This window comes from Arachis ipaensis, chromosome B6 (genome assembly GCF_059453495.1).
Source record: "Arachis ipaensis isolate K30076 ecotype BB chromosome B6, ASM5945349v1, whole genome shotgun sequence".
Classification (NCBI taxonomy): Eukaryota; Viridiplantae; Streptophyta; class Magnoliopsida; order Fabales; family Fabaceae; genus Arachis; species Arachis ipaensis.
The window spans coordinates 36,634,144-36,706,232 of NC_142441.1; the positions used below are offsets into that span (position 1 = coordinate 36,634,144).

At 36.0% G+C, this 72,089-nt stretch overlaps 1 protein-coding gene, 1 long non-coding RNA gene, 2 other non-coding genes and 1 pseudogene across 4 annotated transcripts; 2 read left to right on the forward strand and 3 right to left on the reverse strand.

Annotated features, from left to right (window-relative positions):
• Positions 1–4,786: 4,786 nt before the first annotated feature.
• Positions 4,787–26,768, reverse strand: LOC107646810 (bet1-like SNARE 1-1; annotated as a pseudogene).
• On the forward strand, positions 14,416–14,523 carry LOC148555146 (small nucleolar RNA R71). Its single transcript, XR_015887274.1, has one exon. It is a non-coding gene; the product is annotated as a small nucleolar RNA R71 (small nucleolar RNA).
• On the reverse strand, positions 23,081–25,616 carry LOC110263354 (NADP-dependent malic enzyme-like). Its single transcript, XM_088489675.1, has 10 exons — positions 25,612–25,616; positions 25,505–25,523; positions 25,382–25,471; positions 24,941–25,085; positions 24,668–24,756; positions 24,230–24,307; positions 24,061–24,135; positions 23,851–23,941; positions 23,616–23,743; positions 23,081–23,524 (listed from the first exon to the last, which is right to left on the reverse strand). Exons 1-10 carry the CDS (start codon positions 25,614–25,616, stop codon positions 23,396–23,398), a joined length of 849 nt encoding a protein of 282 aa, XP_088345801.1. The 3' UTR covers positions 23,081–23,395.
• A 12,631-nt stretch (positions 26,769–39,399) lies between the features above and the next one.
• LOC110263290 (uncharacterized) lies at positions 39,400–40,360 on the reverse strand. The gene is made up of 4 exons (XR_002348683.2): positions 40,270–40,360; positions 40,002–40,116; positions 39,741–39,842; positions 39,400–39,619 (listed from the first exon to the last, which is right to left on the reverse strand). It is a non-coding gene; the product is annotated as an uncharacterized LOC110263290 (long non-coding RNA).
• A 14,397-nt stretch (positions 40,361–54,757) lies between these two features.
• On the forward strand, positions 54,758–54,838 carry TRNAL-CAA (transfer RNA leucine (anticodon CAA)). Its single transcript has one exon. It is a non-coding gene; the product is annotated as a tRNA-Leu (tRNA).
• The last annotated feature ends 17,251 nt before the right edge of the window (positions 54,839–72,089 follow it).

Below are 72,089 nucleotides of genomic sequence, written 5' to 3' on the forward strand. Positions count from 1 at the left end.
TTGCTATACTGTTCCCTATGTTAAGAATGTTAGCATGTCTTATTCAAGTTTTGGTTTCCTTAATTTTATCATGGGTAGTGTTAAGATCAAAAACCATTTATTGCTTTTGGTGAAATGGTTCTTCTCATGATACTAGATATTATATGATCCCTATATGAACTAGTTATTTTCTTCCATTATTTTCTTCCATTCAAGAGTTTAATCCTTTAGGCAAAGATAGCTATCAAAATAATTGAATTTGAAGAAGATATAAGACAACAAGTGTGATAAAATGTGTGGTCAATAGTTGTAATTGTTCGGTTCAATGCTTGAATGCTAGTTAACATAATAATATTCCTCTAAATTTTATAATCATCTCCTTGTTATTTATTGGGCATTTGTTTGATTAGAATGTGAATATAAGTGGACGAAAAGTGATTTAATCTCTGCATATTTTTCTGGGCAATCCCTAAGCCAAGCCTATTTTAAACTTGGATGATTCTTCCTATGACTTCAATAGCCTTTACAATGTTCTCAAATTTTTTTGAGTTATTCTATATAATATTCAGTTATGTTGGACTCAGATTGCTATTTTTCTTTGCAGTTCATATTTCATCTTCATCAAAAAAAGAAATAGCCACTTTCTTGAAGAAAGTCACCTTTCAGGAACCTAATCTTCATGTTGTTGACATTGATCTTCCACTTATTGGAGTTTGTGCTCACAATTATTAAGTAAGGTTTAAAATTTCTGCATAGAAAATGCACATGTTCTGCATATGATATTATGCACTCCACTTTTTTTTGTTTTTCTCATTGATATCCATATATCATGAGTATAGATTAAATTAATCTCTATGAAGGTAATGACTTTGCTAATATGTAGAAACTATAATAAGATATTCAGTCATGCTTTGCTACATTTGTAAAAGTAGTTGTGTTCATGCTTGCTACTTGAATGGTTTGGGTGAAAGATTGGATTTGATAGAATAAGAGAATACTAATGTGGGATTGGTAAGGTGATAAATATCTTGGTTCCCTAATCAATGAATCCAGGGAATAGAAAAAACATTTGCTAAGGGATCAACCTTCTTCATGGGACTTAAGCTAGGTCGGGCCGGGTTAGCAGGGTTCCTGTTAAAAAACATTTGCTGGGTTAGCTTTTTTTTAATTAATTGATTTGTTATTGGTGCAATGATAATATTTAGCATGAAAGCAACTTATACCTGCTATGGTTGACATTATTCTTGTGTTTCTTCGGGGTAAGGATGTCCTTGCCAAGGCTAGAACAGGCACTAGGCACTACTAGAAAACTAGTTATTACAGACGGATATTTTGTGCCTGTGGTCCTCTGGTCATGTGCCTCTAGTCCTCCTCCTTCAACTATATCGATTTTGAAAACATATAAGAAAATCTGTTTATGTAGAAAAAGTTATATTGATAGCTAAGATAGTGGTATAGATCTTAGTACAGGTTTACACTAATAATAATTTCCATTAAATTTGCACAGTTGGATTATTTATAGTGTATGCTTTGATTTACCTTGAATTATGACTCCTATTTGTAAAAGAGTGTACCAGAAATCCATTTCTTCAATGCCAGGTTTAAGGAACAAATAGGAGATGTTTTAGCTGCTCGCGCTGCATATATTCAGCAGACTGGTAAAGAGTCAGATTCTGATTTTGTGCAGAATTTTATATCAAGAGCCAATATGGAGAAACGTTTAGTATACAATTAACTTTTGCTACAATTGAAGAAAGCTTTACTCTTTGATGATAATCTGATACAGAAAAGATGACTACTTGCGCTACCTGTTACATTTTTTTGCAAGGAAATATGAAGTCAGCTTGTGGTATATACAAAGAAGCAATAGAGATGGCTGTAGCTGAAGAGAATTTACAGCATGCCCTCCCTAATTTATATGTCCATTTCTCTCACCTAAAATATATGGTACGTGGCATATTTATCATTTTTTGTTGAATTTTAATTCTAAAAGGTTAAGCATCATTCTATAAAAGCCGTAAATGAAGTTTTTAGGCTATAGTTACTACTAGCAATTAGTAGCTACAAGGTTTTTTGTATGAAGTGCCTAAAAATTTGTTGCAGCTAACATATCATAATCATAAACAGAGTAAATATTGATCCTTCTCATTTTGCATGATGATCTGAGGTGTAGTTAACCAATCCTATTACTTCCATGTTCTTTTCTTGGTTTCAAGAGTACAAACAACATGGATGCTACTAGAGACATCTTGGTAGATGGCATAAAGAATTTGCCTCAAAACAAACAGCTTCTGGAGGTAGTCTATCTTTTCCCTATTATTTATGTAACCCTAGTAGAAGTGGAGAGACCTAAGCTGAAACTTTTTACAAGTATGCATTTATAGATAGATACAGAAAACTTCAAATTACTTGCTGTTAGTTAGAATGAGCAGGGGGAAACTCGTCATGTCATAATGAGTGAAACAACTTAGTTGCTACTGGCTTGAATGTCTAATGAGACTTCTTCCCTTTTTCCCTTTTTCTATATATATAAAGAAAAAAGTTCGTTTCAGATGCGTGGTGCATGGAATAACTCAATAAACTGCAGTTATTTTAGAGCTTATCCAACTTCATATTGCTATTTTAACAATTTTTTTAAGTATAGTTACTATTAACAACATTAGTTTCTGCCTAACCCTTCTTTTTCCTTTCATTCTTTCGAATCTTGTTATTGACAGTCTTCAGAACTGTAAGGATACACTTGCAACGTGCCAAGTACGTTTTCTTCCATTATTGGAATTTGCCCCTTCTGCTACCATTATCTTTCTTGTGCACATATTATTGTCTAAATATTTATTATTCTATTTTTTTTTACTATTTTATTTATTTACTATATGTTGTCATGTTAAAAGTGGACTTTAGTTACATTTCATGTAATTTAAGAGATGAAATATAATCTATCCTTTTTTCCTGTTGATGTAGTTCACCATCCATTGATTAATTATCAATTATCATTGACCATTGACATATATCTATTGTTATCAGCTTGAAAAGGCAAAGAAAAAGGAAGTTGCGTTCATTGTAACATTTGCAAAACAAGAACAAGAGATAGCAGAGTTGAAGGTATCATGCTCAAAAAGGAAGTTGCGTTTATTACATTGTGTGCATTACATGTTCCAAATCTGCTATTGCTATTTGGCAGCATCCATGATCTTTAAAAAGAACTAACCCTGAGAAATCTATGGAAGAGTTCTAAATTGTTGCAGGCAGATACTTGAAATTTAATCAAAAGTAACTGCAGTGGTAACAACTCCTTTTTGGTTCTTTTTTCTAATAATTGCCTTATTTATTGTCTGAGTGTAGATCGGATATAGTAAGGTAGACATTCTCTGCTCAGAAAGTGGGAAGTAGCGAATAATTTTGATGGACCAAGAATCTCAAGAAGCAAGTATATTGCCATCATCACTAAAAAGCTCAAGAAAGAATGAAGCTATCTATAAATTAGGATATTGAATCTTGATGAGTCCACTAGTAGTTATTTGTCATCTAATGTATTTAGATTGTATTATTGCATGGAAATAATTGCTTCTTATTATAAAGAAAGTGTTTTGTACTCACTGGTGTATTTTTCTATTTATACCATCAATAAAAATTTGTATGTATTAAATTTATATTTATTTTGTATGAAAATAAGTTTATTTTGTAATTAGAAAAATAAAAAAATTCTATTTTACCTTACTGACGGATTTACAGACGAATTTTCTATCTGTAATTAGAGTGTAAGATGATTTTCCAAAGTTTAAATTACATATGGAAAATCTGTCGGAAAGTTTGTCGCCTTTGGGAAATGGATAGAAAATTTACAAAGGAAAAATCCGTCAGTAACTGGTAAAAATCCGTCTGTAATTTTCCGACGGGGGGTTTTACAGAGGGACAAAATCCGTCAGTAATTTTATCGGTAACTAAAAATCCGTCTGTAATAAAGACTAAATCCATCTGTAAATCTGTCTATCAATCCATTTTCTAGTTGTGTCAGTTCGAAGAAGGGAGGGATCCCCCAAGAACCTCTTCGTATCAAGATGAGGAGCCCCCCCCCCCCCAATTCTCCTCTAACACATGCACAAAAGCCTGCTCGACTTCATCCAACATTTTCCAAGTATACCTAGACACTACCACATTCTTTTGCCAGCATAAGGGGAAGACAGGTTCATTATTTTGGTCCAAGAAGAAAGGTCGAGCTTCTTCAACAGCTCGGACCTTGAAATAGAAGTTCTTAAAATCCCTAAAAGACTCGTCAAACATAGCAAAAACTTTCTTTTCCTGGGAAGCTCGGAAGAAATCCAGGAAGCCTTCTTCTTAGCTGTCCCAGGTTTCGTCAAAACGAAAAGGTAAAAAAAGAGAGTTTGAGAAGGTCGGACATCCAACTCTTGGCACAACAATTGAAAGATCTTTATGAAACCCCATGAGTTCGGGTGAAGTTGAGAAGGAGCTACATTGCAGGACCACAACAGGTCGGTCTCAAAGAAAGTAAAAGGAAGGGTGATGTTCAGTTGGCTAAAAAAGTAATCATACGCATAAAAAAAGGGACGTTCCCCCCGAGTCAGAGAAGGAAAACAAACTCTCTCCTCAGGGTCAGGCACTACCAACTCGTAGTTTTTCTCCTGCTCTCTATTACTACATATCCTATGATGCCTCCTAAGCCGTACACAGTACTCGAAATCGACCACGGAAACACACATCAAGACAAGAGAATCCAGCCAGTCGGACATGCCATCTGGAACTTTGGTAGACATCTCAAAAATATTTTTGCGAAAAAGACATGGGTCAACTAGTCCTACAATAAGAAAAGGGAAAAATAGGTTACTAATCAAACAGCTCAGACAAAACAGAAAACATCTCGGACAAATAGGGAGATAACTCGGACAAATATGGAGATAACTCGGACAATAGCATGCAAAAGTTAAAAGACTCAGAAACAGCAGTAAAAGGAAACCCCAGAACTTACATGAAAGTCCAGGGGCATCCTTTGGAGGCAATAACAAAGTAAGAACCCAGGAAAGGAGGGAAATCAACAGTCTATGTTCTGACACCTCTCAAACAAGAAAACAACCCCCTTTGACAGCAACACCCCACAAAGAAAGTCACAGTTCACAAAAAAGGAGTCAAAGTCACGATCTTTTCACAGTCTATCAGCAAAGGAATTTTCGTCGCATCTAAAGGAAATCATCCATGCCATACAGCATACCATCAAACATCAAACAGAAGGCGCAGAAATCATCAAGAAAGATCCAACCTTTTTGAAAGAAACAGTTCACTACTTCAAACTACAAACTTACAGTCAAGGCGATTCATACAAATCAAAGAAACCCTTAGAGCACACATTACAGCAATAATCAAGACACAACAAAAGCAGAGAAAGATGCAAACTTTCCAAAATGAATTCAAGCAAAAGAATAAAACTTTTCAAAATTAGAACAATGCAAACACGAAAAGAACGGCGTGGAAGGTAATAGAGAAAGAAGAAGAAAACCAACCTGCAGACAAGAAGGAGACGATCGGAGATTGAAGCAAGCGACACCGGCCAATCACCTCTTGAGTAAAAGGGAAGCACGAAAATGCAAAAACGGAAAAAAGGAGAAGTTACAGCGAGCAAGAGAAGAGAAAATTGAAGGAAGCTTTGAAAAATTCAAAAATGAGATACAAAAGAGGGAAACAAAGGAAACGGCAAGGGAGTTAATGGGTTTTACTCTCGCACGTTCCCAAGGAAAGGCAAAACGCATGTTGCAATTAAAAAGGGGTGAGAAAAACACTCCGCATTCAAGCCACTAAATGGAAACTCTACAATGAGATCAAGATGCTCGAGCTCGGCTTCCCCAACAAAAGAGATCGAAGTCTAATAAAAGGACACGACTCCAAAAGGAAGACCGCGCTCAAGCAAGGGCACTGTTCATGCCCTGGGTCGAGCTGTACAACCTGGGCTGATTAAAGACAATTCGACCGACCTCCTCAGGTCTGGAATTTCCTGACCTCTTCTCAAAGAGTTCGGCTAAATCACTACAGAGAGCCCAGGCAAGCCCAAATAAAGGGACACAGCCCAATCTAAAGGCAGCCAAAGCCTAGAAAGATAAGGGCGGTCCCCCAAAAGATAAGATGACTTCACTCAAAAATAAGATAAGATAAGATAACTATCTTATCTCCAGAAAGGTCACTCTACACTACTATAAATACACTGGAGCACCCAGGTATAACTCATACTCTGATTCTACTAAAAACCTGCTTAAAGCCCATGCTAACTTAAGCATCGGAGTCTCTTGCAGGTACCACCACCCTCCGGTGATGAAGGATCAGCAGCATCTCCAGCTCCACCAGCTCCAACATGTCGGACACGACTGCTCCGGCCATCACAACAGATCTCATTCGGGATCGACCTACAGTTTCAGGTAACCCTCGGAACAGGTGGTTTGCTCAAGAATTTTTTGAACTTTTGGGATGCCTATTCACATTCTTGAGCCCATTGAAAATCATACCCTTTCCTGAGTATTACAAATAGGGTTAGCGAATTCACGGCTAAACCTGTAAAAAATCTAGACAGAGCTGCTAGCCTACTGTTCAATTATTAGACTTCATTAACAAAGGTCGGGCTTTACATCTCTAGAATTTTCCTACACTTGTCTGGGTTAGCTTCGATGCCCCTTTAGGTGAGCATGAATTCTAGAAATTTTTTTACTTCTACTGCGAAGGTACATTTGGTGGGATTTAGTCTCATCCCATGTTGTCTTATATTATTGAACACCTTTGTCAGGTTGGGCACTAGGTTGGTTTTCTCCTTGGTTTTAACAAGCATGTCATCTACGTAAATTTCTATGATCTCTTCCGGATGAGGGGAGAATACCTTATTCATCATTCTCTGGTCAGTCACCCCTACATTTTTCAACCTAAAAGGCATAACTACATAACAATAGTTAGCTTTAGAGGTGATAAAGTATGTCTTCTCCTGATCGAGCTCGTGCATTAGATTTGATTATATCCCGAGTAAGCGTCCATAAAAGAAAGGAACTTGTACCCTGATGCTAAATCTACCAAGGCATCAATGCTAAGCAGAGGGTAGGGATCTTTAGGACAAACCTTGTTGAGGTCGGTATAGTCAACACACATTCTCTATTTACTATTTTATTTTTTTCCAAGTACAACATTAGCTAGCCAAAGGGGTATTTTACTTCCCTTATGAATCCAGATTCTAGCAGTGCTTGAACTTTCTCCTCTATAACATGTGCTCTTTCCAGACTGAGCTTTCGTCACTTCTACTACACTGATCGGGGACCTGGGTATACAGCTAATTTGTGGCTCATGAGATTAGAATGAAGCTTTCCAAGCGAAGAGGTCAAAACTTTTTCGTAGGAGTTTGATGAGCTCTTCCTTAAGTTTTTTTTTATCTAATCTAGCTCCTGTGTTATTAGTTTTTCGAGCTCATCGCCTATCTGTACATCTTTGATTTTTCCTTCAAGATGAGGTCACAATTCTTCTTGAACTTGGACTCCTCCAAGCTCTATTGCATTAACTTCTTTGCCTTTTATACAGCCTCGCAAATTCAAGCTTTCATTGTAGTACCTTCTAGCCAACTTCTAATCTTCTCTTATTAGCATTTCATAAAAACGTGGGGTGTAGATACCATTGCAGCAAATCAATTTAAAGTTGACTAATCTATCAGGACATTATAGGCTCACGCTATATCTACTACAATGTAGTCTATGCTTGGAGTTTTTATCTTCATTCCTTTACTAAAGATAATGTATAGGGATATAAACCTCTAGTGGTTGGATAGGTAAGTCTTTTAATCCGAAGAAGGTGTTTGGGTATGCCTTCAGGTCCTTTTCTTCCAAACCTAGCGTATCAAATGCTGGTTTGAATAAAATATCCGCTGAGCTCTCCTGATCTACTAGGGTCCTATGTAGATTTGCATTAGCTAGAATCATGTTCATCACCATTAGTCGCCATGCTCGGGTACAACACCCCAGGCATCTTCCTTTGTGAAGGTTATTATAGGCAGGTCAGACATTTCTTCATCCTGTCCAACTTGATAGACTTCTTTTAGATGTCTTTTGCAAGAGAATTTTGTTATTCCTTCCCTTTCGAACCCACCAGCAATCATGTAGATATTTCATTCAACCGACCTTTTCTGGATAGTTTTTCAATCACATTGTTCAAGTCATAACATTCGTTGGTTGAATGACCATAAATTTTGTTAGTACTTGATAAACCCCGATTTTGTGGTTTATCTTGTGCTTATTTTGAGGGATTTTATCACCTTTTCTCACATTTATTCAATGAAATAGCATGGTTTTGTAATTCTCCCTTGATTTGTGCTTAAATGTGAAAACATGCTTTTTAGGCCCTAAAATTGATGATTTTAATTCACTTTAATTCCATTTGATGCCTTGATATGTTTGTTGAGTAATTTCATGTTCATAAGGCAAGTATCGGATGGAAAAAGTGAGGAGAAAAGAATGTAAAGTGGGAGAACTCATGAAGAAATGAAGGAACCGTAAAGCTGTCAAGCCCGACCTCTTCGCACTCAAACGACCATAACTTGAGCTACAGAGGTCCAATTGAGACGGTTCTAGTTACGTTGGAAAGCTAACATCCGGGGCTTTGAAATGATATAAATTTCAATATATTTTGCTTCGCGTTCAGGGGCGCGCACGCGCACTTTGCGCGTGCGCGCCGATGTTGTCCGTGGCCCACTTTTATGAAATCGCCCCCAGCGATTTTGCAGCTCATTTTGGGCCCAATCCAACCCATTTCTGATGCTATTGAATCCAAGGATTGAAGGGAGAATAAAAAAAGTAGTCATAATTTAGTTTTCATCATGTTGAAGGTTGGAATTCTAGAGAGAGAAGCTTGGTGCACAAAATTGTGATGTCCAGGCTCAAACAATCCCTGGCAACGTGAGCAACTTGGTGCGTTGATCTCAATACATAATTGTCACAACTTCGATACAACTAACCAGCAAGTGCACTGGGTCGTCCAAGTAATACCTTACGTGAGTAAGGGTCGAATCCCACGGAGATTGTTGGTATGAAGCAAGCTATGGTCACCTTGTAAATCTCAGTCAGGCAGATATAAAGTGATAATGGTGTTTTCGAATTTAATATAATAAAATAGGGATAGAGATACTTATGTAATTCATTGGTAGGAATTTCAGATAAGCGAATGGAGATGCTTTTCGTTCCTCTGAACCTCTGCTTTCCTGCTATCTTCATCCAATCAGTCTTACTCCTTTCCATGGCTGGCTTTATGCAAGGGCATCACCGTTGTCAGTGGCTACATCCCCTCCTCTCAGTGAATAATATGCTCACGCACCCTGTCACGGTACGGCTATTCATCTGTCGGTTCCCGATCATGCTGGAATAGGATTCACCCTCCTTTTGCGTCTGTCACTAACGCCCAGCACTCGCGAGTTTGAAGCTCGTCACAGTCATTCAATCATTGAATCCTACTCAGAATACCACAGACAAGGTTTAGACCTTCCGGATTCTCTTGAATGCCGCCATCATTCTAGCTTACGCCACGAAGATTCTGGTTAGGAGATCTAAGAGATACTCATTCTAGCTTAATTCATGTAGAACAGAAGTGTTTGTCAGGCACGCGTTCATAAGGGAGAAGGATGATGAGCGTCACACATAATCATCACCTTCATCACGTTCTTGGGTGCGAATGGATATCTTAGAAGAGAAATAAGAAGAATTGAATAGAAAATAGTAGTACTTTGCATTAATCTTTGAGGAACAGCAGAGCTCCACACCTTAATCTATGGAGTGTAGAAACTCTACCGTTAAAAATACATAAGTGAAGGTCCAGGCATGGCCGAGATGGCCAGCCCCCTAAAACGTGATCAAAGGATCATAAGGTAATCCCCAGATGTCAAATACAATAGTAAGAGGTCCTATTTATAATAAACTAGCTACTAGGGTTTACATGAGTAAGTATTTGATGTATAAATCCACTTCCGGGGCCCACTTGGTGTGTGTTTGGGCTGAGCTTAAGTGTTGCACGTGCAGAGGCCATTTGTGGAGTTGAACGCCAGTTTTTGTGCCAGTTTGGGCGTTCAACTCTGGTTTTGGATCCTTTTCTGGCGCTGGACGCCAGATTTGGGTAGAAAGCTGGCGTTGAACGCCAGTTTACATCGTCAATTCTTGGCCAAAGTATGTACTATTATATATTGCTGGAAAGCCCTGGATTTCTACTTTTCAACGCAATTGGAAGCGCGCCATTTTGAGTTCTGTAGCTCCAGAAAATCCACTTTGAGTGCAGGGAGGTCAGAATCCAACAGCATCAGCAGTCCTTTTTCAACATCTGAATCTGATTTTTGCTCAAGTCCCTCAATTTCAGCCAGAAAATACCTGAAATCACAGAAAAACACACAAACTCATAGTAAAGTCCAGAAATGTGAATTTAACACAAAATCTATTAAAAACATCCCTAAAAGTAACTAGATCCTACTAAAAACATACTAAAAACAATGTCAAAAAGCGTATAAATTATCCGCTCATCACAACACCAAACTTAAATTGTTGCTTGTCCCCAAGCAACTGAAAATCAAAATAGGATAAAAAGAATAGAATATACTATAAATTCCAAACTATCAATGAAACAGAGCTTCAATCATATGAGCGGGACTTATAGCTTTTTGCCTCTTGAATAGTTTTGGCATCTCACTTTATCCATTGAGGTTCAGAATGATTGGCATCTATAGGAACTTCAGATTTCGAATAGTGTTATTGACTCTCTTAGTTCAGTATGATGATTCTTGAACACAGCTTCTTTATGAGTCTTGGCCGTGGCCCTAAGCACTTTGTTTTCCAGTATTACCACCGGATACATAAATGCCACAGACACATAATTGGGTGAACCCTTTCAGATTGTGACTCAGCTTTGCTAAAGTCCCCAATTAGAGGTGTTCAGGGTTCTTAAGCACACTCTTTTTTTTTTTTTGCTTCGGACCTTGACTTTAACCGCTCAGTCTCAAGTTTTCACTTGACACCTACACGCCACAAGCACATGGTTAGGGACAGCTTGGTTTAGCCGCCTAGACCAGGATTTTATTCCTTTAGGCCCTCCTATCCACTGATGCTCAAAGCCTTGGGATCCTTTTTATTTCCCTTGCCTTTTGGTTTTAAGGGTTATTGGCTTTTTGCTCTTGCCTCTTGGTTTTAAGAGCTTTGGCTTTTTCTGCTTGCTTTTTCTTTTTCTTTCTATATTTTTTTTTCGCCTATTTTTTTCTGCAAGCTTTGTTCTTTGCTGCTTTTTCTTGCTTCAAGAATCATTTTTATGATTTTTCAGATTATCAAATAACATGTCTCCTAGTCATCATTCTTTCAAGAGCCAACATATTTAACATTCTTAAACAACAACTTCAAAAGACATATGCACTGTTCAAGCATACATTCAGAAAACAAGAAGCATTGTCACCACATCAATATAATTAAACTAAGTTCAAGGATAAATTCGAAACTCATGTACTTCTTGTTCTTTTGAATTAAAACATTTTTCATTTAAGAGAGGTGATGGATTCATAGGACATTTATAACTTTAAGACATAGTTACTAACTACTAATGATCATGTAATGAAGACACAAACACAGATAAGCACATAACATAGAAAACGAAAAACAGAAGAAATAAGAACAAGGAATGAATCCACCTTAGTGATGGAGGCGTTTCCTTCTTGAGGAACCAATGATGTCCTTAAGCTCTTCTATGTCTCTTCCTTGTCTTTGTTGCTCCTCCTTCATTGCTTTTAGATCTTCTCTGATTTCATGAAGGATGATGGAGTGCTCTTGATGTTCCACCCTTAGTTGCTTCCAATAATTGTGTGGAAGAAAATGTATCCCCTGAGGTATCTCAGGGATCTCTTGATTTGCAGTCAAATGTTCTACCACTGAGCTAAAGACCCTTGATGGAAGCTTTTGTCTTCCCTTTCCTCTTTCTAGAGGTTTCTCTGGCCTTAGGTGCCATCAATGGTTATGGAAAAAACAAAAAAGCTATGCTTTTACCACACCAAACTTAGAATGTTGCTCGCCCTCGAGCAAAAGAAGAAAGAATAGAAGAATAAGAAGAAGATATGGAGGAGATGGAGGGAGATGTGTATTCGGCCATATGGGTGGGATTGGGTGGGGAAGAGATGTTGAATTTTTGAAGGTAAGTAGGTGTATGGGTGTGAGTGGTAAATGGAAGACAGAAGGGATGAGTGTTTATTGGGAATAGAGGATGATTGAGAAGAGAGAAGAGAGTGAGTGAAGGTAGGTGGGGATCCTGTGGGGTCCACAAATCTTGAGGTGTCAAGGCATTTACATCCCTGCGCCAATTTAGGCATGCAAAATGCCCTTGCACACAACTCTGGGCGTTCAGCGCCAGGTTGGTGCCCATTTTGGGCGTTCAACGCCCGTTTGCTGCCATTTCTGGCGTTGAACGCCAGAACCATGCTTGTTCTGGGCGTTCAGCGCCAGGATGCTCCCATTCTGGGCGTTCAGCGCCAGAACTATGCTCTGTTCTGGCGTTTGAACGCCAGACAGATGCTCCTCCAGGGTGTGATTTTTCTTCTGCTGTTTTTGATTCCGTTTTTGAATTTTTTGTTTATTTTGTGACTCCACATGATCATGAACCTAAGAAAACATGAAAAACAATAAAAATAACAATTAGATAAACATTGGGTTGCCTCCCAACAAGCGCTTCTTTAATGTCAATAGCTTGACAGTGGGCTCTCATGGAGCCTCACAGATGTGCAGAGCTTTGTTGAGACTCTCCAACACCAAACTTAGAGTTTGGATATGGGAGTTCAACACCAAACTTAGAGTTTGGTTGTGGCCTCCCAACACCAAACTTAGAGTTTGACTGTGGGGGCTCTGGTTGACTCTTCTTGGAGAGAAGCTTTTTCTGCTTCCTCCCCATGGTTGCAGAGGGAGATCCTTGAGTTTTGAACACAAGGGAGTTCTCATTCCATTGAAGGACTATTTCACCTCTGTCAACATCAATCACAGCTCTTGCTGTGGCCAGGAAAGGTCTTCCTAGGATGATGGATTCATCCTCTTCCTTTCCAGTATCCAGGACTATGAAATCAGTAGGTATGTAAAGGCCCTCAACCTTTACTAATACATCTTCTACTTGTCCATAAGCCTGTTTTCTTGAGCTGTCTGCCATCTCCAGTGAGATTTTAGCAGCTTGCACCCCATAGATTCCCAGTTTCTCTATTACAGAAAGGGGCATGAGGTTTATTCCTAAACCAAGGTCACACAGAGCCTTAAAGATCATGGTGCCTATGGTACAAGGTATTATGAACTTTCCAGGATCCTGTCTCTTCTGAGGCAATGTCAGTTGATCCAGATCACTTAGTTCATTGATGAACAAGGGAGGTTCAACTTCCCAAGCATCAATGCCAAATAATTTGGCATTCAGCTTCATGATTGCACCAAGAAACTTGGCAGTTTGCTCTACAGTAACATCCTCATTCTCTTCAGAAGAGGAATACTCATCAGAGCTCATGAAGAGCATAAGAAGGTTCAATGGAATCTCTATGGTCTCTAGATGAGCCTCAGAGTCCTTTGGTTCCTCAGAGGGAAGCTCCCTATTGATCACTGGACGTCCCAGGAGGTCTTCCTCCTTGGGATTCACGTCCTCTCCTCTCCTCACAGGTTCGGCCATGGCGCTTATGTCAATGGCCTTGTACTCTCCTTTTGGATTCTCTTCTGTATTGCTTGGGAGAGTACTAGGAGGGATTTCAGTGATCCTTTTACTCAGCTGGCCCACTTGTGCTTCCAGATTTCTAATGGAAGACCTTGTTTCATTCATGAAACTTACAGTGGCCTTAGATAGATCAGAGACTAGATTTGCTAAATTAGAAGCATTTTGTTCAGAATTCTCTGTCTGTTGCTGAGTTGATGATGGAAAAGGCTTGCTATTGCTAAACCTGTTTCTTCCACCATTATTAAAGCCTTGTTGGGGCTTTTGATCCTTCCATGAGAAATTTGGATGATTTCTCCATGTTGAGTTATAGGTGTTTCCATAAGGTTCACCTAAGTAATTTACCTCTGCTATTGCAGGGTTCTCAGGATCATAAGCTTCTTCTTCAGAAGATGCCTCTTGAGTACTGTTGGATGCAGCTTGCATTCCATGCAGACTCTGAGAAATCATATTGACTTGCTGAGTCAATATTTTATTCTGAGCCAATATGGCATTCAGAGTATCAACTTCAAGAACTCCCTTCTTCATAGGCGTCCCATTATTCACAAGATTCCTTTCAGAAGTGTACATGAACTGGTTATTAGCAACCATGTCAATGAGTTCTTGAGCTTCTGCAGGCATTTTCTTTAGGTGAATGGATCCACCTGCAGAAGTGTCCAGTGACATCTTTGATAGCTCAGATAAACCATCATAGAATATATCCAGGATGGTCCATTCTGAAAGCATGTCAGAAGGACACTTTTTGGTCAACTGTTTGTATCTTTCCCAAGCTTCATAGAGGGATTCACCTTCTTTCTGTCTGAAGGTTTGAACATCAGCTCTAAGCTTGCTCAGCTTTTGAGGAGGAAAGTACTTGGCTAAGAAAGCCGTGACCAGCTTATCCCAAGAGTTCAGGCTGTCTTTGGGTTGAGAATCCAACCATAATCTAGCTCTGTCTCTTACAGCAAAAGGGAAAAGCATGAGCCTGTAGACTTCAGGATCTACTCCATTAGTCTTAACAGTATCACATATCTGCAAGAATTCAGTTAAGAACTGAAAAGGATCTTCAGATGGAAGTCCATGAAACTTGCAGTTCTGCTGCATCAGAGAAACTAATTGAGGTTTCAGCTCAAATTTGTTTGCTCCAATGGCAGGAATGGAGATGCTTCTTCCATGTAAATTGGAATTAGGTGCAGTAAAGTCACCAAGCATCCTCCTTGCATTATTATTATTTTCGGCTGCCATCTCCTCTTCTTGTTTGAAAATTCCTAACAGGTGCTTACTGGTTAGTTGTAATTCAGAGTCCTTTTAGGTTCTGGATCTGCTTCAACAAGAATATTCTTGTCCTTGCTCCTGCTCATATGACAAAGAAGAAGGCACAGAAAAATAATAATAATAGAGATCCCCTTTTTTTTCTTTTTTTTTTTTGAATGAGGGAGAGATGTTAGTAGATGAATAAAAAAATAGAAGGAGACGAGAGAGAAGAGAATTTTCAAAAATAATTTTTGAAAAAGAGTTAGTGATTTTTGAAAATAGTTTTTGAAAAATGTTAGTAATTTTCGAAAATTAAGATTTAAAAATTAAAATAATTAATAAATTAAAAAGAAATTTTGAAAAAGGGGGAAGATATTTTCGAAAATGAGAGAGAGAGAGTTAGTTAGGTAGTTTTGAAAAAGTTAAGAAACAAATAAAAAGTTAGTTAGTTAGTTGAAACAAATTTTGAAAAGATAAGAAGTTAGGAAGTTAGAAAAGATATTTTGAAAAGATATTTTTGAAAAAGATAAGATAGGAAGATATTTTTAGAAACTAATTTTGCAAAAGATTTGATTTTTAAAATCTCAATTAATGGCTTGATTCACAAGAAATCACAAGATATGATTCTAGAACTTAAAGTTTGAATCTTTCTTAACAAGCAAGTAACAAACTTGAAATTTTTTGAATCAAAACATTAATTGTTTGTTATTTTTGAAAATTTGAAAAAAAATAAAAAAAAGATTTTTGAAAAATATTTTTGGAATTTTCGAAAATAACTAAGAATTTTGAAAAAGATTTGATTTTTGAAAAAGATTTTGAAAAAGATAAGATTTTCAAATTGAAAATTTGATTTGACTCATAAGAAACAACTTGATTTTAAAAATTTTTGAAAAAGTCAACTCAAATTTTCGAATTTGATGAGAGAAAAAGGGAAAGATATTTTTTTTATTTTTGAAATTTTTATGAAAAACATGAAAATTATGCAATGCATGAAATTTTTAGATCAAAACATGTGATGTATGCAAGAATGCTATGAATGTCAAGATGAACACCAAGAACACTTTGAAGATCATGATGAACATCAAGAACACATTTTTGAAAAATTTTTAATGCAAAGAAAACATGCAAGACACCAAACTTAGAATTCTTTAATGCTTAGACACTAAGAATTCAAGAATGCATATGAAAAACATGAAAAGAAACAAAACAAAAAATCATCAAGATCAAACAAGAAGACTTACCAAGAACAACTTGAAGATCATGAAGAACACTATGAATGCATGATATTTTCGAAAAAATGCAAGATGCATATGCAAGTGACACCAAACTTATGATATGACTCAAGACTCAAACAAGAAACACAAAATATTTTTGATTTTTTTGATTTTCTAATTTTTTTTTGGATTTTTATTTTATATTTTTCAAAAAACTATTTTGGAAAAGAAAAATAAGGATTCCAAAATTTTCAATATGAATTCCAGGAATCTTATGCTCTAAAGCTCCAATCAAAGGGTCAGGCATGGCTTAATAGCCAGCCAAGCTTTAGTATGTAACTCAGACATGACACGCCTGACATTCCTTACATTCAACAGCCAATTGGCTAAGAAAGATAAAGAAGCTCTTCTCTTGGGTATAAGGATTGAGACATGGCTTTACAGCCAGCCAGGTTTCAACATGCTTCATGAAACGCTAGAATTCATTCTTAAAAATTCTGAAGCCATAGAATAATTTATTTTTGAAAAAAAAAATTTTTTTTTTTGAAAACAGATGAGAAAATTTTAGAAATATTTTTGAAAAATTTTTGAAAAGAAAACAAAAAGAAAGTTACCCAATCTGAGCAACAAGATGAACCGTCAGTTGTCCAAACTCAAACAATCCCCGGCAACGGCGCCAAAAACTTGGTGCACAAAATTGTGATGTCCAGGCTCAAACAATCCCTGGCAACGTGAGCAACTTGGTGCGTTGATCTCAATACATAATTGTCACAACTTCGATACAACTAACCAGCAAGTGCACTGGGTCGTCCAAGTAATACCTTACGTGAGTAAGGGTCGAATCCCACGGAGATTGTTGGTATGAAGCAAGCTATGGTCACCTTGTAAATCTCAGTCAGGCAGATATAAAGTGATAATGGTGTTTTCGAATTTAATATAATAAAATAGGGATAGAGATACTTATGTAATTCATTGGTAGGAATTTCAGATAAGCGAATGGAGATGCTTTTCGTTCCTCTGAACCTCTGCTTTCCTGCTATCTTCATCCAATCAGTCTTACTCCTTTCCATGGCTGGCTTTATGCAAGGGCATCACCGTTATCAGTGGCTACATCCCCTCCTCTCAGTGAATAATATGCTCACGCATCCTGTCACGGCACGGCTATTCATCTGTCGGTTCCCGATCATGCTGGAATAGGATTCACCCTCCTTTTGCGTCTGTCACTAACGCCCAGCACTCGCGAGTTTGAAGCTCGTCACAGTCATTCAATCATTGAATCCTACTCAGAATACCACAGACAAGGTTTAGACCTTCCGGATTCTCTTGAATGCCGCCATCATTCTAGCTTACGCCACGAAGATTCTGGTTAGGAGATCTAAGAGATACTCATTCTAGCTTAATTCATGTAGAACAGAAGTGTTTGTCAGGCACGCGTTCATAAGGGAGAAGGATGATGAGCGTCACACATAATCATCACCTTCATCACGTTCTTGGGTGCGAATGGATATCTTAGAAGAGAAATAAGAAGAATTGAATAGAAAACAGTAGTACTTTGCATTAATCTTTGAGGAACAGCAGAGCTCCACACCTTAATCTATGGAGTGTAGAAACTCTACCGTTAAAAATACATAAGTGAAGGTCCAGGCATGGCCGAGATGGCCAGCCCCCTAAAACGTGATCAAAGGATCATAAGGTAATCCCCAGATGTCAAATACAATAGTAAGAGGTCCTATTTATAATAAACTAGCTACTAGGGTTTACATGAGTAAGTATTTGATGTATAAATCCACTTCCGGGGCCCACTTGGTGTGTGTTTGGGCTGAGCTTAAGTGTTGCACGTGCAGAGGCCATTTGTGGAGTTGAACGCCAGTTTTTGTGCCAGTTTGGGCGTTCAACTCTGGTTTTGGATCCTTTTCTGGCGCTGGACGCCAGATTTGGGTAGAAAGCTGGCGTTGAACGCCAGTTTACGTCGTCAATTCTTGGCCAAAGTATGGACTATTATATATTGCTGGAAATCCCTGGATGTCTACTTTTCAACGCAATTGGAAGCGCGCCATTTCGAGTTCTGTAGCTCCAGAAAATCCACTTTGAGTGCAGGGAGGTCAGAATCCAACAGCATCAGCAGTCCTTTTTCAACATCTGAATCTGATTTTTGCTCAAGTCCCTCAATTTCAGCCAGAAAATACCTAAAATCACAGAAAAACACACAAACTCATAGTAAAGTCCAGAAATGTGAATTTAACACAAAATCTATTAAAAACATCCCTAAAAGTAACTAGATCCTACTAAAAACATACTAAAAACAATGTCAAAAAGCGTATAAATTATCCGCTCATCAAAGCTCTTTCTTCTCTCTAGAATTTAGGGTAGTTTAGGTTTAATTTTCTTAAATCCAACTTTTAATTCTTGTTTTGATTTAGTTTTCTCTTTTAATTTCTTGTTGTTACACCTTTGTTCTTCTTAGTTTTCTTGTTAATTTCCCTGTTATGCTCTCTTTTATGTTCATGGATGCTCTTGTTGGATTTGATTTTTCTTTAATGAGATTTAATGTTTGATGTTCTTTTAATTGTTGAATTGAGTTGTGAATTTACTTTTCTTGCAATTGTAGTTGGTAGATTTTACTATTCTTGCTCTTTTATTATGCTTACCTTTATTACCCACCAAGTGTTTGACAAAATGCTTGGTTGGGCTTTAGAGTAGATTTTGAGCATTCTTGGCTTGGAAAGAGTGATTGGGTAATCTTGAGTCATGAAAACCCAACTTATGTTGGTGATCTAGAGTTGTTAGCTAATATTGTTTCCATTGATGCTAATCTTTTGCTAATTTCATTAGTAAGTCAATTAGGTCTTTTGGATTGAGATTAGCTAGTCTCATTAGACTTTCTCCCTATTTGTTGGAGTTGACGTAATGAGATAAATTCTTGTTTATAATTGTGGTATGATTGATTAATCTTGTTTGACTTTCTCCCTATTTGTTGGAGTTGACTAAATAAGATGAATTAATCATTGCATGACTATGATAGAAAGCCTATGATCTCAACCCTTGCCATGAATGTCTCTCTTTATTACTTGCTTTCTTTAGTTGTTTACTTGATTTACTTTTCTTGCCCAATTTACTTTCCTTGCCCTCTCATAAATCAAAACCCCCTTGTCCCCTCATAGCCAATAATTGACCACTTCATTGCAATTCCTCGTGAGACGACCCGGAGTCTAAATACTCCGGTTAATTCTTATTTGGGGTTTGTACATGTGACAACTCAAATTTTTTATGTGGGAATTGTTTGTTGGTTTAGAACTATGCTTACAACGAAGTTCTTATTTCTAGAAGAGAAATTCTAGACCGACACGACAAATTCTTAAATCAAAATGGCGCCGTTGCCGGGGAGTTGCAATGGTGTTACATTATTGGCTATTGTGAATATTGTGAATATGTTTACTTTTTGCTTATTTGTTAGTTTTTGTTAGTCTTAGAATTTTGTTGCTTATTTTTGTTAGTTTTTGTTTTTGTTTGTTACTATGAATTCTCATCACTTTGGCTATGAGTTTGGTTCAAATTATGTTGTAGGAAATGGGAACTACAATGAGAATGTGCATCAAGGATGGAACAATCAAAGATGGGAGGAGCCTTAAGGGATTGATCAACCTTCTTGACAACAACAACCTCCGGATTCTTATGGGTATAACTCTCATCCTAATGCATATCAATCTAATGGATATGGTGACCCTTATTATGATTGTCAACAACCACCACCATATGCCTATGAACCACCTCCTCAACATAATTTTGAACCACCTTACTCACAAGCCCCTTTTCACCAAACACCTCTATATGACCCCAACCCATATCCACCATACCAACCACCTTATGATCCATATGAACCATATGAAGAACCACCCCAATTCCACCACCAATACCCTCAAGAACCACCACCTCACTACCCTTACCAAGATGAATCACCTCCCATGTATGATAACTTTCAACCACATAATGAATTTCCTTTTCCACCACAACCCTCCAAGGAAGAACACCCACATCCATCCATCCAAGAGTCAATGGATCGTCTCAAGGAAGAAATGGATCGGCTTCAAGCAATAATCCGTCAAAAAGAGCAAGAGGAAGCCCAAAGGAGGAATTATGAAGCTATTGAGGCTAACCTTGCCAAAATTAAAGCCTACTTGGACTCATGGGACTCATGCAACAAGTAAAGCATCTCCACGGATGAGTGTGAGAAATCAACCGAAGAAAGGAACATGAAGGAGATTTTAGAATCTCAACATGAGGACAAGGAGACGGGGTATGTCTTACAGCACGTGGAGGAGGGAGAGATTGTTAAAGAAGAAGAAGTGGTTGAAGAGTTAGAGGAAGTTGAACAAGAGGTGGATTACAAGTTTGAGAACACTTCCACACCAAGTAACATTGTTGAGGATTTTGTGGAAGTTGTTGAACCCTCTTCCATTGAGCTTGAAGGCGATGTTAAGGAGGGTGCGCAACCTCCTAAGCATATAATGAATGATGAAGAATTGGAAGAAGGTGAGCAAGCAACAAATCTTCCTCTTAAAGATGAGCCCACACCAACACATGATCCTTTGGTATTTGAAGAATCTTCTCCTCTTGAAATTGAGGTGGATGTTGAGACAAGTTCTACATTACCTCCAAGTTGTGATATGAAGAATGGATGAGAGCTAGAAGAGGTTGGTGAGGAAGTAATTGGACATGAAGAGCCTTGTCAAGAGGTGAACATGGAAGAAGCTTGCCAAGAGGTGGAGGTATTCAAAGAAGAGCACAAGGGAATGGAACTTACAAGACCATTGGAGACGTCCCTTCCTAAGTCACCATCCAACACAACATTCAAGTGGGTAAAACTCTTATCCCTAAGCTTTAATTTCTCACTTGAATATGGTTTGCTTGAGACGGATGGGCAACTTAGAGCTCTTTGAGGGGTTAAGAGCAAAAGAAAATTGAGTAGTGGGTGGAAATGCCAATCAAGGTTCTTTATGGTTGGAAATTCAAAGTTCAAGTGCAATGATTGGTATAATTCTCAACTAAAAGGGTCTAGGAAGATGCTTTGGTGTTCACTTGAGAATTCGGATCACTTCTCACCCAATTGGAATTGTGATGATCAACTTGAAGATGGGTGTAGAAACAAGATTTGGGATCCGGGAATAGATGAAGATCAATTTTGGAAGCCCTTAGCTTGTGTGGAACTTCATCAAAGCTTGGTGCCATTAGTTTTGAATTTTGGAGCTTACTTGAAGTCCAAGCATTGGTGGAGGTTTCAAGATGAGTACAAGCACAAGCCACCATAACAAGGAGCTTCCCAAATGTCTAACTTAAGGACTTAAACTAAAAGTGCTAGATGGGAGACACCCCACCATGGTAAACTCTTTCCACTCTCTTTTAGATTTGGTTAATAAGTGATTGGAGTTGCCATTGTAGGTAGTTCTTTTTATTTTCTATACTCCTATGCATTTTGCTTTTATTGATAGGTTGTTTGTTGCATTCATGCTTTGATTAGTCTAGTTATTGTTGAATTGTATTTTACTTGTAGTTTAAGTTTTGTTTTTAGTATGTTTGAAAATTTTTCAAAAACTTAAAGATTTTTGTTAAATTTGAATTTTGGTTGCTTTGGAATGTTTATAGGTTAGGAGAGTGTTAAATTCTGTTTTTATGCTTCTTAAAAAAAAATCGGGCATCGGCGCCCAAGCGCGCAGTGCGCGCACGCGCCGTTGTGGTTTCACAACTCCTAGTACTAAAACCTGAGAGTTGTGCCCACTTTATGCCTACTTTGTGCCAGGTGATCCGCGCGTAAGCACGCATGGCGCGCACGCGCCGATTGTCCCTGTCGCATCCGCGCCCAAGCACGCATGGCGCGCGCGCGCGGATTGTTTTTGCTGCATCCGCGCCCAAGCACGCATGGCGTGCGTGCGCGGATTGTATCTGCTGCATCCGTGCCTAAGCACGCATGGCACATATGCACGGATTTGCGCCCTGGTTTTCTCCTTTCCCCTTTCTCCTTCTTTCTTCTTTTCTTCTTCTTTCTTTCTACTTTTTTTTCTTTTTTTCTTCTTTTTTCTTCTTCTTCCTCTCTTGAAATTTTTTTTTAAAAAAAAATAAATAAATAAATAATAAAAAAAAAATTTTTTCTTTTCTTCCATTTCCTTTTATTGCATTTGCTTATTTTCATTCATTGCATTTTAATTTTATTTTTGTAACTTGTTTTCCATTTTGTTTTCTAAGTTTCTTATTTTAAATAAGGGTGTTGAATTCTCTTACTCAATTGTTGAGAATTTCTTGGTTAATCTTGGTGCTTCTTGACTTGTTTGATATTGTAGGGTGATGAAACTTTTAAATCAATGCTTAATCTTGTATAACTCTTATATTCTTTGTGCATTGATATGAGCTTACATGTCTTTCATGACCCACTCTTTCTAGTTGAACTTGATGCTTTTGAATGCTCTTCACACTACAAAAAAACACGTCTATTGCCACGTTTTTAAAGCGTGGCAAAAAGTTGAAAAAAGCGTGGCGATAGCTTTTTGCCACGCTTTTTGAGCTACTGCCACGCTTTTGAAAGGGTGACCTTTTAAAGGGTGGCGGTTGCTCTATCGCCACGCTTTTTTCAACTTATTGCCACGCTTTTTCGTTTGCCATGCTTTTTACAAATGGCCACCCATAAAAGCATGCCCGTATGTGAAGATATGGCCACGCTTTATGGCCACGCTTCAAAAGCGTGGCGATAGAGAGAGATATGGCCACGCTTTTAAAATGTGGCGATAGCGAGATATGACCACACTTTTAAAGCGTGGCCATAGCCAAAGATATGGCCACGCTTTAAAAGCGTGGCAATAGCCTTATAAAATTTCAAAAAAATCCTTTTTCTGATTTTTACCTTCATCGATACAAAATATAAATTTTTCAGTTCTTTTTTTATACCAAACTATAAATATAGTATGCAATTTTTATTACAAGACAAATCAAATACAAAATAAATCTCTGAGTTTGCATAGGAAAGTGATTGTCCTGTTTACAATTTGAAAGAATTAGCAAACTTCTCTCACAACTGGTTGAAGAATTTAAGTTCCTATGGCGATGCCTTGTACAACAATCTATCTTAGCAATAAAATGAATCTGTTCCTAACAAGTATCTCAAAACTGTAAAACCGCGGAGAGCACACTACTAATATGTTCTGCTTGGTTTAGTTCATGAAGCCGCCACAAGCTTTGGTCTGAATCATAGTTTGTAGCCTTTGAAACTAAACTAAACAAAACATGATATAATATGGTTCAAAAATCTCAACAGTAGTTTCTGTAGCCTGGGCTGTACATGCAACTTTCTGCATATTTGACAAGATCCTTAGGTCGAGGTAGATGAGAAGCAAGACCTGTTTTACCAAACACAGCACAAAAGATATAAGTATTGAAAAGAAAACAGAGCAAAGTTGTCTGAAACTCAAAACATTTCATGAAACTAACCAAGTTCATATGCCTTGCTACCACGTTAGCAGCAATATGTGCTGATATCTTTCTGATATTTGAGAATGGAGGGTAAATCAGTCCTTTATCATAGTTCTCCTGTGACACTTGTGCAGCCAAAGCTTCAGCTGTTGCATAAGAAGAAACCGTTAGTGAGTTCTTGGTTCTACCTTCTTGGAATTTAGATTGAATTGATTTTAGTATATTTAATCTCTCTTAGCTTGAATGAACTCACAGGCTACCAAGAGCATCTCATCGCGGACGCGGATTACACCGGAGATGAGCAAACCCAAGCCAAAACCAGGGAATATGTAAGCATTGTTGGCCTGAACAGCAATGCAGGAAGCGCGAAAAAATAAAATGAAAAAATAAATATATAAAGGTCAGCCACTGAGATGTTTATATTGAATAACAAAATGTGTAGGTAGCAAAGGTCAAATGAAACCTGTCCAGGAACAAAGACTTTTCCTTCATATTCAACAGGATCAAATGGGCTACCACTAGCAAAGATTGCTTGACCCTACAAATTAAATTAAGATAAACAACATTAACACATAATGATGTGTGTAATCTATTCTAAATTTCTGAGGCCAATTATATAAACAGTTAGTTACCTTGCTCCACGTATAAGCTTCTTCCGCAGTGCACTCAGATTGAGATGTTGAATTGGAGAGAGCAAGAATGAGCGGTTTCTACAAAAATCATACACTATCAGAGATATAATCATGTACATATTAGGAAGAATAACTAAGGAATTCTCGCAACTAAAAGTGAACATATACAAAATTTAGCAGATTTTCAGTTATTCCTTTGCCTCCACAAGCAAATACCAGGTCACTTAATATCACTTATATCCAAGGAAACGAAAAAGAAAAATTAAGAAAATAAGCCAATTTATGTAATTAAAGTATCAAAATCAAAAGCAGTCATCAAAAGCAAAAGCAGTCATCAACACACACATAGTGTATCATGGAAATCTACTTGCATGAACTCAGGTCAGTCATACCATAGTGTATTATTGATTATTCCACTGAGATATGAAATGAAATTACCTCTGAACAAATTCTGCCAAAAGTGGAAATAGTCTCAATAGGGTACAACCCACGCAAGGTCTCAGCACCCAGAAGTATTGCATCACTGCCTGTATGTTTGTTTAAAAATTCAACAAACATGAACACAATAAGTAGTTATAACTGAAGATAGAAACCAAAAATCATTCAGAAGAATACAGTTACAGCTTCAAGCGCACGAAAAATGGGATCAGTAAATTCAAAAAAAAGAATGGCTTAATCATTACATGTGGCATCATACAGCTGGTAACTTACCATCCAAAATAGTATTGGCAACATCAGTGGCTTCAGCACGAGTGGGTCTTAAGTTGTCAGTCATACTATCCACAACACGTGTAAGTACAGCAGGTTTTCCAGCCATATTACACTTGTATAGGGCAAATTTTCGAAATAAGAACACCTACAAAAGCAAATCAAAATTAATTAATATTGACTTTCCATTCACAAAGCAAATATAATTATACATTTACAATAAGAAGCATGGCAGAGGCAACAATCATAAATGTGGTTCAGTTCAAAGAAAATTTGTAACACTAGATGCACTATTTTAAACCTTTTTTAAACATATGGAAGCATCCATTTGTTTTAATTTATTCAAATATCAAATGCATTATCCACATGACCACAAATATAGCTATTTACACCCACAACATGAGTCATTCAAACAACAAAATGAATTTTAAAGGCAAAACTAACCTTCTCTGGTGGAAGATCAATGCCCAAATTACCACGAGATTGGATAATATCATCAGCTTCTCGTAGAATCTCATCAAAATGGGTCAGGCCCTAATTTCAACACAGACATAAGATTGAATCAGCATAGTCAATAAGAGTATATCTTAAAAGAGAAAAGTTAACACTATGAAGACATCAAAATCACCTCAACATTTCAATCTTAGCAAAAATTTGGGTCTGGCTGAGATCACCCCATTTGGAAAGGAATTCACGGGCCTGAATTACAACATAAAAAAGTATGTTATAAGGAAAATACAACAAAGGATGCTATAAGTGAAAACGTTCTTCGGCCGGATTTTTTCTCAAAGACCTGAAAGAAGGTACAACATAATTAAAAGAGTGGGGAAAAAAAGTAGAGAAGAAAACAAATACAAAGAAAAATCAGAACCAGATGAAAACTCTACTGCAAAAGCCATATGGTTTTACAATTCCACAATCCACATACCATTTTGAATTTGTCCATAGTTCCTGAAAGAACTCCTCTTGAAGAATCCATGTCATTCCCCTAAACAAATACCAACATTTTATCAAAGAAGAACAAAAAAGTAGCAGTGCAAACGGTAAATATTTTTTATAGTTATATGCAAACCATGTGGTCCAGCATCCGGTTATGACTATCCACCTTCTCGTGTATATCACTTGAGATCTGTTACAATCACATCAACAACACGTTAACACATCAAAATAATGAGAAGGTTACCAACAGCTGAAAAGAAATAAATGAGGAAATGATCATAATTCACAGCGTTCTTCAAGTATAATATACAGGAAGAACAAACTTAGGTCTAGATTATTTTACAAGAAAAATTAAACTTACTCTTTTCAACAAACTGACTCTATCTTGCAATCCACCCACTGCTCACTCGTTATCTTGTTCGTCAATTTCATTATAGGAGGAGTAAAGTGATGATGCTCGGATGCCTCCCTCCTCAATGCCGTCAAACAGAGCAACTCTGCTGTTCCGGGCGTCTCTGAAACAGGGAAAAGGTTTATAACAAAATAGTAAGAGGCAAAAGTTAGATAATAAACAAAAGCAAGGTGATTTCCTTTGCATAAACCATACATTGAAACAGTTTTACAGTCTTTCCATCAGACATCTCCATGATTTCATAAAATGTTCAAGATAAGCAAATTATCTATGAGGAACAAAAAATTTGTTTCAGTATTTCTACCGTCACCTGTGAATGCTTGCGTATTTCAAAATAACAAACTTGTAAGTTAAAATAACCCTTCACAAGTTATCAAAATCCCAAAAGAACTAATCAAAGGGGGGAAAACGAAATACTAGTCCAGCATAACCCAATTTCTACCAGAAAAGTTACCCTTCAATTTCTTTTGTATCTGCCATTTTAGAAGTTCTTTTTCATGTTTAAAATTACCTGTCACATTTAAATATCAAGAAAATATTAATTATTTTTGACCAATTATATCTTTAAACTAATTATGCTGAACAATAGAGTGGAAAACATAAATAAGTGGTAATTCAGTATAACTAAATAAGGATGGTTTCATAAAATTAGCTTACTAGATACTAGTATCAAGATTATTCATAAAACCAACCCGAAATATGGTTAAAGCATTTCATCAAACATGTTGAGTGCGGTAAAATTGAAACGAAATAAGAGAATTCAAAGCTTAGTATCAATGTGATAGAGAAGAGAACATAATATTGTATACTTTAATTCAGTCTATGAAAAAGATCCAAACCACTGCCAAATCAAATAGTTACTTATTGTAATAGAAATAAGAAGTTGCAGAGTTTCAAGCAGAGTATTGGTGTTGTGTGAGTGTATTGTCTGGTGGTGGGTTTAGGGAACTCACGGCGGCGACAAAAGAGAGCAGTTCGACAGCTAGATAGAGCGCACGGGTTGGTCGCAGAGTTTGAAGCAGGGCAACGTGGCTTCCAGACGAACGCGAACGCGAACGGTGAACGGCGAGTGAACGCGAACGGTGAACGCCGAGAAAACTTGAACGGAGAAGAACGCAAACGAAGACGACGGCTAAACGAAGACGCGAACGTTAACGGTAACCAACGGCGGCGGAAGCGCGGCTGAGCAGACAAAGACGACGGACGCCGAGCTCGAGGAAGCAGCTGCGATCGGTGACAGCGAACGGGGGTTGAAGACTTGGAGCACGAGGGAAGCTAGATAGACGAACGGACGGCAGCAGTATGCCACTCCTTGCGGCGGCGGTGGTGTAGGCTTACAGTGCTAGGGTTTTTTGGCTGAGTTTCTGTGAATGAAAGAAACGGAGGGAGAAAGGGAGAAAGAAACGAAGGAGCTTCAGAACCAAGAGTGAAGGGTTTCGAGTGACAAAGGCTAAGGGCGAAGGGCGAAGGGCGAAGGGTTCACGGCGAAGTGCAAAGGGTGAAGGGTGAAGGGCTAAGGCTAATGGGAGGCGCTCTTCAGGCTTAGGGTTTCGAGTGATTAGGGTTAGTGTCTTTGGGTTGGGGACCGAGTTGGTGCCGGGTTGGGAGCCGGGTCAGGGGCCGGGTTAGGGTCAATGGGTTGGAGCCCCTCTCGCCACGCTTTTAAAATGTCACTGTTTTGCTCTACGGCCACGCTTTTGAAGCGTGGCAGAAAAGAACCTTTTGGCCACGCTTTAAAGCTTGCCAAAAGCGTATTAGGATATGGCCATGCTTTGTAAGCGTGGCCGTAATGAAACCCTGTCGCCACGCTTTCAAAACGTCCTTGTTTCTCTCTATGGCCACGCTTTTGAAGCGTGACAAAAAAAAGTGTGGCCGTTTCTCTAACCAATTGCCACCCATACAAAAGCGTGGCCGTTGATACTTTTCACCATGCTTTTGAAGCGTGGCAATAAAAAAAGTGGCCAAATCTCTAATCTATTGCCACCCTTATAAAAGCGTGGCCATAGGCCTTTTTTCTTGTAGTGTCATGCTTTAACTTGTTCTTGCATCAAGTATTAGTTAATATGCCTTTGCTCGAATTATTTTCTCACTTACATGCATAGCTAACATATAGTGAAAGCCCTATTCTTAGTTGGCATTAGCCCCCGCCTATGTTCTAATTGTTTACTATCTTTGATTTAGGCTTAATTTTCTTTTCTTTTCTCTCCTTTAAGGTTGGCCACCAAGAAAGAAAGGAATGGAAGAGCTTCTAATGGGGCAACAAACAAATTCATGCGCACAACCTTTTGAAGAAGCTCATCAATTGTAGAAACCGTCCACCTTGCTCTCCTTTGCATGCACCGAGGACGGTGCAAATTTCTAACTGTGGGGAGGTTGTCCGACCGATCTCCATGGGTAACAACTTCCTTTTTCAACACCAAATTCTTAATTTTTGTCTTTGTTAGTTAGTTGTTGCATTGCATGATAGGTTGCATGCTAGTTAGAAATTGTACATATTTTACCACTTCTTTTTATATTAGGACTACTTGGTTAGGGTGATGATTTCTTTTCCAAGAAAAATTATTTTTAGGGCACCCTACCAATTTGAAAAAAAAAATTTGTGTTGAACTTGCTTGAAGAATGTATTTTGGAACATGGTTTTTGAGCTAAGAACACAAGCATGTGAGTTTTGAGCCCAATTGTGTGGTTACATCTTTTAACCACTTATTTTCCATTCTTGTGTGCATCATTCTCTTTCTATGATTGTAATCTTTGATTTGTTTGATTCTATATGTCCATTATTCCATGTATATATGCATTTGTATGATTGAGGCCATCATTTCATTTAGCTCACTTACCCAAATAGCCTACCTTTCATCAACCATTGTTAGCCAATTTGAGCCTATTTAATCCCTTTTGTTCTTAATTTTAGTACATCACTACCCCTAAGTGAAAAACAATAAATGTCTTTAATTTGGATCTTTGATTAGCTTAGGCTAGTGAGGGTGTGTATCATTTGAATATGGGAAACTTGGGATATTGGTTGAGGTAAAAGTATAATTTTTATTTTTGTTGAAAATATTGGGAATTGGGTACATATTCACGCATTATATGTAAAACCATAAGCATTGATACGTTTGTATATACTTTAGAAAAAAAAACATATATATATACAAAAAAAAATAAAAGAAACAAAAATATAGAAAAAGAAAGCAATAAAAAGGGGACAAAAATGCCACAAAGTAAAGTTCAATAAAAATCAATGCATATGGGATGTTAATTAAAGAGAATGCATGAGTATGTGAAAAAAAGTGGGAATCATGGGTAGCTAGGTTGTGTATTAGAATTGTATAGGTTGTTATATGTATTTAGTGAGAGCTTAGGCTAATCAAAGATTCAAATTCCAAGCTCACTTGACCATATGCATCCCCACCTTGACCCTAGCCCCATTACAACCTATGAATAAGTCCTCATGATGAATGTATGCATGCATTGAATAATTGTTGATTGTTAGATGAAAAACAAATCTTGGAAAGCATGATTAGAGGAGAATTGAGTGAATCGACCCTATACACTCGAGCAACTAGAGCGGATACACTTCCGGTGAGGGTTCGATGCTCAATTCCTTGTTCCCGGCTTTCATGAGCGTTCTTCTTGCAAGTCTATTTGTACTTTATTTTGATATTCAAATTGGTAGGATTCATGAATCATCATACTACTTAGCCCTATATGTGCATATGTGTTCTTGGGGATTGATTTACGTTTAACCAAGTAGGTAGAATCATATTGCATTTAGTTGCATGCATATAGATAGGTGCATATAGTTTATTTGCATTGAATAAATGTTCATACCCGTTCCTTGTCCTTCTTTATTCTTAGCATGAGGACATGCTTGGTTTAAGTGTGGGGAGATTTGATAAACCCCGATTTTGTGGTTTATCTTGTGCTTATTTTGGGGGATTTTATCACCTTTTCTCACATTTATTCAATGAAATAGCATGGTTTTGTAATTCTCCCTTGATTTGTGCTTAAATGTGAAAACATGCTTTTTAGGCCCTAAAATTGATGATTTTAATTCACTTTAATTCCATTTTATGCCTTGATATGTTTGTTGAGTAATTTCATGTTCATAAGGTAAGTATCGGATGGAAAAAGTGAGGAGAAAAGCATGTAAAGTGGGAGAACTCATGAAGAAATGAAGGAACCGTAAAGCTGTCAAGCCCGACCTCTTCGCACTCAAACGACCATAACTTGAGATACAGAAGTCCAATTGAGATGGTTCCAGTTGCGTTGGAAAGCTAACATCCAGGGCTTTGAAATGATATAAATTTCGATATATTTTGCTTTGTGTTCAGGGGCACGCATGCGTACTTTGTGCGCGCGCGCCGATGCTGTCCGTGGCCCACTTTTATGAAATCGACCCCAGCGATTTTGTAACTCATTTTGGGCACAATCCAACCCATTTCTGATGATATTGAATCCAAGGATTGAAGGGAGAATAAAAAAAGTAGTCATAATTTATTTTTCATCATGTTGTAGGTTAGAATTCTAGAGAGATAAGCTCTCTCTTCTCTCTAGAATTTAGGGTAGTTTAGGTTTAATTTTCTTAAATCCAACTTTTAATTCTTGTTTTGATTTAGTTTTCTCTTTTAATTTCTTGTTGTTACACCTTTGTTCTTCTTAGTTTTCTTGTTAATTTCCCTTTTATGCTCTCTTTTATGTTCATGGATGCTCTTGTTGGATTTGATTTTTCTTTAATGAGATTTAATGTTTGATATTCTTTTAATTGTTGAATTGAGTTGTGAATTTACTTTTCTTGCAATTATAGTTGGTAGATTTTACTATTCTTGCTCTTTTATTATGCTTACCTTTATTACCCACCAAGTGTTTGACAAAATTCTTGGTTGGGCTTTAGAGTAGATTTTGAGCATTCTTGGCTTGGAAAGAGTGATTGGGTAATCTTGAGTCATAAAAACCCAACTTATGTTGGTGATCTAGAGTTGTTAGCTAATATTATTTCCATTGACGCTAATCTTTTGCTAATTTCATTAGTAAGTCAATTAGGACTTTTGGATTGAGATTAGCTAGTCTCATTAGACTTTCTCCCTATTTGTTGGAGTTGACGTAATGAGATAGATTCTTGTTTATAATTGTGGTATGATTGATTAATCTTGTTTGACTTTCTCCCTATTTGTTGGAGTTGACTAAATAAGATGAATTAATCATTGCATGACTATGATAGAAAGCCTATGATCTCAACCCTTGCCATGAATGTCTCTCTTTATTACTTGCTTTCTTTAGTTGTTTACTTGATTTACTTTTCTTGCCCAATTTACTTTTCTTGCCCTCTCATAAATCAAAACCCCCTTGTCCCCTCATAGCCAATAATTGACCACTTCATTGCAATTCCTCGTGAGACGACCCGGATTCTAAATACTCCGGTTAATTCTTATTTGGGGTTTGTACATGTGACAACTCAAATTTTTGATGTGGAAATTGTTTGTTGGTTTAGAACTATGCTTACAACGAAGTTCTTATTTCTAGAAAAGAAATTCTAGACCGACACGACAAATTCTTAAATCAGTACTCATAATATTCAGATTGGTTTTCCCCTTTTTTGCTTTCAATGGGCTTAGGGAGTGGTATCTTTTCAGTGTAGTAAATTTCTCTGTAGACATCAACCAGGAAGACTCATAGAAGAGTGTAAGAATGGTATCACCTAGGCTTGTTGTAATTATACTCTTGGGCTCCTTCTCTTTTTTCTAAGGTTGATACTAACTACTTTGTTTGGAGGTAGGTCTTCTTAACTGTGCAGTTTTCTCCATATTGATATACTTTTCAGCTCGCTCTTGAACCTCGTATAGAGAGGTCAAGTGCCTCTTTGAAATGGATTGTAAGAACAAACCTTCTTTGAGGCCGTTAAAGAGCCCTATGATTGCCGATTTAGTAGGTATGTTTTGAATTTCTAAGCATACTTTGTTGAACATTTTCATGTAGGCTCTTAGAGATTCGCCGACCTCTTGTTTGACTCAAAAGAGGCTTGGAACGTATTTGACTTTGTCCTTCTGGATCGAAAATCTTGTGAGAGGACCTCTCGCTAGATCGTCGAAACAAATGACTGACTTTGGAGGGAGATTGATTTCATGGTTGACTTAGTTAAAGTAGTTGGAAAGGCTTTGCACAGTGTTGCGTTAGAGATGTCAGCCAAATACATTCGACTTTTAAAATTACTTAGGTGGTGATGTGGGTCGGTCGTCCTATCATAGAAGTCTATGTCCGGACTTTTAAAATTTCTAGGGACTTTTTCTCATGATTTCTTCTGTGAATGGATCTTCACTCCACAATGATGTAGTTTCTCGATCAGCTCGGGATCTTCTCCCTTTAAGGTCGGATTCCAATCTTTCCAGGTTTTCCTCCAACTTCTTATGTCATCAAACTTCTCTTCATAGGGCATGCTCAGATTCACGTTGTCGTTCTAACTCAATTTCGAGCTGTTCCGAGCGACCTTGGTATCCATGAACCAATCCCATGAGTTATATAAGGTTTATTTTGATCCTTTAATTCTCTGGGTTGGTGGACTTCTGATTTTATTCTCCGTCCTCCTGAGTTTCTTTGATTCCTATTTCATTGAGGTATGTCGTTCTCTCAAGACGTGGAGGTATGAGGATTGCTCAATCATCATTGTTCTGACTTGGTTTTGAATCTAATGTATTATGTTTGTCTTTAAGATGGTCATCCGCCATGGTATGTTGTGAACTTCTAGATTCCCGACAACGGTGCCAATATTCTGAGACTTACCTAGAACCAATGTAGTTTGGGCTTGTACATGAGGTTTAGACTCCTTTAAATGAGATGCTCATTTGACTCCTCTGGCGAAGTGATGACGTCCGAGCACTTTGTAGAGGATGGGGGCTAGTACCTATAAAGAACTCTAATGCTTAAGTTAGTAAGAGTTTTAGGCAAATTTTTAGTGTAAATTGGGGTTCAAAGAATACCTGAGGGTGTTAGGATATTTATAGTTGTAGGTGATGAGCTAGTAACCACTTCTGAAGTGGTCCCACCTTTGGTGGTGATTAGTTACTCCCTTTTGTTAGAGAGGTTATTGAGATCTCCTTTCTATATTAGTATGAGAGATTGTAGGAGTTAGTTATTAAAACAAGTCAAGTTCAATCCATGTTGCTATGTCCGACCTCCATGAGGTTGGGTAGGGCGTAGTGGAGACCTGGACTCTTTCCTATGTAGATGGTTGATTGGGCTTTTCATCTTTTTTGGGCCTGGCCCTAGCAACGGGCCATGTATGAACACCTACCCTTCTCACTTTTCTTACATTAACAAGAGAGTGGAAAGTCTAAATAAGTCTACCAAAAAATCATCAGTACGTCTATTAGAGTTTGTTAGCTGGATTAACAAAGTCCAATCCTGTTAACCATTGGTATGGTAGAAGATCGATAGCATTATGTTAATATAGTCAATTAAATTCACTCAAGCCTATCAACATACATACAATTAAGGTGAAGTTGTCTTAATATATAAGTATACAAAAAAAATCAATGATACGCATATCAGAGTTTCTCAACCTAATTAACAAGGTTTTATCCTATCAATCACTGGTATTGTGGAAAGTTGGGTAGAGTTGTGTTCATTAGATTTATTCAACAACCTCAAACACAATCAATTAAAATCAATTATGTGACTCAAAACTCTTCTAGGACATAACCTTTAAGCCAAGACAAGAAAACTACTCTATATCAACTAAAGACATTTTATCAAATATTTAGTGCGCATAAACAAAACATAAAATTGCACATTAACTAAAATCTACTTCTAAAATCACTAAAATTACAACAAAACATATAAATTCAACTGAAAGAAGCATAAATTAAAAATATAAAAAAATCATTAATTTTACATTAAAAATTCATAATAGCAAGTATTCATATCATGAGATGAAATTAAGCATGAAAAGAGAGTGCAAACTAAAGATGAAATAAAGAAGTTGAACTATGAGCTTGATTCTTGAAAGTCTCAACAAATATTTAGAACAAAATCTAACCTGAACTATTAATACTAATTATAGAGAGATGAGAGCTTCCTTCCCTAAAAATTAGGGGTGTTCATGGATCGGATCGTATCCGCAGATCCGCGGTAAATATCCGCATCCGATCCGCACATTGATCGGATCGGATAGGATTCGATCTGCACTCTTTACGGATCGGATCGCGGATATCTGCTCTACATCCACATATCCGATCCGCGGATCCGCAGATCCGCATAATAATAATTAAAAATAAATATATATATATGTTTGGTATTATATTTACTTGTTTGTATGTTTTAGTTAGTAATTATTATTCATATATTGTATTATTTTATTTTTGTTAGTTAGGAAAAGTTTGTTTAAAAATATTTTAGGAATAAATAAGTTTAAAACTGTGAAAGAAATATTTTTATTGAATTTTTTACATAGAAATATAATTAAAAAGAGAAGGTTCAATTATGCGGATATATCCGATATCCGATTCGATCCGATCCGCACATTTGCGGATCGGATCAGATCGGATCTAACACTAAAAAACACGGATATCATATCCGATCTGATCTGATGGGAATTGTGCGGATCGGATCGAATTTTCGGCCATATCCGATCCGATCCAATCCGCGTACACCCCTACTAAAAATTCTATCATAAAACTATAAAATTTAAACCTAATAAAAATCTAATACCCATCCCCTTTGATTTGTCATCTTTTTTCCTTCAAAATTTAATGCAATTGGGGCCTTTTAGAGGTCCAATATGTTTTATTAATGTGACACATGAATGTATTACTGTGTACACAATATTACATCACTTGTGCAAACACCCACCTGCACGGCCTCCTTTCACATGTATGGTGCTTCATCGTGCGCATGCCTTAACTGGTCTGAGTTTCGTATTTTGTGATCCTTCTCTCCTTTTAGCATTTTTCTTTGCCTCTACTTGTCCCTAATTTATCCTGAAATACTAACAAACACATTAAGACACCAAATAGATGATTAAAGATTCAAATATATTCAAATTAAGGCAAGAATTGATATAATTTGTTACTAAGTACAATTGAAAAGAGAATCACAAATATAGGCAATTTAATACAATAACATAAATTTAATTAATATTGATAAGATTACTTGAAGTTTCACTTGGAGTGGTAGTCATAATAATCGTGGTCTTCATTTAGCCTCTTGGAGAGTTTTGACAATTCCAAAGAAGTTTGGAGGTCTTGCCCTACGAGAGTTTCCGATTGGTCAATTTTTCTTTGTTAGGCAAGCTAGTTTGGCAAATTTTGATTAATCAAGATAAGTTTTGAGTCAAAATTATGCTTTAGAAATATCTTCAGAAAAGAAATCTGTTTGCAATTAAAGCAATGGATTTCTCATCTTATATATGAAAGTCTATTGTACATATAACTTTTGTTTTAAAAGAAGGGTTCGTTTGGGAAGTGGGGCCTCTCTCAAAGAATTTATGGTTTGACTCTTGGTTGCATTCTAAGCCAGTAGGAGCGAGAATTGAGTTTCTTGATATTTATGAGTATGCATTGACTATTGAGGATGTATACTGAGATGGAATTTGGTATTTAGAGAGGATCTACTCTATTATTCATGGTGACTTAAAGGAAGGTATCCTTAGTTTAGTCTATATTTTTGCATCTGAAAGTGATTTGGGTTGGAGTTGGGAACATTCTTATTACTCTGCTAAATAAGGATACTTAATGCGCGTGTTCAAGAAAAGTTGAGGCTCCTAGTGTGGCTTTACCTTCATAATGCTGTTCCAACTCAATATCTACGTTTTCAGAGACATCTCTCCTCCTCATCCTTATGTACTCGTTGCAATCAACTGCCAGAGACAATATTTCATTGTTTTAGAGACTGTGGAGTGATGAGATCAGTTTGGGTTTCGATGGTTTTTTCTGATGTGAGATTTTTTATTTTCAAGAGGTGCATGATTGGTTCAAGCATGGCCTTCTCCTTGGAGATTGTTCCAAATTTGCAGCTATAGTATGGTCAATTTTTCAAGATATAAATAATGGTAATTTTCAAGGAGTTTTTGGATCCTCTAGGTTAATTGCTTACGAGGCTTGCTCATGGATAGTTGATTTTGACTGTGCATCTCAAATTCAAATGTGTTGTATCCAGGGTTTAAAATCCCTTTCGTGGTCTACCCAAACTTGGTGCTTGAAAGTTAAATTGTGATGGAAGTATGAACTCGGGGGATGATTGTGTAAGTTTTGGGTAGGTAATTTGCTATAGCTCCAGTCACTATGTAATGGGTAGCTCAGGAAAATCCTCTGAATCAAGTGTGATCAAGATGGAGTTGTGGAGTATATAAAAAGGATTGGCTTGGGTTTTGGAGACAAGTCTTAGGCTTCTTGTTTGTGAGATGGATTGCCCAAGAGTTTTTGAGCTGGTGAGTGGCTAGCAGGTTCTGCTCTGGCATCTTGATAAAGATGTGATACAATTGATCTTTGAGTTGAAAATGAGAAGGGATTGGGATGTTCATTTCGAGCTTATCTCAAGAGAAGCTAATGTCGTGACAGATTGGTTGGTAAAGATGAAATCTAGAAAAAATAATGCTGATGAAGTTTACCTTTAGAGCCTGCCGCCATAAGTAGTTCATCCTTTAATTTGTTGTTTCTAGAGACTTTTTTTTTTTACTTTTCTCTTTTTTTTCTTTTTTTCTCTTTCTTTTTTATTTTTTTTTTCTCATTGTTGTTCACCAAAAAAAATACAATAATGTAAAAAAATTTAATAAAAAATCTCCTAAAATGTTAACAATTAATCATTCAAAAATTGGATTTCTATCAGAATATATTCCCTCGATTTTAACTCCAACTACAATTATTAAAAAAATTCCAGAAAAAATTTTTCAACTAAATTATTGGTTGGAATCACCCCCTTGTTTCAGCTACATATTTTACGAAAAAAGTTTCAGACGACTAATATCACCACATTCTCAATAATCTATATGTCGGAGAAATATTTCTATACTAGAACTTGTTGAATTCTGTAGCATTTAGGTGACAAAAACATGTTACGTTTGTTTTAGACGACTCTAGTTTAATTATATCATCTAATATCTTAGCTTAATAAGAACTGTAATGTGGCTTTATTTAATTTGCCTTACTAGTCACCAAAAAAAAAAATTTAATTTGCCTTACTATCGTAATTTGCCTTACTAACTTAATGACTAAACGAGCACAACACATTAATGTCATCACTCGTTAATTTAATTAATATACTTATATAAGACACTTTTTACTTCTCAACTAAGAAATCTATCAAGTAATAAGATTAAGTTATTCTAGCTTTGTACACTCTATAGCTTCAATTTTCTATATATAGCGCATATATACATGATATTTTATAATCTCAAAGGTTGTGTTTGGTTGCTGTCTCAATTTAATAGAGACATGAACATAAATATACAAGATTACATAGAATACATTGATATTTTATATTTTGTTTAATAAATTAAAATATTAAACAGAACAGAATACATAATTTATAATTATAATAAAATATCAACTTTATTCACATTATTTCAATAGCACCACCATTTTCACTTTTTTCAGTCTTCTTTTAGAAGTATAAAAATCACCAATATCTTCAAATTAAATCTAAAAGCAACAAAATCCAAATCCAAACTAAATTTAATATGTAAAATTAAAAAAAAAACAAATCAATCTCATCCCAAAGGAAAAATAGTAGAAATGCAAAGGAAACAAGAAATCATAGGTTTACTATCACACTCTTCAATCTCTATGCATCAATTTCTATTTCACTCCAAAAACATCAATTTTTTTTACACAAATCCAAATCAAATTCAATCTTATCTCAAATGAAAAAAAATACAAAAATTCAATTTTTTAATAAAAAAATCAAACAAATGTAAAGTAAATCAAGTGACAGAGACGAAATCGGAGAAAAAAACAAAGGATGGAAGGAAGGAGACAACAAAGACACAGAGAGGATAGGAGAGGCAGAATCATAGATCTATGGTCGTTCCTTGGCGTTGAATCAGTGGTTATTCTCATCATTGCCATGATCTTGAAGAGGAATGAGAAGAAGAACAAGACACAAATCACACTACAAGAAAACAGCTCTATTGCCACGCTTTTAAAGCATGGCGAAAAGCTGAAAAAAGCGTAGCGATAATTTTTTGCCACGTTTTTTGAGCTATCGGCACGTTTTTTAAAGGGTCACATCTGCAAGCATGGTGGTTTCTCTATTGCCACGCTTTTGGTGACCTATCGCCACGCTTTATTTTTTGCCACGCTTTTGCAGATTGCCCCCCACTTAAAAAGCGTGGCAATAGCGAGAGATACGGCCATGCTTTTAAAGCGTGGCGATAGCGAGAGATACAGCTACGCTTTTAAAGCGTGGCGATAGCCTTATCAAATTTAAAAAAATCTTTTTTTCTGACTTTACCTTCATCACTGCACAATATAAATTTTCAGTCTTTTTTATTACCAAACCTATAAATATAGTATGCAATTTTTATTACAAGACAAATCAAACAGTAATTAGTGACATATATAATTTTTGCTATAATTATTTTATACATTAATACTCAAATACAAGATAAAAAAGATACTGGTATGCCAAGAAAAAGAAGATACAAGAGAAAAAAAAAGGAAAATAGAAGGACTTTTTGTTCATTTCCAGTTTACATTTACTATATCACGTCTTCATAATTTTGTGAAGAAAAACTGATAACAGGAAACAAGAAAGGTAGAATAAAAAGAAGAATGATAAATAACAACCAAATAGACCCAATATGTGAAAACAGGAAATAACACAATTTTAGACATAGAAAAATTGTAACCAATTAAGATTATAAAAGTGACCATAGAGAGCAATGCCTTTTAAAGAAATAATGAATTATTTGTTATTAATGTTTATTAAAAACCATACGGTATGAGAGGCAACATTTGCCTCTAGGTTGAATCCAATTCTTACTCTTTTAGAGAATATGACAAAATGTCCTAAAGAAACTCCAAATGTGAATAGTATCTGAACCATAAAATATAAGTGGCAACAAATAAAATAAGATGACAAGCAAATTAAAACAAAAATGCATGTATATATGTATCTAAAGAGTAAAAATATAAATTAATTGATAAATATGATTCAAGTAATAACTAACATGCCTAAAGATGAAACATACAATCAGGAACATCTGTCCTAGTTGGTACAGCAATTCGCAACAAGGCAATTTTATCACGCTAGCGTCAGTTCTCCTCAAGGAACTTTTCAAATGCCAATATCTTCTGTGGAATTCCTTTTATCATATCAAAATGATCAACGCCCAACATTACCTGATTATTAGATTATAACATAAAGTTATTCAAATTATGCACAATTATCAGCAAAGCAAACATGGAAATCAAGGAATGGTTGCAACAACTCCAAACTATTTTTGGCATATAAAGCTCTCACCTTTCTGCCTGAAAATCTTTCTTTCAGTTCTTTCATGTGCTCCTGGACTTCAGGGAGTTTAAGGAATCGAATAAACCGATCAGAATCAATCCCAAAAGGAAACTGAATTTTCAAACTCCCAAAAAATAAGAAAGTTGATCATGAGAAGGAAATTAGTGAGTAAATATTCATTTCTATTTATTTAATACAGGTGAACATTCTACAGAATAGATGATATTCTAGCTATGCTGTGAGATGTATAGAAAACATAAGAATTTTTACCGCAGCCACACGAGTTAGCTTTCCTTGATCTTCTATTCCTTCAGGTGTCCCTTCAAGCCCAAGAATGCGACTACAAGCACTTACAAAATGTCTAGCATAATCATAAGTATGGAATCTGGGATGCAGGAAGATGCAAATATTAAAATCACAATCCATTAAGTATGGAAGGATGACACATTAAGATATCGTGTATTTTCTCATCCTCGAGAATTATAAATTTAAGAAAAATTCAAAGTGTGTATGTGTGAGAGAGAGAAAAATTCATTACCATTTCAGCTAAAGCTTTAGTTAATGCTTTCTGCCCAACGCCGTCAGATACATTCACACCGGCCCACCCAATCCATCTAGTTTCATACTCCTTTACACCTTCAATAGAGAAAAAGACAAAAGGCTTCATATATAACCTTCACATTGACAATAGAAAGTTAGAAAGAATCTTATCATTTTTATGACCTGTACGAGATCATCAACAAAGGCAATTAAGTTGTAGGAAGTAAATACATAATAAAAGAATTAATTAACCATACTAAAATAACTAACGCAGATATGACAAACTTTTTCTTGCCTAAAAGTGCACTGACTAGGCTGCCAACACTGATCTCAAGGTGGAATGAGTCCTCACCCTCCCTAACAGCTGAGACAGGCAACCTATTAGCTACCACCAACAACCATTGTCTGCGTGGCCGTTCGTCCGGCCTTTGACTTCTACTGGAAATACTCTCGCAACAGCAAGTGCTTCAGAAATGTCTTCCTCATTGAGAGAATTAAAATTGTCACTCTCTATTAACGAGTCACTAACTGCTAGAGCATTAACAACTTCTCATATTAGATTATATTGTTCTAGTATGATTTTCAAATGAAAAAAAATATGGAATCCATGAATTACCTTTTTCAATGATTTGGAGTGCTTAGAACTAAAGAACCACACTCAGCAACGATTTTGTTTTGCATAAACACAAAAAAAGAGAGCAAAACTTAGTTGCGCAAATGAACCAATAAACCTTCTTAGATTTAACTACTATAATGACAGCAAAAGAACCACGTTCGACATTATCATATGAGGCTCAAACAATTATCATTTAAACTTCTCTAACTACTTACGAACTGAAGAATCAAAGAACTAAGAAAGCACAAATGAATCAGAGAATAAACAACATAAATAAAGAAGCACAAATGAATTTTGTTCAGATGAGAAGTAAAACCTTGCTAGTAACCATGTTCTTCGGGAACTTGACGGTACCTGCAGTTCTCTCCTTCCACCGGTTCCCCTCCTTGTCGAATCGGTAAAACTTCGTTTTCCTAAAATCAATTGGAAAAGAGTAATAACAAATAAAAGCACAGATTTATTGTAATATTCAACATAAATGATTAAATGGTGATCGAAGGTTTACTGAAAAAGCATGAGTTAGGGATTATAGATCGAGGATGGCATCTTCGTCCTCTTCGCTGGTTGTGATAGCAACCCCCTCGAGCTTGACAATGGAAGGGAGCGGCCCTGAACAACAAACCTTCTCCAATGCTCCGACGGAAGGGAGCGGCGGCGGAAGGGGTTAGAGGTTTGCAGTGACAGAAGGGAGCAGCAACGGAGGGAGCATCAATGGAGGGTTTGTGACCGATAGTGAGCGTTAAGGGAGTCACCGCCAGAGAGAGTCACCACCAAAGGAGGGTTAGGGGTTTAGGGTGGGAGTAGCGATGGTGCGAGTGCCAGAACAGGGAGCGCCGACAGAGGCATTGCAAGCGCCAGCGATGTTCTTTGGATTACTGGGGTCGTAGAGTGCTGGGGTTCTTTCGAAGAGTTTAAAGTTCTTTCAAAGGGCCTTTCTTTTTTGGGTGAATACAAAGAGTTCGAAGAGTTTAGGGTTCAAAGGAGAAACATAGAGTTTCAAAGAGGGTGTGCAATGTAATTTATATGCTTTTCGAAACTTTTTTTTCAACCTTTTGGCCACGCTTTTAAAGCGTGCCAAAAGAGTTGTAGAAAATGGCACACTTTTAAAGCATCACTATAACAAAACACTGTCACCACGCTTTAAAAGCGTACCTGTTTCTCTCTATGGCTACGCTTTTTAAGCGTGACAAAAAAAGCATGACCAAATCTTGAATCAATTGCCACCCTCATAAAAGCGTTGCCATAGACCCCTTTCACCACGCTTTTTAAGAGTAGCAAGAAAAAACGTGGCCAAATCTTTAGTCAATCACCACCCTCATAAAAGCGTGGCCATTGACCACTTTTGGCCACGCTTTTAAAGCGTAGAAAGAAAAAAGTATGGCCATAGGCATTTTTTTGTAGTGAGAGAAGTTGTACAAACTTTAAAGAAGACGAACAGCCAGAGATTGGAGGCTTGCGCCGACTCAACAACGGTAGAAAGCAGAGAAAGGCTACCTGCGAGTGAGAAGATGAAGAAAGAGTGGAGAGAAAAGGACTGAGAAAAAAATTGTACAAAATTCAGTGTCTCAAATTTTTATTCATGTCTCAATATTTTTGAAAGAGATGGAATACATGTCATTTATAGGTAGTTTTGTGTAACCGTGTCTTTCATAATTTTTTGTCTCACCAACAAACACCATACATATATCTCTGTGTTTTTGTCTTGATGGACATGTTCACCAAAACAAACGCTACCTAATACTCTTCTATTACTTCGTATACATCAACCATTAGACCTTTCGGATATAAAATGTCATGAAATCATTCATCCCAAAAGTTTAAGCTATAGGAGAAGATAACATTAATGATTATATCTCTAATATTTTCTCTCAAGCAAGAGCCTTTTTTGGGTTTGGTTGATTTTTGTCTTGTGTCTTCTTTTTTCTTTTTATTTGTCTTATGCTATTTTTTATATATATTTTTGAGGTTTTTCAAGAATCGAACTTTAAACCTCCTTTTAAAAATATCGTCATAAAATTATTTTTTTTAAAATTTAAATAAATAAAAAAAATAACATTAATAGTTATATTTCTAATACGAACTAGAGATAGTGAGAAATATTATGTCCCCATAACATTATCTATCCATATCATAAATCTTTACTTGGTTTCACTTGCTAATTATATATATTCCACAACATGATAAAAAGGACCCATACAAGCTAATGACGCAATATATATTAATCTTAGTCACTTTTATGAACTATACAAATAATGTTTTAGGCATGTCAATGACTAATGTCATGTAGTAGTAGAGTTCATTGCAGGTGCGGAAGCCTAGTATTTGCATGTGGGAAGTCACACTAGCTGGTTAAAGTATAGTAGTAAAGTTAAGTATCTAATTATTTCATTTTTATATTTTATTGTGATTCTCACTTTAGAAACAATTTGTGCCCCATAAATATATATTTGATGAATGAAGAAATAGTACATGTAGTCCTCACAATAACTATGGTAATACTAGCTAGCTAGTACTATAGTGGTTATTAGTACTTAGTAGTTGAGAAGTGAGTGGGAAAATAAAATGGTCAATGATGCTTACTTGGGATGGCAAAAGCAGTGATAGAGTAAGCTAAGAGAAAGGGAGCTAGCTGGCTTTAGCCTTCTGTTAAGCTTAGTTCACACATACACACACAGTTAGTTGTTAGTTCTTAACTTAGCAAGTTGATTGATTATGTTAGCTTAGTTTGTTAAGTTTGTTAAAACACGTGTGGTTTACAATGGATAACAGCTGTGCTATAAATCACACAACTGAACCCATGTGACATGCTTCACTTTACCTTTTCAATCTTCAATACCAAATGTGCAGAACAACTCTGCTCTTCATTCTTTCTTCACTTTGCAACTCCTTTCTTCCCTAATCTTCTTCTTTGAATCTGATACCATTTCATGGTATCAGAGCTCACCTTCAATTTCAATGGCGAACAACACAGCGTCAACAGAAACTACATCACACCAATCAGCCATAGCCATGGTACCAGCTTCACCTCTTCGCTAATCTCTATGAAGCTCGATGACGATAACTTCTTGCAATGGAAAGATCAAGCGGAGTCCACAATCGAAGGTCACAATCTGCTTCATCACATCACGGGAGAACAAATTCCTCAACGGCTTGATGGATCTGGATGCATAACACCAGAATTTGCGATATGGAAAAGACAAGATGTGTTGTTGAAGTCTTGGCTCCTCGCTTCCATGACCAAGCCCTTCACAACTTGGACGGTAGGCTGTGTTTACTCTCACGAGGTCTGGAAAAAGTTAGATGACCATTTCTCTTCACAAATTAGAGCAAGAATTATTCAATTAAAGAACAAATTGAGTACGATCAAGATAGGAAATTCTGTTAGTGAGTATGTGTTAGGGACAATTGATGCCCTAGCCTCTGTGGTCGCAAGACCAGTGAGCATCACTGTTGGAGAGCTAGAATCATTGTTGTTGACTCATGAAAGCATGCTTGAAAGGTTTAGAAAGTCAGATTCCTTTATACAAGCCAATGTAGCACAGAGCACACAAGGATACTCACAGAACTTTAACAACAGAGGTGGATTTCGAGGTGGCACTCGTGGTGGTGGTAGGAACATGAGAGGCGGCAGAAGCGTCTATAATGAAAGTGGACAGCAATTTGGTCCAAACAGTTACAATTCAAGAACTCAAGGGGGAAACAATTCAAGATATGATGCTAGACCAGTTTGCCAAGTATGTGATAAACCTAGACACACTGCCAAGACATGTTGGCATAGGTATGAGAGGAATGATGATTCAAGAACACAGTACAATAGGTCAAGTGCACAGCCACTGCAAGAAATTCAAGCTAACTTAAGCAACGTTTTGACTACACCAGCAACCATACAAGACCAAAACTGGTATCCAGATTCGGGTGCCTCACACCACCTGACATCAGACCAGCAAAACCTGGGTGAGAAAAGCAACTATGAAGGCACAGATCAAGTCATAGTTGGGAACGGATCAGGTTTGCACATTAACCTTGTTGGAAACTCTTATTTTAAAACTGATTTAAGTAACAAAAATTTCCTGCTGCACAAACTACTTCATGTCCCTGATATTACAAAGAATTTAGTAAGTGTGTACAAATTCTGTTGTGACAATGATGTTTACTTTGAATTTTAATCTAATGGCTGCTGTGTAAAATCTCAGGCAACTAAACAGATTGTTATACATGGGGAGGTTGAATAGAAAATGTACAAGTTCCTCAACTTCACTCCATCAATAAACTCAGCTGCGTTTGTCTCAACTGTCTCTACATCTGATAATAACCAATTTCTTCTTTGGCACAATAGACTATGCCACCCTTCCAATAATATTGTTACTGCTGTCTTAAAGTCTTGTAACATTGTTGCCTCTTTTAATAAAAGTCCTTGTGAGTCATGTTGTATTGGGAAGTCTCACTGCCTCCCTTATCCTCTTTCTAATACTGTCTATACTGCTCCTTTACAGTTAGTCTACACAGATGTTTGGGGCCCTGCTCCTATTTCTGATTTGAATGGCAACTATTACTTTGTGAATTTCATTGATGCCTATAGTAGATATACCTAGCTCTATCTCATTAAAACTCGATCTCAAGTTAAATCAGTTTTTAAATGTTTCCAACAAATGGTTGAATTGCAATTGAACACTAAGATTAAGATGCTTCAATCTGACAATGCTGCTGAATATATAAGTTTAGCTAAAGATTTGCAGGCACAAAGAGCAATTCACAGGTTCTCCTGTCCCCATGAACACCAACAAAATGGCAGTGCTGAAAGAAAGCACAGACATGTAGTGGAGAAGGGCCTTACAATGCTTGCAGGTGCTGGGATGCCAACAAAATACTGGGGAGAAGTCTTTTCAGCTGCAGTATACTTGATAAACAGGCTGCCAAGTCAAGTGCTGCAAGGTCAATCACCCTTCAACAAGTTGTTTGCAAAACAGTTTGATTACACAAGCCTCAAAGTGTTCGGTTGTTTGTGTTTTCCTCATTTGAGGCCTTACAACAGGCACAAATTAGACTTCAGATCAGCACCCTCTGTATTCCTAGGCTATAGCACAATTCATAAAGGCTTCAAATGCCTTACTAAACAAGGAAAAATAGTGATCACAAGCAATGTGGTGTTTGATGAACACCAGTTTCCCTTAAAAAATGGACAGTTTAAACCCGCTCTACCAGAAGAAAGAGGCTCTACACCCCAAACTCAGTCAGTTCCAATCATTCCTCTTCTAAGAACCCTTTGATAAACCACTATTTAATGGTTTATCTTGTGCTCAATTGAGTGGTTTTTATCAACTCTTTACCCACTTATTCATACTATTTGCATGGTTTTACATTTGCCTTCCTAATTATGTGCTTTGATTGAAAACATGCTTCTTTGTCCTTAAGTTCCCTATGTTTAAATCCTCTCTTATTACCATTAGATGCCTTGATATGTGTGTTAAGTGATTTTATAGATTACAGGGCAGGAATGGCTCAGAGGATGGAAAGGAAGCATGCAAAACTAGAAGGAATACAAGAAGTTGGAGAAATTGCTAAGCTGTCCAGTCTGACCTCTTCGCACTCAAACGGCTATAACTTTAGCTACAGAGGTCCAAATGACGCGGTTCTAGTTGCGTTGGAAAGCTAACGTCCGGGGCTTCGGTTTGATATATAATATGCCATAGTTTCCCTGATGCTAGGCGACGCGAACGCGTGCTCTACGCGGACGCGTCGCAGTGGCAAAAATTAGCGTGGCAGATTTCTTCTCCAGCGATTTCTGGGCTGTTTTCGACCCAGTTTTCGGCCCAGAAAATACAGATTAGAGGCTATAAAGTGGGGAATCCATTCATTCATGATCATAAGCTCATAACACACAATTTTAGGATTTAGGTATAGTTTTTAGAGAGAGAGGTTCTCTCCTCTCTCTTAGGATTTAGGATTAGGATTCCTCTTAAAGGATTTAGGATTTTCAACTTCCTCTCAGGTTCAATACTCCTTTTACTTTGTATTTCTCTTTTACTTTCAGATACTTTAATGCTTTCCTTTAATTACTTATGTTGCCAAATTGGCTTATGAACTTTTCATGTAAGGATTTTCTATTATTAATGCAATTGAGATATTTCAGATTTTTATTTAGATTTTTATATTCTTGGTTTTAATTGATGAATTGATAAATTGGAGACACTTGAGTTATCAAACTCCTTGTTGATTGAAAATTGGAATTCTTCAAGAATTAATTCGAGTTTCAATAACTCTAGCCTTTCCCAAGGAAAGACTAGGACCTGAGGAATCAAAACTAATTCATCCACTTAACTTACCTTCATAGTTAGAGGTTAACAAGGTGGGGGAAAAATCCAATTCTCATCACAATCGATAAGGATAACTAGGATAGGACTTCCAAAGTTCTCATACCTTGCCAAGAGTTCTTTTTTTATTTTATTATTACTATTTTATTTTTATTATCATTTAACATACTGGTTTCTTACTTTCAAAACCCCCAATTTACAAGACTCATAACCAATAATAAGAACACCTCCCTGCAATTTCTTGAGAAGACGACCCGAGGTTTAAATACTCTGTTATCAATTTTAAAGAGGTTTGTTACTTGTGACAACCAAAACGTTTGTAAGAAAGGTTGACTGCTTGGTTTAGTAACTATACTTGCAACGAGAGTTTACTATAACTTCTAAACCATCAATCTTCAGTTCTTTCAAAATGGCGCCGTTGCCGCGGAATTGCAAACGTGTGCCTTATTATTGGTTATTGTAAATATTTGCTTTTTTCTTGTTTATTTGTTTTTATTTTTGTTTTTATTTTTGCTTCTTCGTAAATTAAGAGGTTATTGCTCTTCAAACCTTTTCAAAATTTAAATCTTTTTCAAATTTTTATCTTATATAATTGACTTTTTCAAAATTTAAATTTCAAAATTTAAAAATTCAAATTTCAAAATTTTCAAATTTCAAAATTTTCAAAATTCAAAATTCAAAATTCAAAATTCAAAATTCAAAATTTAATTTTCAAAATTTAAATTTCAATAACCTTTTAATTTAAATTTGTTTTTATTTTTATTTTTAATTTTATTTGCTATTATGAGTTCTCACCCCTTTCGCTTTGAGTTTGGTTCCAATGCTGTTGCAAGGAATGAAAATTATAACAGGAACATGCATCAAGGTCAAAACAATCAGAGATGGAAGGAGCCACGAGGATCTGATCAACCCTTTAGGCAACAACACCTTCCAAAATACCATGGACAACGACCATTCAACAATGCATGTCACGACAATAGTTATGGTGGACCCCTTCATGACAACCATCACCCACCAAATCACTATGGTCAAAAACCATTCCGAGGTGCATACCAAGATGATAGATATGATGGACCCCCATCATATGCTTATGAACTACCTCCCCAACATACCTTTGAAGTACCAAACTCACAAGCCCCTTTACACCATTTACCTCCATATGACCCTAACCCACATCCACCATACATTGGATAACAATACACTTATCTCTAACATCATTGGTCTCACCTCTACACTCCAAAATCTTATATCCGCATGAACCAACCCTCTACCTCCAATATTCAACCCTCAAGCTCTAGTGCACTTCCTTTTCAACCACATAATGATCTTTTCATCCCATCACCACCCTCCATGGGAGAGCACCGACATCCATCAATCCAAGAGCAAGATGATCTCAATTATGCTATTGATATAGAACAGGCAAGAAGGAATCAACTTCGCGAATCCATACTTCATAAGGAGCTAGAGGAGGCCCTACGGGTAAAGGTAAGAGAGACCCTTGAAGATGAAGGAGTAGTTGAAAGGAGTTGTCATGAAAAGAAAATCATCGAGGATGAGTATGATTTTATACTTAAACAACTGAACAAAGCAGCAATTATTAAAAAGGAAGAAGTGGTTGCAAACTTAAGAGATGTTGTACCTCCATTGGAAAGTCCAGTCACAGAGCCTCCTTCCCCGGTGTTTGATGTTGATGTTGATGTTGAGGAGAGCATACAACCTCCAAGGCAGATCATGGTTAAAGACTTAGTAGAGGTTGATCAAGAGATAGAGATTAAAGAAGAAGAAGCACAACCTCCCATGCCCTTGGTGAGCAATAAAGAAGAGATTGAATTGGAGGAAAGCTACCAAGAGGACAAGGTTAAAACTGAAGAAGCTTGCAAAGAGGTGGAAATTTTCAAGGAAGAGCTTAAGGGAATGGAGCTTGAAATCTCCGTTCCAAACTTGTTAGAGACCTCTCCCCCAAAGCTATTATCATCCAATACAACATTCAAGTGGGTAAAACTCTTATCCTTAACTTTTAATTTTCCACTTGAATATGGTTTACTTGAGACAGATGGTCAACTTAGAGCTCTTTGTGGCATAAAGAGTAAGAGGAAGATGGTCAGTGGTAAGAATTGTCCTGCAAGGTTCATTATGGTTGGAAGCTTTAAGTTTAAACGCAAAGGTTGGTGTAGAGCTCAATTGAATGGGTCTAGGAAGTTGTTTGGACGCTTCACTAAGAATTCTAAAGCTGAACCACCCGGATGGAATCATGATAATCAACTTGGAGACGGGTGTAGAAACAAGATTTGGGATCCCGGAGGCCATTGGAATTACAAACATTGGTGGAGATTCCTGGATGAGTTCAAGCACAAGCCACCATAACAGGGAGCTCACCAAATGTCCAACTTAAGGACTTTAACTAAAAGTGCTAGGTGGGAGACAACCCACCATGGTATGATCATTCCTGTTTTAGTTTTATTTTGTTTTGTCTATTTTTATATTATATTATTTTCATTGAACTTGAATACTATTCATAGCATTTGCATCAGCACTGCATACTGCATTAAAAAAATGCACGTGACACGGCAGCGTCGTTGACGCGTCTGCGTCACCAGTGCGTTTTGAAGAAAAGAATTGAACAAAGAGTCACGCAAGAGCATGGCTGGAGTCGTACCTTTGGCACAAATCACCCCACGTGACTGCATCGCTGACGCGTCCGCGTCACATGGGAAACATGCCCTCCACGCGTTCGCGTTACTCACGCAGCCGCGTGACCTGGAAATCGACGTCAGAAAGGGTGCACGACTGAAAGTTGTGCTAGAGTGGTGCTGGAATGGTGCTGAACGCACAAACCTTACCACGCGGATGCATGGCTCACGCGTCCACGTCATATCCCAATGATGGCCACTCACGCGTTCGCGTCGACCACGCGACCGCGTCACCTTGGATTTTGGCAATACTAAGTTTTGAACAGAGAGTTATGCGAGCGCGAGGCTGCCCTCGCGCCAGTAGCACAAAATGAGTCACGCGTCCGCGTGACCGACGCGACTGCATCAATTCATTTAAGTGCAAGTCGCGCGAACGCGTCTTCCACGCGTCCACGTCACTTGCGCCGCACAGCTTATCCAAATCAGCGCCAAAATCTTATCTTTTCTTCCCCAATCCTAATTTCTCCTCCCTCCTTTCTCACTTACTTCTTCTTCCCTTCTTTTCCTTCTCATTCTTCCTTTTCACCTTCATTCTATTTTACTTAATTTATTTGCATATTTTATTCATTGCATCTTAATTTTGTGCATATTTTTCTTTTTTTTTCTAAATTCATTATTTTACCTTTGGTGTTAATTTTCTTATTTAACTGTTGCATCTTCTCTTGAATTATTTTGGGTGCTTAGTGACTTGTTTTATTCTGGATAGGTAATATTATTTATATCAATGCCAATCTTTTAAACCTGTATTACTTTTACATTGACATGAATTTATATTATCTCTCCTTACCCACACTCTCTTCCCTATTTTTGCAAACTTTTGCACTCTTGATTTGCCATGTACTTCTACTGTTTCCTCACATACATGTTGTAGCTACCATGTAATTGAGACCCTCATTATTTGGCATTAACCAACCCATGTTTTATTTGTTTTTTTTTCTTTGTTTTGGGTTACTTTTCTTCCCTTTTTCTTTCAGGAGGGCCACCAGGAAGAGAACCGGAAGACGTTTACATGGGAGAGACAAACAAGTTCCTACACACATTCCTTGATGAGAAAAGCATCAGTTGAAGCAACCCGTCCACTTGCACATCTTAGCATGCACCGAGGACGGTGAAATCTTTAAGTGTGGAGAGGTCGATACCGATCTCCATGGGTTAGTTACTCTTCTATCTCAACACCAATGGTTTATTTTCCTTGTTAGTTATTGCATTTACAAATTTGATTGCATGATTATTTGATTTTGTGCATATTTTACCACTTGGTTGAAGTAATATTTTCTTTTTCAAGAAACCTTTTAGAGCATTTCACTAATTTGAATAAAATTTAATATTAAACTTGTTTGAAGAAATATTATACTGGAACATGGTTTAGAGCTCGAACATGCAAAAACCAGTGAGATTTTTGAGCCTATTTGATTGGTTGCATTTTATCAACCAATATTTCATTTTGGTGTGTTGTTCTCTCTAAAATTGTGATCTTTGTCTTGCTTAATTCTATATTTCCATGGTTTGATGTATGCATGCACTTATATGATTGAGGCCTTTGTTTCACTGAGCTTACATACCCATATGGCCTTAACCCTTCATTATCCCTTGCAAACCAATGTTGAGCCTATTATACCCCTTTGTTCTTTACTTTAGCACATCATTAACTCTAAGCGGAAAATAATAATGTCCTTAATTTGAATCCTTGTTTAGCTTAGACTAGTGAGAGTGCTTATGATTTAAGTATGGGAAAATTGGGTTTGGAAACATTTGGTTTGAGAATTGAGTATGTTAGAATTTTCTGAAAATGTGAAAGAAATGTTTAGGACATGATTCATGCATCCAATAATTTAATCATATGCATTGAGAAAAATAAAATAAAAGAAAAAAAACATATATAAAATAAAAAAAAAGAGAAGTGAGAAAAAGAAAAGAAAAAAGAGCAATTAAGCAAAAAGGGGACAAAATGTCCCAAAGTAAGTGGTGAAAGCAATGCATATGTACTGTACTTGAAATTAGAATGCATGAATATGTGAAAAACATGGTTAATGGATAGTTATATGTGGTATTATGATTACATGGATTGTCTAAAGTTAGGTGGAAAGTTTAAGTTTATTAAGGATTCAGATTTTAGTCCACTTGGCCAAATACAATCCTACCTTGACCCTAACCCCATTACAACCCTTAAAAGACCTCTTGATATGTGTATCTGTGCATTAAATTTATGTTGATTGTTAGATGAAGAGCAAGCCTTAGAAAGAAAGTTTAGTAGAGAATTGAGAGAATCAAACCTAAAACACTTGAGTGATTAGAGTGCATACACTCCCAGTGAGGGTTCAATGCTCGATTCCATGTTCCCTACTTTCATGAGCTATCTTCTTACAAGTTTACTTGCTTTTTATTGTATGATTTGATTTAGTGAAATCTGATTTATGTTTGTCTCGAAAAGCTTATTTACTTATAACCAAGTAGGTAGAAATATTTTGCATGTAGTTGCATTCATATAGATAGGTTGCATTTCATACATTCTATCATTCATCTTCACTCTCTTATAGCTTCTCTTAAGCTTAGCATGAGGATATGCTAATGTCTAAGTGTGGGGAGGTTGATAAACCACTATTTCATAGTTTATCTTGTGCTCAATTGAGTGGTTTTTATCAACTCTTTACCCACATATTCAAACTAATTGCATGGTTTTACATTTGCATTCCTAATTATGTGCTTTGATTGAAAACATGCTTCTTTGGCCTTAAGTTCCCTATGTTTAAATCCTCTCTTATTACCATTAGATGCCTTGATATGTGCGTTAAGTGATTTCAGAGATTACAGGGTAGGAATGGCTCAGAGGATGGAAAGGAAGCATGCAAAAGTGGAAGGAATACAAGAAGTTGGAGAAATTGCTAAGCTGTCCAGCCTGACCTCTTCGCACTCAAACGGCTATAACTTTAGCTACAGAGGTCCAAATGACACGGTTCCAGTTGCGTTGGAAAGCTAACGTTCGGAGCTTCAATTTGATATATAATATACCATAGTTTCTCTGAAGCTAGGAAACGCGAACGCGTGCTCTACGCAGACGCGTCGCAGTGGCGAAAATCAGCATGGCAGATTTCTTCTCCAGCGATTTCTGGGCTGTTTTCAACCCAGTTTTCGGCCCAGAAAATACAGATTATAGGCTATAAAGTGGGGAATCCATTCATTCATGATCATAAGCTCATAACACACAATTTTAGGATTTAGGTATAGTTTTTAGAGAGAGAGGTTCTCTCCTCTCTCTTAGGATTTAGGATTAGGATTCCTCTTAAAGGATTTAAGATTTTCAACTTCCTCTCAGGTTCAATACTCCTTTTACTTTGTATTTCTCTTTTACTTTCAGATACTTTAATGCTTTTCTTTAATTACTTATGTTTCCAAATTGGCTTATGAATCTTTCATGTTAGGATTTTCTATTATTAATGCAATTGAGATATTTCAGATTTTTATTTAGATTTTTATATTCTTGGTTTTAATTGATGAATTGATAAATTGGAGACACTTGAGTTATCAAACTCCTTGTTGATTGAAAATTGGAATTCTTCAAGAATTAATTCGAGTTCCAATAACTCTAGCCTTTCCCAAGGAAAGACTAGGACCTGAGGAATCAAAATTAATTCATCCACTTAACTTACCTTCATAGTTAGAGGTTAACAAGGTGGGGGTAAAATCCAATTCTCATCACAATCGATAAGGATAACTAGGATAGGACTTCCAAAGTTCTCATACCTTGCTAAGAGTTCTTTTTTTATTTTATTATTAGTATTTTATTTTTATTATCATTTAACATACTGGTTTCTTACTTTCAAAACCCCCAATTTACAAGACTCACAACCAATAATAAGAACACCTCCCTGCAATTCCTTGAGAAGACGACCCGAGGTTTAAATACTTGGTTATCAATTTTAAAGGGGTTTGTTACTTGTGACAACCAAAACGTTTCTAAGAAAGGTTGACTGCTTGGTTTAGTAACTATACTTGCAACGAGAGTTTACTATAACTTCTAAACCATCAATCTTCAGTTCTTTCACCCTTGCAGCTCCATCTTCAGCCTCAACAGATAACCTACAAGAAAACGCTAATGATACCTCACATACACCAACTTCTATTCAGCCACAGCCACCCAATCCCACCTCCTCCTTTCCTATACCATCAGCACCATCAGCCACACCAGTCCCAATCCCTATCTCAGACCTTGAAACTGTTCTCCCTTTAGCAGAGGAACCCCTGCCTGCACCACAAAATGTTCATCCCATGGTCACAAGAAGTAAGAATGGAGTGTTTAAGCCTAGGATCTTCTCTGCTCAACTTGAACCGAGATCAGTAAGAGATGCCTTAATAAATCCAGCCTGGAAGGTTGCCATGGATGCAGAGTATAATGCTCTTCTCCAAAATCACACTTGGAAGTTGGTTCCCTTACCAAATTTAGACAAAAATGGAATTGTTACCCCCGGATCTTGGGTAGAGACGGGCGATATTTTAGTGGGGAAATTAACGCCTCAAATGGTACAAGAATCCTCGTATGCCCCGGAAGATAGATTATTATGAGCTATACTTGGAATTCAGGTATCCTCCTCAAAGGAAACTTGTCTAAAACTACCTATAGGCGGTAGAGGTCGAGTTGTTGATGTAAGATGGATTCAAAAAAAAAGAGGTTCCAATTATAATCCAGAAACTATATAGAATATATATAAGATATCCTACGGATAATTCAAATCGAACCAATTGGATGTCCGACTCGGGCCTATATGACATGACCGATCAATAAAAATACTCTAACACTCCACCTTTGTCATATATTCCATACATAACACTAGCTAGATATCATATTCATGGAATACGATTCACTTTCAAGATGCCTTGGTGGTGAAATGGTAGACACGCGAGACTCAAAATCTCGTGCTAAAGAGCGTGGAGGTTCGAGTCCTCTTCAAGGCATAATATTGAGATCTCTTATTGAATTGGAATAAGTTCGGCAGCGCATCACGAAATCTTGGTGATCTTCTCTATCTAATGAATGGGGAGTCCGTTTTGAAATCGTCTGCCCTGCACCCCCCCGAGATATGCTTCAACAGGAATCACACAGGGGTAGATTGATACAATAGAAACCTCTGGTAAAATGCCCACAAGGAAGAGAAGCAGTAGGTAGTAGGTGGGTGTTTCATGTTAAGTATAATTCTGATGGTAGCCTCCAAAAATACAAAGCCAGGTTGGTGGCACAGGGCTTCTCACAAAGGCCAGGCTTCGATTTCACTGAGACATACAGCCCGGTTGTCAAACCCACCTCGATTCGAATTGTGCTTACCTTGGCCTTAAGTAAAAGTTGGACAATCAGACAACTGGACGTGAACAATGCATTCCTCCATGGTGATTTAACCGAGGATGTATACATGAGGCAACTAAGAGGGTATGAGCAAGGAGATGGTCAGCTAGTGTGCAAACTCACGAAGGCGCTCTATGGCCTGAAGCAGGCACCAAGGGCCTGGTACCACAAGCTCTCTACTGCTCTGCAACACCTTGGATTTAGAGCCATAAAATCTGATGTCTCTATTTTTGTGAGCTTCAAACAAAACTCTACAATGTTTGTGCTTGTATATGTGGACGATATAATAATCACAGGGGATTCAAAAGAGGCAATTGACCAAGTGATTCAGCAACTAAATCACAAATTTGCTCTCAAGGATCTGCGAGATTTACACTATTTCCTTGGGATTCAGGTAACCAAGACTGATGCTGGTGGTCTAGTTCTATCCCAAGAAATGTATGTTAAAGACTTACTCAAAAAGGCAAATATGGAAAACTGCAAACCCTGCAACACACCTCTCCCATCCTCAGTCAAACTCTCTGCCTTTGGTGGTTCAGTCTTTCCCAATCCCAAGCTTTACAGGTCAGTTGTAGGGAGCCTACAGTACCTCACAGTCACTCGGCCGGAGCTATCTTATTGTGTTGGGAGACTCTCACAATTTATGCACTCACCTCTAGATGAGCATTGAAAGTTGGTAAAGAGGGTACTAAGGTACATCAGTGGCACAGCAAGCTTCGGGTTACATTTACACAGAACAAGCCCTCACAACATTGCAGCATACAGTGACTCAGATTGAGGAGGTGATCAAGATGATAGAAAATTAACTGGAGGGTTTTGTGTCTTTCTTGAAAAAAATTTGGTGTCATGGAGCTCAAAGAAACAAGGAGCTGTTGCAAGGTCCAGTACTGAAGCTGAATATAGGGCTATGGCTGACTTAGTTGCTGAGTTGATCTGGATAAAGAATTTCATGATTGAACTAAGAAGTCCACTTCAAGCATCTCCCTCAATATATTGTGACAACTTTAGTGCAGTATTGTTGGCGGCAAACCCAATCCTACACTCAAAGTCAAAGCATTTTGAGACGGACTTACACTTTGTTCGAGACTATATTACCAAACAAGCTGTTCAAGTCACTCATGTTCCTGGAACTGTGCAGTTGGCTGATGTGCTAACAAAGTCACTGCCCAGTGCTGCTTTTCTAGAGGCAAGAACAAAGCTAATAGTAAAAGACTTGGAACAATACAAATCCCTCTCTGTCAAATTCAAAGAAGAAGATTCAAATGAATCTGTGAGCACTAGAAAGAAAGTTGAACAGCAGGGATCATGATAGAGTAAGCTAAGAGAAAGGGAGCTAGTTGGCTTTAGCCTTCTGTTAAGCTTAGCTCACACATACACACATAATTAGTTGTTAGTTCTTAGCTTAGCAAGTTGATTGATTCTGTTAGCTTAGTTTGTTAAGTTTGTTAAAACACGTGTGGTTTACAATGGGTAACAGCTGTGCTATAAGTCACACAACTGAACCCATGTGACATGCTTCACTTTACCTTTTTAATCTTCAATACCAAATGTGCAGAACAACTCTGCTCTTCATTCTTTCTTCACTCTGCAACTCCTTTTTTCCCTAATCTTCTTCTTTGAATGTGATACCATTTCAAGCAGTTTGCAAGGGATCGGATGCATATATATAGCTAGCTAGGTTAGTTTCGCTGCCTTGTTGGAATTGGCAAATCAAAGAATTGAAGTTAATACGAGGATAAAAATACCGAATAATTTTTCAAAGCCAAGTAACCATGAATCCGTAACGTGAATCACGGTGATATAGCTACGCTAGCTATATGGAAAATTATAAATCCTGAAATTAAATTAAAACCACCTGGGTCAATGATTAATTATTATGGCATTGTCTTGGCTCGGCGGTGATCCAATTATCAACAATATAATTATGGAAGTGTGACTTTGAGGTAAGGCGTCTCTATCACTGGAGTAATCCTCAGATCTATCCTCAAGTTTATGTTTAGCTGGTTTCATTTTGAAACATCTTATTTTCATTCTCTGATCTCTCTCTTTCACAAAAGATAAACAATATATATCCGATTAGTTAAATTAGATTTTTTATTATGTTAAAATTACATATTAATTAAAAAATTGTTAACTATGTTATAGGAAAAAATAATTAAAATTAATTAATTTGTTAGTCTCCATAGTTTATTAATTTTTTAATAAGGTTCTTACTTTTAAAAGTTTGTAATAAAATCTTTATATTAATATAAATTTGTGATTAGATTTTTACAAGTTATTTTTTAGAAAAAATCACAATAATTCTAAATATTTATTTTAAAAATAGTTTATAATTCATTTTTTCATCAAATACAAAATGAAATATTTAAAAAATATATTTTAATAAAAAATAATTTAAACAGACTTAATTAAAATTTTTTACTTAAGATAAAAACTAATTATAAATTTTTAAACTATAAAAATTATAAGAATAATTAAACCTAAAATTTATTGCCACCCTCAATATGGCTATTACCACACTATTCTCATTTAAATATATTTTCTTTATATAAAATACTCTCTTTTTTTAATCAAATGCACAACTCTCATCCTCCTATTTCTTTTTTGGTTTTTATTAGTCATTTTGAAATTATATGAAGTCATTAAATGTTATATCAAGATATATTTAATCTAATAAATATTAAAAATAATATAAAATAAAATCGTTATTATTTAACTACTGTGTATTTAATCTAGTGAATATTATGAGGTGTTAAAAAATATTAAATATTATTACAATTTTTAATTTTAATAAAAAGAAAATAAGAGCACCCAGAAAAAGTAATAATATTCAATAAATATATTCAGTGTTTTATCATTAAAAGACTAAAAAATCTGTTATATAGAGATATAATATATGAATTACCCCTTAAATTGCATATGTGCCATTTTCGCTGTATGTATTTAATATTAAAAAATTAGTAACAGTACCAAAATAATAATAATAATAATAATAATAATAATAATAATAATAATAATAATAATAATAATAATAATAATAATAATAATAATAATAATAATAAAATATATGTTTGTCTAATGCATAACTTTGATATATAAATAAACATTAAACAATGTAATATTAGATATACGTATTAGATATTATAATATTTTAGAATATTTTTTGTTGTAATTTATTATTTACTTAATAATTGAAATATTATTAAATATATTTTTTAAAAACTAAAATAATAATAATAATAACTTTCTAATTTAACGTTCTTATATTAACTAGATCAAATATGAATTTAATTGATGTATTTATTGACTTCATAAAAAATATGTTATAGTGAAAGTTATAAAAAAAAACATGTTAAATACTAAGTTATACTTAATTATTTATGTAAAAAAAGTATATTAAAAATGATATAACTCAATAAAAGAATATGATAATAATAATTTTAAGTGTGACAATAAACTCTCTTTGATGTTGTATGTTATTTTTAGACGGTAAACTATTGATAACAGAAAGATTATTTTGCTGAAAAAATTAATCCTAAAAAATAGAATCGACAAATAAAATTAACTAATTTAAAAACTTGACAAAAATAACAAAAAAATATCATTTTTTTATAAGTAACATAACAATTTACTTTCATATTTTATAAACGACTTATTCATTTAATCTGATTCTTTATAAAAATATTTTACTAATTATTTAGAAAGAGTATAAGTAAAATTCAGTCTATATCTTTAAAATAAATTTAAAAATTTCAGTCATTCAAAAAAAAATAAAAAAAATACTTTGCATAAAATTACTAAATTTTAAGAATTAATTTATTTTATTTTATTTTTTTAATAATGTTTAAAAGAGATAGTATCTTCTAAAGTCAATAATACATATTGAAAGAATTTAATAACCCATGTCATATTAAAAAGTTAAACCCTAATCCATTTTTGTGGATATCTGTCTTGCTCCTATCCGTCCCTATAATTATTAAAATTTAAAAAATAAAATAAAATTTTAAAATTTATATAACTATCGTTATATACATAACATAAATTAAAATAAAATTTAAATATGATACAATATTATTAATTATTTTATTAATTAATTATATATATATATATATATACTGAAACTGGTAGGAACGGATTTAACCTAAATCTAATCCTGCTCCGTCCCACTTAAGAACTCGCCCCGTTAAAAACTCGTTCCAATGCGGGAGGCAAGTAATTTATTCATCTCGAACAGATAAAGGTGAGGTGGCTATTCACGGATTTGGATAATATTAAAATACATTAGTTTTTGTTATTTTTTATTAGTCTATTATTAAAAGTTAGAATTCTGGTATAATTATGAATCTAAAAATTATATTAGTCGATTTTTGAACCTAAAAATCTTCGTATTATCGATCATATTAAAAAGAAGAGTTGATTTTTTTTATCACATTTTTTAATTTTTAAAAATTTATTTATCGTTCATATTTTTTAAAATTATTTGTATCATATATATATAATTTTGAAGACTATTTTAATAATTTCCTTATTTTTGGATTGATGCGCACACACGTACATTATATCTCTGTTCAGAGTCACATGACACATGTAGCCCTAACTATTAGGACATTGATGGGAGCAACGAGACTGGGCAGGAGCCAAAAGTGCAGCAAAATAAGCTTTTAAGTTTTATGTCATGGCGTAACGTCGTGTTATGGTGCTACAGTGACTAGGGATGTCAATGGGGCAGGGCGGGGGCGGGGGATGCCTCCCTGCTCCCCATCCCCGCCCTCAGATTTGCTCCCCATCCCCGCCCCATTCCCCGCCGTGGGGGAATATTGCTCCCCATCCCCATTCCCCACAGGGCCCCATTCCCCGCGGGGACCCCATTCCCCATCTACATAATAGTTTTAACTAATTATTAATTTCCATATGAATAGAGCTACAAGTATCTATCTTATACAAAAACTGCAAGATTTTATACAAAAAGTCTAAATGATACGATGGTGACTTCTTTCGAAATAATACAATGGAGGGACGCAACGACGGGTCAAAGGAAAAAGCAGTGAACGAGGTGGGAGATGCGGCAATAGAGAGGAGAATGGACACGACGGTAGAGTTACGAAAAGGAACGCCGCAAATAGAAATTACGACGCGGTAAGGATGATGGCATGGTGAGGTGTGACGATGCGGTGAGAGGGTGACGAGGGGGTGGCTGCAGAGAGGTTGGATGGAGTATAGACAGCCTTAGGGATCTCTGAATTGAAGAAGGATTATGCAAATAAAGATTAGGAGTTTTGGGTTTCTGTATATATATATATATATATATATATATATATATATATATATATATATGTATGTATGTATGTGTGAGAAATGACTAAAAAACATATATGAGAATAAACTATTAAAGATAATTTAAGGAATTAATAAATTTCGGGGAATAGTGGGGACGGGGCGGGGATCCCCGCTCGGGTCCCCGCGCCTGCTTCGGGGGAATTTTGTCCCCCATCCCCATCCCCACGGGGAAAATTCCCCACAATCGGATCCCCATTTGGGGCAGTCCCCGCAGGGATCCCCGCGTCTCGGGGAATTTTGCCATCCCTCAGTGACTGAACATTAGGACCATACATATTCCCTCAGACATTGTTTAAATCACCGTGACGTCAGACGTATATACACGCTCGTGTACTGGCGGACACTCGTACTCACTTATACTAATAGTGAGGAAAATGCTCAAATTGGTTCAACCATGAGTCAAATCCGATTTTAGTACGTACGTTTTAAATTTATTTTTCTTGTTTGCACATAAACTCTCCTCTATCAAAATAGTCAATACCTCAAGACACCAAAAGACACTGAATACCTCCTCAAATGATTATATGCGCTAATCTTAATGTTTGTAGAGTTATGCTAAGTGTACACTAAAATTAGTCATTAAAGTTAGTTATCAATATAAAATATATGCTAGAATATAAATACACATTAAAAATAAATTAAATTACACATATATTTATACACAAATATATTAGTAGTTAAATTTACTGGCTGACTTTGATGTACAAATAGTATTTTTGTATTTTTTTTTATTGTGCGAAACTTGAATTTTTTTAATATGTGTGGATTTTTGTTTATTTGAATTTTTAGCAAATAATTTAGGGCATGTGACCAAAAAATATGAATATAAATAAATAAATGAAGTTTACAAGACTACCTAGTCTATCAAATATTGGATTTGGGTATAAGATTTTATATTTTTAAAATTCATGTGATAGACAAAAAAATATTTGATCAAAACGTAATTTTAATATTTCTATCACTCTTTTAATTTTAAATATGCTTTTTTTAAATAGTTATTATCCAAGGAGTACTGTACTTCTTATTTTGTTCAAAATGAATTATCATTCATCGAAAATGAATCAACATTATATTATAAGCTTATGGATATATATTATATACCTTTTGGTATATCTTTTTTCCTAAAAAAAGTATAGTAATACATTGTAAGATATTAATTACTACGGGAGAGCCAATCATATATATATATATATATATATATATATATAAAAACAAAATTTATGTAAATAAATTATATAATATAAGATGCATTGTAAAATTATACTGAAATAAAATATATTTTGAAATATAAAAAAATATGTGTAGTTTTTTATTAACGAAATGGCTCACGTCGATTATTCATATCATAAAATTCATCGACAATAGAATTTGTGTCAAATCTTTTAACAATTTTCTTCTCAGTGTAAATCAAAAGATAATTAGCAATTAAAAATTTTTCTATTTTCGTTAATCCTTGATATAATTCAGAAATTGTGGACAAATTATTTAATTTAATATGATTAGAAACAATAAATTTATAATACTGAGCTTACATTCTAATGTGAAATTTCTGTTAATTATTAAATTTATTTGGATAAAATCGTTCTACTATTTTACTTATTTTTTAAATATTAAAAATTATTAATATTTAAACTAAATTTTTATTATACTAAATTAAATACTAAATATATTTTTTAAATAAAAAATAAAATTATATAATACATAATAATTTTATATATTTAATAATTTATTATTAATAATTTTTTTAAAAAAATATCTAGGAGCACCAAGTCCTTCACTTATTCCTGTACATCCGTCCCGTATACACACCCATACCTATGAAAATAACCAAATTTCTTTCTTAAAAGAAAAATAGACTTAGCATAATTTTGTTTTATATGTAGGTGTTAGTATTTAATTTTACTAGTTTAGTCATTAAAATTAATTTTGAATATTAAGTTATTAATAATACTTTTTTTATATCGAAGAATGATATTTCTTTTTATTAATGAAAAAATTGAATTAAAAAATATTATGAAACCACTCATTCCAAAAGTTTAAGTTGATGAAAGAAGGCAACATTAATGGTTAACTCTTGACCTTTCGGACATAGAGTTCTGATACCATGTTATAAAACTACTTATTCCAAAAATTTAAACTGATCGGAGAAGACAACATTAATGATTATATCTCTAACAAAAATAAAAATATGTGTCTATAAAATTTGAATAGGGAGTCATTCTTAATTAAATAAAATTAAACAAAATGAAAATGATGATTTCCTAAGGTGTTGTCATGGATAATAGGAGAAAAGAAAACGATTTCATAGGTAATTTAGGTATGATAACCATAACCATCATAGATTATCATCCTACGCATTTTGATTTAAACATAAAAATCGCACTCTTTCTTCTATATTAAATTATGTTAATTACTTTACTAGTCTTTCTCTCCGTTAGTTAATATTCTTTCTCTAATATTTTATTTAATATTTTATTGTATTAATACAATAATCTTATTCATACTCTCATTCAAAAATATAAAATCAGGCACAAAAAAAAATAGAAGCCTACACAAGAGGTCAGTCCCTGTCTAACCTTATAGAGGTCGAGTGCACTAATTAACAGCTGTACAAAACTCAATTTATCCAAATAAATAACTACTTTCTCAAATATCTCACACTTATATAAACGGGAGATCTCAACAACTTTTTTAAAAGAAGAGAACGGTCATTCATCTTCAAAGGTAGAACTACTCTAAAAAGGTGGTTATCTATCCTACTATAAAATATATTGATACTTTCAGGTATATTCAGAACTTAATCTATTAAAAACATGCCTAAAGTCTTTACTAACATAAGTATCGAAGTCTTTTGTAGGTACTACACCCACATCCTCACGAGAAATTCGAATGATGGCACCTCAGCACCACTAGAAGTCGGACGTTGCCTGAAGGGAGTCTGGACCTCACGTTCAGACCCAAAAGCAACTCAGCTTTCAGGTAACCCTTGGAACATTGGCACTATTGCTGGGGAACCTGGAAGTCTACACCTACAAATGACGGAAAATTAATTCGAGGACGGTTATACGGTATCTGAATCAGAATTGGAGCCTCACAATGATGATCGAGTACTTGCGCTACCTCTACCACGGGAAAGAACAAATACCCCACGGGAAAGGTACATCAGGAAGCCCGCCACCATGGCGAATCCATTGAGAGATGCACCCACAGGAAGATGAAGAACCTCCTCATCCGACGGAGATCATGGGACTCGTACACGGGCATTGCGATTGATTAGAACAACTTGAGCAAGAAGCTGAACAACAACGAGAAGCGAAAAGAAAATTACAGAAAGAGGTACGACGACAAAGAGAGCTAGAGAAAAAGCTCTCGAAATTAGAGGCCAACTTTCGAAGCCAGAGAAATTGGGCTGAAAAGGAGGAAAATCCTCTTGGAGGGGAGGACCCATTCATTAAAGAAATCATGCATGCATGGGTTCCCAGAAACTTGAAAAATCCCGACATGGATCTCTCTGACGGAACGACCTATCTAAGACATCACCTTAGCGATTTCAAAAGTCAGATATACCTAGATGATGCGTCTGATGCAACTCGTTGCAAGGCCTTTCCGACAATGCTGACCAAAGAAACGATGAAATGGTTTGATAACTTACCGCCCAAGTCGGTGACTTGCTTTGATAACCTGACAAGGAAATTTCTGCCCCGATTTTCAATTCAGAAGGATAAAGTCAAACATGTTCCAAGTCTCTTAGGGGTAAAATAAGAGGTCGGTGAAACACTCCGATATTATATGAAAAGATTCAACAAAATTTTCTTGGAAATATAAAACTTACCTCCTAAAGCAGTGATAATGAGGTTGGTTAACGGCCTTAGAGAAGGGTCATTTTTTCAATCTATATTCAAACGAAACTTGACTTCCTTGTATGAAGTACAGGAGTGGGCAGAGAAGTATATCAATATGGAAGAGAACTCTCGACTTAGAGATCCCATTCCAAAGCCAAAACATTTCCTACCAAACTCGAGATAAGGAGAAGGAGATAAAGAAAAAAGAGGAATATAGCTTGGAGAAGTCTCGAAGATACCACAACTACACTCCACTCCGAGTCTCTCTTATTGATATTTATAGGGAGATCTATCACACTGAAAAACTTCCACCTTCTTCTCCGATTAAATACAAAAAAGGTGGAAGTCGGACAGCATATTGTGTGTATCACAAACTATATGGGCATTTTACCAATGACTGTTATGATCTGAAAAATGTTATAGAAAAGTTTGCCAGTGAAAGTTGACTAGAAAGATACCTCACTGAAAGGACAGATGACTTGGTAAAAGGAAAAAGAGGAGATGAAGATGGAAGTTGGCAAGATCGGCCACCACAAACCCTCGTTAAGCACATATACATGATAAATGGAGGATTTGTAGGAGGAGGAGTTACTAAGTCCTCACGTAAAAAGCATTTTAAAGAGGTATATCAAGTCGGAGAAGGCAGTGGAGCTCTCGATCTGCCCACAATCTGTTTCACCAAAGAGGATGCACAAGCGATGACACCTAGTCATGACGACCCTATGGTAATTACAATGATCTGTGCTAATGCAAACCTCCATAGAACTTAGTGGACCAAAGGAGTTTGGCCAAGATACTATTTAAGCCGCTTTTGACAAACTCGGATTAGAAGAAAAAGATCTAAAGGCTTATCCAGACAACTTTTTTGGGTTAGGAGATACGCCGATCCAACCTCTTGGTTTCATCTCATTATATACCACTTTTGGGAATAACATGAAATCAAGGACCTTAAGCGTTGATTACATTGTGGTAGACATGACATCAGCCTACAACGCTTTGATAAGTCAGATAACTTTTTATCTAATTAGCTACAGTCTTTTTTATGCCTCACTTATGCATGAAATTTCCAACTGTAGAAGGAATTGCCACTATAAAAGGAGACCAGAAGTTAGCAAGAAAGTGTTACAATGAAGGTCTCAACTTAAGAAGCAGTAAAAGTGGTATAGAAGTCAATACTATTGAGCTTGGCGGTGTCCGAGTTCAGGAAGAGCTACGTCCCCAACCTGAAGAAAAGATAGAAAAGGTGCAAATCAGAGATCAGGCAAAAAAGACAACGAGCATAGGGGCCAACTTGGAAGAAAGTCTAAAGGCACAACTCGTTGATCTATTACAAAGGAGTTCTGACCTTTTCACCTGAAAAGCCTCTGATATGCCTAGTATAGACCTGACCTCATGTCTCACAAGCTCACAGTTTATCCAGGTTCTTGACCTGTTCAGCAAAAGAGACGGAAGCTCGGTCCTAAAAAGAATTCAGGTCATGGAAGAACAGGTGCAAACCTTACTAGAAGCTCAGTTTATAAGGGAGGTAAAGTATCCTTTGTGGTTGGCTAATGTGGTCCTTGTAAGAAAGCGAAACGGAAAATGAAGGATGTGTGTTGATTGCACTGACCTCAACAAAGTTTGCCCCAAGGATCCATACCCTCTCATTCTCACTGAAGAATCTTCAGGAGTTAGATTCTATGATAAAGTCATCAATGTCTGAGCACAAAAAGAAGAACTTAACCTTCTCCTAGAAGTCCGAGAACAAGCTCGGATAAAAGAGGAAGCATTGAAATAGAGGAAGGCCTTAAGATACAAACAGAAAGTAATGAGGAGAAGTTTCACCAAAAATGACCTCATACTAATCCGAAATGACATCGGAGTTTAGAAGTCGGGTAAAAAAAAGTTGGCTGCAAACTAGAAAGGACTTTACAAGATTTTCGAAGTCTTAGAAAAAGGTTACTATAAGGTGTCCGACTTAAAAGGGAATGAGCTCCCAAGGTCGTGGCACGCATGTAATTTAAAGAGGTACTACAGTTAGAAAGCGCACATTGTCCCCTTGTGTACTCTTTTTCCCGACTTCATGAATTTTTTCCAACAAGAATTTTTCTGAAGGGGGTTTTAACGAGGCATCATAGCAAGGGTTAATGATTATAAGAAAAATCCTTAGTAGCAAACAAATTTATGTAAATCCATTTCTTTTATTAGTAATAAGGTATTTTTCGACCAATTTTTCCATTTCAAACACATTAATTTAAACTCGAAAAACCACAAAAATTATTGCTCAACCTATGTGGTCAACAAGATGAAGCGACGAGGTAAAAATTAGTGTAAGAAGTTATGTAAGCAATTTCTGGTCTAACCTTAAATGAGCTGGACCTAAAAGGAAGGGCAAGGGTAACTTGATAAGACCCGACTACTTAAAGTCGGAGTTCAAATAATCTAAGGAAAAAAAAAAGAAAAAGGGTCAAAAAATGACCGACTTTTTTTACCGATGTCTTTTCTAACATCGTTGAAGGTTATCGAAACAGCCCCATCAAAGTCCCTACTGATGGAGGGAAATAGTCGGTTAGGATTTTCACAAATATAATCTCGTCGAAGTATAAATCCAAACTGATAAACAACCTTTAATCAAAGTTTAATTTGTTTGTCACAATGCAAACCAATAAAAACCGAGAGTATTTAAATCTCGGGTCGTCTCTCAAAAGAATTGCAGGAAAGTGTGCATATTATTGGTTATGAGATATTTTTGGGGTTTTGAATGATGAACAGGAAATCTAAATTGCAAGAAAGTAAAACTAACAAATAAGAAACTATAAATACTAAAAGTCACTCATGGCAAGGATTAAGAGTCAAGGTTTCCTATCTTGAATCATTGACTACAACATGGTAATTACAAAGAGTTAATTCCACTTAGTTTTCCTCTAACATCGGAGGGTTAAGTCAAGTGGACATAATTGGTCCTAGAACCAACTAATAACCCTAAATCACCAATGAGACTGGACATCAATGATCTCAAGGGACCTAAATCCTTAATCACAAGTCAAGAGTATAAAAATCTACTCTAAGATACAACCAAGCATTTTATCAAACACTTGGAAGGCATAAAAGGAAAGCTTAGTAAATTAACAAGAAATATAAAATCTACAACTACCCAATGTAAGGAAACCATAATAACAACTCAATCAAACAATAAGAAACATAAAACATAAATTGCATTCATGGAAATTAAAATCTACAAAAGTTCATAAATATAAAAGAGATAAAATAAAGGAAAGAACAATAAAACTAAGAAGCAAAAATGTAGTAATAAGAGATTGTAAAGAAACTAAATTAAAGCAACAATTAAACCTAAACCTAAGAGAAATCTAACCTAAATCTACCCTAATTCTAGAGAGAAGAGAGAGATTCTCTCTCTAGAATATGACCTAAAGCATGTTTCTAACTAGACCTAATTGCTCTCCCCCTTGTTCCTCTTGAATTAGGCTTGAAATAGCTTCAGAAATGAGTTGGATTGGGCTCTGGAGGCATAGAAATCGCCTCTAGCGTCTTGTATTAAATGAAGTCACGTGCTAGGACTTGTGCGTATGCACATATGTGCGTATGCATGCATGACCGTGCATACACATGATTGCACGAACTTCCAAATGTGCGTACGCACGAATCTTTGTGCGTACGCACAACCCTGAAAAGCTCCAAACTCTATTTCTTCATGAATTCTCCACTTTTGCATGCTTTTTCCTCACTTCTTCAATCCATATTTGTCTTGGAAACCTGAAATCACTTCATCAAACACGTCAAGACATCGAATGGAATTAAAGTGAATTAAATTTAGCAAATTAAAGGTCTAAAAAGCATGTTTTTACTCTTAAGCACATTTTAGGAAGAATTTATAAAACCATGCTATTTTAGTGAAGAAATGCAAGAGAAGTTAATAAAATTCACCCAATTAGAGCAAATAAATACCATGAAATGTGGATTCATCACATCCCCACACTTAAACAATAGCATGTCCTCATGCTAAACTCAAGAAAGATATAAGAAATGGGTATTAACATTTATTTAATGCAATTAAACTACCTATATGCAATACATGCAACTACTTGATCAAAATAAATCAATTTCCAAGAATATATATATGAACATAAGGGCTAAAGCAATCACAATCAAATCAAATCCAATAATTGATTAGAGTTCTTAGAAAAGAATTTACAACTTGTAAGATAAGAAATGATAATAGGTGGAAACATAGAATTGAGCAATCGAACCCCTCACTAGATGTGTATACGCTCTAGTCGCTCAAGTGTTTAGGGTTGATTCACTCAATTCTCCTCTAATCATGCTTTCCAACATTTGTTTTTCATCTAACAATCAATAATTATTCAATGTATGTATACAAGTATCATGAGGACTTATCCAAAGATTGTAATGGGACTAGGGTAAGGGTAAGGATGCATATGGTCAAGTGAGCTTGAATTTTGAATCTTTGATTAACTTAAACTTTTCACCTAACCTATGAAAACCTATTTAATTCAAATGCAAACCTAACTACCCATTCTTCACTTTTTCACACACTCATGCATTCATTTCATTTCACATCCCATATGCATTATTCTTATTACTTTACTTTGGGGTTAACATTGTCCCTTTTTTATTGCTTTCTTTTTCTCTTTTTCTTTTTCTTTTCCTTCTTTTTAATTTTATTTTTTTTTACTCTTTTCTATTTTTTTAAACTAAAATATATATATATATAAGAGCATTAATGCATATGGTTTAAACATTTAATGCATGAGTATGTACCCAATTCCCAAGATTTTACAAAGCTACAAAATATACTTTTATCTCTACCAATATTTTCACTTTTCCACACTTGAATGATACACACTCTCACTAGTCTAAGCTAATCAAAGATCCAAATTAAGGACATTTATTATTTTTCACTTAGGGGTAGTGATGTGCTAAAATTAAGAACAAAAGGGAGATTAAAATAGGCTCAAAATTGGTTAACAATGGAAGATAAAAGGGTAGGTATTTGGATAAGTGAGCTAAATAAAATAATAGTCTCAATAATGCATATATACATCAAATATTGGACATAAAGAATCAAGCAAATCAAAGATTGCAATCATAGAAAGAGAATACACACACATGAACAAAAATAGTGGTTATATGATGCAACCACACAATTAGGATCAAAACTCAATATTGTGTGTTCTTAGCTCAAAACATGTTCCACAATTTATAAATCATACAAGTTTTATGAAAAATATTTTAACTCAAATAAATTGTTGGAATGCCCTATAGATAAATTTCTTGAAAAAATTCATTGTTTTGACTAAGATTATTATATATATATATATAAATGTAATCAACTAAGAAAAAATACAATTAAAACTCTAAAATATATACAAACCAAGAAAATGCAACTAAGAATTCTAAATGACAATAATAGTAGAAAAAATAAAATGTGAGAGTGTTAGGATTATAATTTTTCACCCAAGATTGGCCAATTGGTCGGACGACCTCCCCACACTTAAAAGTTTGCACCGTTTTCAGTGCATACAAAGATGAGCAAGGGGGTACGGCGACTTCATGAATTACCACCTTCAACTGGTGGGTCAACCGGCTGCTGCTTGTTCTTTCTTCTGCTTTCTTTTATGCTTATGGTGAATCATCCTAAAAGATAGAAAATAGGATAATAAGACGAGTAAATGCAAAAGTAAGGAAGCATAGATTGTTGGAATGAGGTAAGAATCACTAAAATAAAGTAAGTTAATAAGGTTGTGACATTGATAAAAATAGTGTGTCACAACTACACAAAAGAAGCATGTACTTCACTTATTCTAGTGTGCTTGAGATGCTTTAAAGGACTTGTAGGTTAAGATAAACAAAAAAGTAAATAAAGAAGCATGAAAGTACTCAAGCAAGAATCAAGCAATTGTGAAATGGATAATGTATGGACATTGGTTGATGTGCAAGAGAACTTAATAGACCAAGAAACATATGAAACTCACACAACAATCAATGACACACCTTGAAGTTTGTTTTCATTACCTAATTGAGGTAAAGTGGGAAACATGGTTGCTATGAAACTTATTAAAAAAGAGATATAAGGTAAAATTCACATAGCAAGCATGGTCCATATAGCTTGAGAATTTCAAAAAGATGTCCCTAGGTGAGCTTACAATGCAATTTCACAATTCCACAATATCGATGCACAAACTTGGTGATGTAATTAAAAATCAACATAAACAAGCATCACCTAAGCACAAATGCATCAAATAGAAGCAAATTGCCTAATAACAGATAATTAAATCAAATCACATGGTGGTCACAACATGCAATTTAGAAATCCAAAAGCATCTTGAAGACAATGTCATAAGTACTTGGTATGCACAAAATTAAGCAGGAAGAATTCAATTCCAAGTAACCAATTATAACCTCAACAAAAGAATCAAATAATGAACATTCACAACAATGATGCTAAAATAGCATAATGTCAGTAATAAGCAGTAATATCCCAGCACAATCAACAAATCAAATCAATAATCCAACACTTATCACCAAAATCTAGCTTATACTAACAAACTAATCTACTAAAATAGAAAAACTAACTAACTAAATAATAAATGAAGATGGTGGTGGATGGTGAGTGATGATGAAGTGATGGGAGAGAAGAGAAGGAGAGACATGGGAAAAGAAGAATTGAGAAGGAAGAAGAAGAAAAGAAGTGGGGTGGTGGTAATAAAGCAACTGTGTGTACGCACACAGGACCGTGCATACGCACAAACGGTTAAAAATGGAGGGTGTGCACATGCACAAACATGTGCAGACGCTCTCGGCAAATGGTGAAAATCGGTTTGTGTGTACGCACACTAAGAATTTTTTTTCTGACCTCGCGTACGCGAGCTATATGTACGCGAGGGGTGCTCTCTGCCTAGGCCGTTCGCGTATGCGGACATGGACCGCGCACGCGTCTTGGGCCAAAAATTAAATGATGCGTACGCAGCAGTCTATCCGCATATGCGGGTTGGCCCATTTTTGCATGTGTGCGTTTGCACAGGTCGCATGCGTACCCACGGGTCAATGAAGCTAGGACAAGTGTGCGTACTCACAGAACACTATTTGCTCAAAATTTTAAGTACCTTGAGGGTACCAAACAGGACATTTAACATAGTATTTCAACCCCAAAACTTATTCTACCTAAAAAATATACAATTGACACTAAAATTCAAACAAACCAAGCCAAAATTCCAACTAAACAAAGCTAACTAAGAGAAACAAAATTCAATGAACAAAAACTAAAAGAAGAGAAAAGTTAGAAGGATGTTACCATGGTAGGATGTCTCCCACCTAACACTTTTATTTAAAGTCCTTAAGTTGGACATTTGGTGAGCTCCTTGTCATAGTGACTTGTGCTTGTACTCTTCCTTGAACTCCCACCATCCGGGGTAGGAACAATCTTTTCATCTACCACAACGTTATCGGGACTGATGAGAGCGAGAGAGGTCTGCCTCGAGAGCAACAACTTGAAATTAAGCCTTCAGATTTGCCACCATCTTGTCCATACCTTTAGCTACGGTCTCTTCAAGCTCCACGTATTTTTTATCGGAATTTAGTGATCTCATCCACCAAGTCGAGCTTCTCCCCAAAAACCTTGGTATAACTATTCTCGACCTTCTTCTTTAACCCCTCTAACATGGCTAAA

Excerpts from the sequence above, each read along its gene's own strand:
- LOC110263354 (XM_088489675.1), bottom strand. Across the intron at positions 24,757-24,940 it reads TGCCAATACTATTTTGGATG|GCAGTGATGCAATACTTCTG; the intron begins GTAAGTTACCAG and ends ACAAACATACAG. Across the intron at positions 23,525-23,615 it reads TAGCAAGGCATATGAACTTG|GTCTTGCTTCTCATCTACCT; the intron begins GTTAGTTTCATG and ends TTGGTAAAACAG.